This window comes from Quercus lobata, chromosome 5 (genome assembly GCF_001633185.2).
Source record: "Quercus lobata isolate SW786 chromosome 5, ValleyOak3.0 Primary Assembly, whole genome shotgun sequence".
NCBI lineage: Eukaryota > Viridiplantae > Streptophyta > Magnoliopsida > Fagales > Fagaceae > Quercus > Quercus lobata.
In genome coordinates this window covers 57,538,456-57,610,544 of record NC_044908.1, presented here as the reverse complement: position 1 = coordinate 57,610,544, position 72,089 = coordinate 57,538,456, and the positions used below count along the sequence as shown (strand labels likewise).

Sequence of the window (72,089 nt, the reverse complement as noted above, 5' to 3'; positions counted from 1 at the left end):
CTTCCTCATTTTCACCCAACTTCTTTTGTGTGTGTGCATGACTCTCTATTAGACTATTAAGTCTATTACGTATTAAATTTATTTATTATGACTCGTGTCCCTCACTCTAATTTCAACTCTTATTGGTCCCTAGCTTAATTACACTTCCAATAATAATAGCTTAAAATAAACTCTTTCTTTTCATTCACTCACTAATACATTATGCTTTTTTTCCAAGCTCTATGTGTCTAAACCTCTAGTTTCAATCCTAAAGTGCCCTTTCCACAAAAATAACACGTGGTATTCTCTTAGATGTCTGAGGTGGACCTCCAAAACCAAATACAAACCCTTCTCTTTCACCACCCCCACACTCTATTTATACTCCCATTTTCTCTCCTTTTCTATCCAAAAACTCACTCACTTCTCTCTCCCTCTCTCAAAAACCAAAACAAAGAAACTCTCTTCTCTTCACTCTATCTGAGAGAGAGAGAAAATCAACACCAATACCCCACACTCAAAGCCATGGCAGTCCCTTCAATTACACCCAACTCTAGCAGTTGGGCTAGAGCCCAAATGTCTCATCCAACTCTCTCATCCTCTTCTTCATCATTATTAAACTTGGGCTTCACATCAAAATCCATCACCTTGAAGAAGAATAAGCCCAACAACAACAACAACACCATCATACACTGTGCTTTACATTCTCCTTCGGTGCTTCATTTCCCAAAACAGCCCTACCAACAGCCACTAATCACCAAAGATGACACTCCCATGAAACCCAAGAAGAACACACAGCCTCCACACTGGAATCCACTGCAAAGAGCTGCAGCCATGGCCTTAGACCTTGCCGAAGGCGCGTTAGTCTCACGCGAGCGCCAACACCCACTTCCCAAAACCGCAGACCCACGTGTCCAAATCTCCGGAAACTTCGCTCCGGTGCCCGAACAGCCGGTCCGAAACTCGCTGCCGATAATCGGTACAATCCCGAAATGCATTAACGGCGTGTACCTCCGAAACGGAGCCAATCCACAATTCGACCCCGTCGCCGGCCACCACCTCTTCGACGGAGACGGAATGGTTCACGCCGTTAACATTAACGGCGGCTCCGCCACCGCCAGCTACGTGTGCCGGTTCACCGAGACGCAAAGATTAATCCAAGAGCGAAAACTCGGGCGCCCGGTTTTCCCAAAAGCCATTGGTGAACTCCACGGACACTCCGGTATTGCACGGCTAGCTTTGTTCTTCGCCAGAGGGCTTTTTGGACTCGTTGATCAAAACCAAGGAACCGGCGTTGCCAACGCCGGTTTGGTTTATTTCAATGACCGGCTTCTCGCTATGTCGGAGGACGATTTGCCGTATCAAGTCCGAATCAAAGCATCTGGTGACTTGGAAACGATAGGCAGACACAATTTCAATGACCAGCTTAAGTCCGCAATGATTGCTCATCCAAAAGTAGACCCAGTTTCCAAAGAGCTCTTTGGTCTCAGCTACGATGTTATTCAGAAACCTTACCTTAAATACTTCAAGTTCTCCCCAGATGGAAAGAAATCCTCGGACGTTGAAATCCCTTTACATGAGCCGACCATGATGCACGACTTCGCGATTACCGAGAATTTCGTGGTGATTCCTGACCAGCAGGTTGTGTTCAAGCTCCAAGAAATGATCACCGGCGGCTCTCCTGTGATTTACGACAAGAACAAGCAGTGTCGGTTCGGTGTTTTGGCTAAGAATGCGAGTAATGCTTCGGATATTGTTTGGGTTGAATGTCCAGACACGTTTTGCTTTCACTTGTGGAATGCTTGGGAGGAGACAGAGACGGACGAGGTTGTTGTGATTGGCTCGTGCATGACACCGCCGGACTCGATCTTTAACGAATCGGATGAGAGCTTAAAGAGTGTTCTATGTGAGATTAGGCTGAATTTGAAGACTGGGAAGTCGACGCGCCGAGCCATAATCAAGGACGAGGTGAACTTGGAGGCTGGAATGGTGAACAAGAACAAGCTTGGGAGGAAAACAAAGTACGCTTATCTTGCTGTTGCTGAGCCGTGGCCTAAGGTAAGTGGGTTCGCCAAGGTTGATATTTTAAGTGGGGAAATGAAAAAGTACATTTATGGTGATAGAAAATATGGTGGCGAGCCATTTTTCTTGCCAAGGGACCCAAACTCAGAAAACGAGGATGATGGGTATATTCTTTGTTTTGTTCATGATGAGAGGACATGGAAATCAGAGCTGCAGATTGTGAATGCTATGAATATGAAGCTGGAGGCGGCGATAAAGTTACCTTCAAGAGTACCTTACGGGTTTCATGGCACTTTTGTGGACTCTAAGGACTTAGCAAACCAAGCATAGTACATGTGGGCGTGACGTTTTGGTTTTTGTTACATTTTGTTGTTTAATAAGCACAGTAATTATTAGAGGGAGAGTGATACCAGAGGGATTGTTGGTCCCCGGATTAATCTCCTGCAACATTTAAAACCCTAACAACCCTTTTGTTTTGTTAGGTTTATTGGGTTGTTATTTTATTTTATTTTTTTTATGGAGCCAGCTTGTAGCTTTGGACTTTAGGTTGATTTTGAGCTCAGCTGGTTTCTGCTTTTTGTGTTGTTGGGGATGATTCGTTTTCTGTGTCATATGGAGCAAGATCTTGTGCCTCTTGGATCTTACTCTTTCTACCTACTTCAGCTTTCAAAAAAAAAAAAATCTACATGTACAATAAACTGGATCTATATATATTTTTTGTTTACTTTTGTGAAATTCCAAATACGATTTCTGCTTCAAACTTATATACGGGTCTTTCTATCTATTCTCGTAGCAATTTTTTTTTTTATAATAATATGAACATGCCACTGCAATGTTCGATTACGGAAATGAAGCGTGATATCAGGTTGAAAAACTAACCAAAGGCTGCGAATTATGGAGTTCAAACTTCAAACCCACAACATGAGGTCTTGACACATGATTTGCGGTGGGAAAGTATGTCATATTCATCACTTTTTTAGTTTGCCTTTTTTAAACTCCGATGTTTGTCGCCCAATGTAATAAAGAAGATCTAGTGCTGTACTCGTTTGCCCCCCACAAAAACATACTGTAGGTTTGGACTAGTGAGCAACATGGTAAAATGACACTGTTGAAATAATGGACGTTAAGAGTGTTCACATTTGGCTCTTTAAACCATTGCTAAAAGCTAGGCTAAAATTTATTAATTACACGACATACATGTGATTTATAATTATAAACGTAAAGATTTAAAACTTGAAATTGTGAGTTGAACCTATGTTTTTAGTTATAAATTATGTGCATACACATGCATGTGTGTAACAATCACTAAAAATGCTATCTTTTTTTATTTTGTTTTAAACTCTCTCTCTCTCTTTTGTATTGGTTGTGGGGAGTCCCTGGGGCAGGGCGGTGCTAGAGTGGCGTTACGGTCTAGAGGTGGGTGCCTGATTGATGTTGCTGGACATGGTGTTGTGGTGGCTGATTTGGCATGGGTGACTGATCACTTAGGCATGATTGTGAGTGGTCGCTTGGTTCGTTTGATAGTTGATATTGGGATAAGTGTAGGAAATATAAATATATATATATATATATATATAAATTATTATAGGATGCAGTATAAAATAAAAGTGGGATGTAAACTGTGGTTAAAATAGAAAAGAAATTATTGTAAAATTGAATTTTACAAAATCATATGTAAATGCTATGCAACCAATTGTTTATGTTTTAATCTTTGACCATGAGCGCAATTTAAAATTCAAGTACCTAAAGTGGTCTATAGATTGGGAAAGTTACATAACTCTATAAAATAACGGTATACCGTAGGTTGGTTGATGATACTATATATGCTTTAATTATAAAACAAAACTGTCTCATATCGGTAAAGAAAATGATTATGTCAAGGATAAATTCTCATCGTTCACTTTTCATATAATATAATTATATAAGTGATAATGAAACATCCTCAGTATTCACGCATGTCCTACTATCTTAAAATGTTTGCTTTTTATTGTTAAAAAAAAGGGGGGGGGGGGGGGGGGAATGCATTCTCGAAAATGACAAGGTCTGTCATATAATAACGTCACTACAAATTACAATGAGCCAAATAGTACAGCTTTGTCCTTTAAAACTCTACCACTGTCTCTTTTGTATGACTATGATTTATCGAATTGCGCCATTGCGGTTCTCTGAATATCTTAATAAAGTTTACAATAAGCTTCCCTAGTCGTGAGATCCTAGAGTTTTCCTAGTTTCAAGACAATCATGCTGGCACAAAAGACCATGCAAAATCTTAGTTGTTAAATCTAAAATTATATGAGAACGGTTTATTATATTTTTGTAGAAAATGTTTTTTATTTTATTTTTATCTAAAATGAAAATCTTACTCTAGTCCAATTTAAGTGTATAATATGTGTAAAACTCATTCTGGAAAATTGAATCCTATCTCTTTCTTCCCTCACTTCACAAGAACTTATTTTTTTTGTGGAGTGACCATTATGCCAAGGATACCCGATAATAGTAAAAAATATTTTAATCGTATGAATATGAGCATCAATATTAACTAAAATTCTTCATTCATAATTAGTTCGAAAAAGTATTTCATGAGACCATCTTATAAATTGTCCAACTCATATTTGTGGACTCCACAATCTACGTACCTATAAGACTTGTATTTTGTAAGAGAAGAACTCTATATATAAAATAATTTTATAAGAAAAAATTTCTATTAATTGAGAGAACTATGATGCTTCTCTAACTGACAGAGCCTGTTTGGTAACGTAACTCAAACAACAGTTTTCAGTATCTAAACACTAAAAATTGTGAGCCCCAAAAAAAATAATATGTTTGGTAAGAGTGTTTTTTAGGAGTGTTTTACGTTTCTTATTTTATGGTGTTTAAATATTGAATCCAGAAAAATTCTCTTACTAGTTTTTAGTTTTTAAAAAACATTGTTTAATGGCACTTTTGTAAATATTTTAAAAACTATAGGTCTCACTGATTAGACTACATGTCATCACTTTAATAAAAAAAAAAAAAAAAAAAACACATTCATACTAAACACACAATTATGTTTTTTCACTTTTAAAAATACGTTATTAAAAATATAGTACCTTAGGCCAAAGGCTTATAAGGTATAAATGGGAGAAGTCTCTAGTGGTACACTCATCCTTAGGCCAAAGGCTTATAAGCCATGAGTGGGAGGCATCTCTCCCCGATGTGGGATTAAGCAAATTCGTGCGGGTGGGACGTAGGTTGATCATTGCCCATCCCAAAGCGAACAATACCTAATTGGGAGCCGAGACGAAAGTCCTCCCACAAAAAGGCGCCTTTTGGGGTTTAAGGGGAAACCCCCCACCTTTCCCCTTCGTAGGTTCATGTGTGACTCGAAGGAGTGCACTACCACAACATGCGCTAGCAATTTTTAAGACTTACTCTAGTACACATGTGTAGTAGTGGTAGTGCACTCCTTCGGGTCACACATGAACCTATGAAGGGGGAAGGTGGGGGTTTCCCCTTAAACCCCAAAAGGCGTAATGTGTAGTAGTGGTACACTCATCCTTAGGCCAAAGGCTTATAAGCCATGAGTGGGAGGCGTCTTTCCCCAATGTGGGATTGAGCAAATTCGTGTGAGTGGGACGTAGGTCGATCCTTGCCCATCCCAAAGCGAAAAATACCTGATTGAGGGCCGAGACGAAAGTCCTCCCACCAAAAGGCGTGTAGTAATAGTACACTCATCCTTAGGCTAAAGACTTATAAAGCATGAGTGGGAGGCATCTTTCCCCGACGTGGGATTGAGCAAATTCATGCGGGTGGGACGTAAGTTGATCCTTACCCATTCCAAAGCAAACAATACCTGATTGGGGGTCGAGACAAAAGTCCTCATGTGTAATAGTGGTACATTCATCCTTAGGCTAAAGGCTTATAAAGGATGAGTGGGAGGCGTCTCTCCCCGATGTGGGATTGAGCAAATTCGTGCAGATGGAACGTAGGTCAATCCTTTCCCATCCCAAAGCGAACAATACTTGATTGGAGACCGAGACGAAAGTCCTCCCACAATACCAAATACATTTTTTGTATTATAAGTACTTTAAGTACATGTTTTTAGAACACTTTTAAACGATAGTTGTTTTTTATCGGCGTATTTGGAAGTTAGTGCAAGTTGGTGCATGCAACAGGCTTTACCCAAACATGAAATACCCACCAACGGTAGGTAAGTAAAGAAACTTTATTTTTTGAAGTGGCATCCAACCAATTGAACAAGGGTCAAAACAGGAATTAGCGCTTGGCGTTGACATTAGAATCAAAGATGAAAAAATTGGGTTCCCGAAGAGAAATCACTCAATTGTGACTATGCTGCATCACGTAAATCGTCATTGGACAGCATGATATAGATGTTTACATATTTCTAATAAACTATATATGCTTTTCCTTCTAAAAACAAAATCAACTATGCTATCATGGGCCCACATAGATGTTTACCACAATTTTCCCGAAGATTCAAATGAGATTTGGCCGGAAGAAGAAACATCATAGACCTAGTTGATGATGTAAATTCTGTTCAATATTAAAATAATAGCTTTGGAATACTTTTCAAACAGAAGCAAAATCCTATATTGTTTATGTTCCTATTGGAAATTATATATTTTCTAAGAAAAAAATATATATGGAAGAAGCAAAATCCTATAATAATTGGTTTCATGGAAGTTTCGAGCAGGAAACGTAAGCAACATTGTTGTGGGAAAATTTTGGATTCAAATTCAAAATCTACATTATTTTTGAGGGACTGATAGCTTCTGAAAAGGCTGTGGAGTTGTGTTATTGTTTGCTTAACATTTAAACAAGATAAAATTGGAAAGGAAGTAAATAATTACTCAACTCCAAGAGAGTCATACAGACGGTGATGAGCCATGTGATTAGATGTTTAGCCAAAGAAGTCAATTTTGTATTGGAGGCTATTTGGTCTGACTAAGAGAACGATATATTTCAGTATTAGACGTACTATTTCAGCATGTGTTTTATACTATATTTTTATACATACATATGTTTGTATTTATTTATATATGTATGAATTATTAATTTTTATATTTATCAACTTAAAATTTAAAATCTACATATTTTACAAGCCTAAATATTAGCCTAAGTATATTAATCAATATATTAGTTTAAATAACATTTTTTAATTTTTTAATTATACCTGTCAAAATGTCAATACTGGCCAAAACACCTAAAATATGTTTTGTACAACTCCTTTTTTTTTGATATATTTTAAAGAAGTATCAATACCAATTTAACGGCCGTATGATATATTTCTCCAGCAGAGTCGGTAATTGCGTGGTATTGACTTCCCTGTGCTTAGCATTGAAAAAAAAAAAATCATATTATTAGGCTTCTAAATAAATAACTTCTTACGAATCCATGATAATTATAAAAAAAAAATTCATTGGTGAACTGAAAATCATGTATCAGCTCGTTAGAAGGAATCTTTCACCATGAACCCAACCTTATCTAGTGCCCATTCATTAGGTGCCAATTTATTAAAATGAGTACTGCATAAATAGAGTAATAAAAGCCGTACGTGCCTTATCCTCATTCCAAAATTTATTAGCACTCACCATCTACCATTAAACCAATAGCTTATGGGTTTATTATTCCACATCTTGAAATTGAAACAAGTGAGTGGACTTCTAATCCCAACCTGCTTGTAATGCTAGTGCGGGAGTCAAAAACATTTGTTTTCGGAACTGAATTAATCAAGAATAATCTTATATATGGGTTCCAAAATTATATAGGATATATCACAAATATATATATATATATATATATATATTTGTGATATAATGATCCTTTAAATAAGTGTAATACAAGCTTTTTGCTTCAATCTCGGGGGCATTATATAAATATACATATAATTGAAAATTTTGATAATTCGATAGTTGGAAGAGGGAAATTTAAACCCTGAATGTCATGAAAATACTAGGAGACACCAACCAATTAAACTACAATATTTTCTAATTAAATAAATACTACAAGAACCCTCTTGCATATGCCATCCATTACTAACACTATCTTATATGAGTGTAATTTAGTAACTTTAAAATTTCTAATTGTCACTCCGATTGATATCCCTCAAGATATACTAGGATTAAAAAAAAATGATAAGACAAATGAAAGTGTGAAATTAAGAAATGTGTAAAAGGTTTTGTTCCACCTTTTAAGAAAAAAATGTCAGCAAAAGTTTTTTTTTTTTTTTTTTAAATCCAAAAATTACTATTGATTTTATTACAAAAATAAAGCATAAACTGACATGACAATAAATGTAAATAATAACACTAAAACAACATAATGAATAAAAGTTTTTCTTTTAGATAGTATAAATAAAAGTCTTAATGACTTACAAGGATTACATTTACAATGCTGTTTTAGTTAATTTCTACTATTATTACCAGGGGCGGAGCAAAAGGTGGTCCTAAACTGCACCCAATCTAGACAATTCCCCCTCCCCCACCTATTTTTAAAAACTAAATTTCATATTTTTTTTTGAAAAAAATAATATTTCATATAAAAATTTATTTGTTGAAAATATTTTTCATAATGTTGACAAGAAAAAAAAAATCTTATATGTTTCGTTAAAGTTAATAGATTTTTATTATATAAAAAATATAATATATTTTTTTTAAATCAATGAGCCTTAAAGTTGATGTATTGGAAAATATTTGTCCTCTAATACTAGCGAAGATTCTCATTATTTTTGACTTGTCATATAAGCAATTTTCTCTTGACGGTGCAATCTTTTCCACAGCAAGACCATACTCTAAGTCTCTAACCAACAAACGTGAATCATATGAAAATAACTTGGACATGCTGCCCATCATGACAACGAAATATTAGAGCTCCTTTCTCTATTTTAATAAATATTGTATAATTCTTATTTTGCCGGAGAATCGATATTGGCCATAACTTTGTAAAAGGTATTCTATATTTAGGAGCAATGAAAGTTACAACTTAGGTTCATTGTGTGTCTGCGAGAGAGAGAGAGAGGTCGGGTGGAGGGAACAAAAAGTCCCCACCTACCTTTTATCGTAGGTTGTCCAAAAACTGCAAGTTCAGTCTTCACTTCAAAGAAAGATTTCTTGCAAGTAATTAGCAAAAAAATATTACTTAGAAATATACACTTATGGATTATAGACTCACTAATAGGTATCTATTTCTTTTCTTTCTCTTCTTTCTTGAATAGCTGTGGAATTGCGTTTTACACTCTTACTTCATAAAATCCCTGCAGGAGAGAAATAAATAAAGGTAAAAATTGGAAAAGAAACATCTAGCATATTTATAGTAGATAAACAGTTATTTTTGTTGGACTTTTAATATTTTACTATATAAAATTTTTGAAGTTTCAAAATTTTACACGACATATTTCTCACATATTTTTAATTTAATTTAAATTCTATTTTATATTTGAATTTTCCTTTAAAACCTTGGCTCATCATATGTTCTTTAAAAGTTAGAATACATAGTTCTATATACAAACACAATCATTATAAATGACTGATATTATAATATTATTCTTTTTATATTAAATAATAGTCATAGTAAATAAGTAAATATTAATAACTATTATAATGATCAAATTTCATATTTAGATAAAAAAAAATTAAAAAGTGAAATAATTATATTATGTTGCTTTTTTTTTTTTTTTTGTGCATTGCACGAATTGCCAACTAGTTTTAATCATAAGCACGCGAAGTTTAGTTTTAATTTTGTAATGAAAATAGATTACGGTGAGTATATGTTAGTGAGAAGTTTAGTGACAAAAAAAGTATACATATTTTTTTTTCACAACAGTTAAAAATGATATATTTTGATTAGTGTTCAATAAAAGTGATGTAATTGATTAAAAAGTCTAGGAACACAATTTGCCACAATTTGTTTGAGTGTCAACTAGTGATTAGAGTGCTTTAAGTAGTAGACCCATGTGTATATTATGTAATCCAATCATCAATTGATGCTCAAACAAGTTGTGAGAAGTATGTGCCTAAATGTGAAGTCCTAGAAAAGCTCATTGAATCTATTTCCTGTTTGACTTGTTTCTGAACTCTGCCATGTTCACGTGTTCAAAAAAAAGTATTATCTGCCGACAGCCACAAAATATTATACATGCAAGACCAAAACAAATGAAATTTCCTTTGTAACTCCTATGCCCTAGTTAGATTGGGAGCCTAGTCATCTTTCCATTTTGTTTTGTTAGATTCCAGGCCTCTCACAGAAATTGTACCCCTTATGATCTCTGACAATTTGGGTCTATACCAAAGCAGACTTTATATGTCGGTAGATAAAGACAGCACTTTTTTTTTTTTGGAGAAAAGCTAAAGCCAGTACTTAGGTGTTCTTTATGTTGAATCCATTCTACCACCCAAAAAAAATAAAAAAAATAAAAAAAATAAAAAAATAAAAAAAAAAGAAAGAAAGAAAAGAAAAGTCCCTTGTAACTATGATATCTTATGATGATGATAATGATGATTCCTCTTAATCTTTCAACCTCAATAAGCAAGAGCTAGCGCACAGAAGTCAAAACACTAGTTTAATTTAGTCAAGTAAAATTAAGTAGTAATTGTTTTGTGAATGATTAGTTTGTCTTCTGTCTTCTTTTTCATTTTTTTTTTTTTAAATTATGTTTTATTTCATTTTCAATTTGTTGGTGTTGAGATTGTATTTTATTTCTTAAAAAAAAAATCAAATTTTATTAAAAGTATCTCATTTGAAAATTATATATATTTTTGGATAATTGAAAATTAAATATTAAACTTATTGGAAATTCCATAATGGAATTCAATTGAAGTAGAATATCTATTAAAAAAAAAAATAGAAACTATAGCGAGCCAAATGTTAAAAGAATTGCGCACCCCCCCCCCCCCCCCACACACACACATAGGACAAAAATTCCTAGGACAAAAATTTTAGAAGTTTTAGAAGTTTTTGTTGGATTCTAATGACTTGATAATTCGCCAATTATCAAGTCATCAAAATAGGACGATGTAGATCTACCATAACTTTCATTAAGAAGAAGAAAAATTTAATACATTTTGAGTCAAAATGAACTCAAGCGTATTATAATTTTCCTTTATCTAAGTTACAAAATGATCAACATTTTTGGCATAGTAGCCAAAAAGTGTGCAAACTGTAAACCAATTCCCTTGTCGCTTCACGTGGCATAGTTATGCTATTATGAATTGCTGTAGTTTTTGTTGGATTTCCAACTTCCAAGACAATTTTGGCTGTAGTTTTTGTTGGATTTCCAGGACAATTTTGGCAATATTAGCCGCCGGGGGGAGGGGGAGGGGGAGGGGGGAAGGGGATTCCCAGGACAAAAATTCCTATATTTTTTGTTGGATTCTGCCTGTATTTTTTGTTGGATTCTGGTGATCTAAGTTTCCAAATCTCAAAAGTACAAAATGAACATGTTTTAGCTAAAATGATTTAACGAGTAGGTATGAATAGACATGCTCGGAGAAAATACAATCAATGATTTAGTTTGTGGATAAGTAACTTGCAACTTGTCCTGAAATCAAATCAAGGATCGTCGGTGGGGGGCCGGCAAGGTTCACAATTTTCCGAAAGTTGGGGTCAAATATAGAAGTTACATATATGCAATTATTCGTCATACGGGTCTATTTGTTCTTTCAAGTCAGGGGCAGAATCACCTTTTGAGTTAAAGGTTGGGTTGCGGGCATGGCCCACAAATAATATTTTTGGTTGGATTTTTTTTTTTCATATATATATATATATTTGAAATTGAGTCTCCAAAATTTGAGTTGGTCCAAAAAATTAAAGTGCACCCTAGTGTTGGCAATGAGCGAGATAGGGTTAGATCAGGTGCTTCATTCTCATCTTGTCTCATTTTTGGGTAGGGAAAACCCATGTGAGGTTGAACTGAGATTGGTCGGGGGTGGGGCAAGGCAAGTTGGAGATTTTTTTTCTATTCTTAATGAGGCGTCTTTGACATTAATGAGAGAGAGAGAGAGAGAGAGAGAGAGAGAGAGAGAGAGAGAGAGAGAGAGAGAGAGAGAGAGAGAGAGAGAGAGAGAGAGAGAGAGAGAGAGAGAGAGAGAGAGAGAGAGAGAGAGATCCTATGTCATGCCACCAAAGTTCAAAACCCTAATGCTCTCTTTGTTGGTTGTGTCCCAAGGTCACATGGCAAATAATTATGCAACGGTTGAAGAAGTTTGAATTTGAATAATATTTTGCAGTAGATTAGGATGAGGATTTATCTAGTAAATTATGATGAGGATGAAGATTATGATTTAATTTCAATTTGTATTTTATTTTAAATAGGAGTTGGATCCTATGTTTTAGGACTTGATTTTGATGAGTTTATCTCTTCACTAGTATCATGCTAGAGATCTAGAAAGAGAATTTGAAGATGATATAGCTGAGTATTAGTGATCATGGCTAAAACCATTAAGCAACTACAGTCCATTTTTGTGAAGGAATCTTCGAGAATATTCTCGAAGTCACGAACAAGGTTCATGTGAAAATTTTCAAGACAGAAGAGTCAGAGGTGCTTGAAGTGTGATGGGGTCATATTATAAATTCTACTTGAGGCAACTTTAGAATTAAAGGTTTATTTCTATTGTAAACTTCAATTATAAATGGTGACACCCTTGATGTGTGTTCACTTGTTGTTCTTTGGTATAGTCTTGTTTTAGTTTGGTTATTTGAGTTTATTTTTATTGATGTTATTTAAGACTTTTATTTTTTATTTTTTATTTTTTATGTTTTTTTGTTTAAGGGGTTAAGGATTATGTTTGGGAGATCAGAATTATTATTGGAGTAATACTACGTACACAACATTTACAATAAAAGTAAAAAAGTGGTATCACTATTGGGCCCAAATTAGAATCAATAACAACTTATCACATAAGATTTGTTGTAAAATTATTGTAAAAATGTTGTAGATGTAGCGTCACTCTTATTTTTGTTGAACCCAAATTTTTATGATTCTTAAATAAGGGTGTTCAATGTTCTTATTAGGGTGCTCACAATAGGTTAGTTTAGTGTATATATATATATATATATATATTTTTTTTTTTTTTTTTTTTTTTGCATGTATATATATACATTATTTTGCAAGTCAGAGTAGTCATGTGACCACCTCACTTAAATGTAGAGCCGCCCTTGGTAGGATGCATGTGTGCAAGGCAAGGTCGAACTGCTTGAACATGGTGGCATGCTAGATTATGTCTAAAATTCAAGTTTAAGGAGGGGTTTGCTTGGCCAAGTGTGACTGTGTTGCATATGGATGGCGATGATGATGTATGAATAGTGTGGGTTGTGCTAGCCAAACTAGGAGGTGACATTAAATTGGTCCAAGTCCTCCACATGTTGATACATGTATTAAATTACTCATTTTCCTAAAAGGTTAAACTGTTAGAATACAATAAATTTAATCATTTAATCATAAATTTAATACTTTCCCTTACGCGTGGGCTTCCTAAACTGTCAGTTAATAACTAAGACCTAACATATGAGATTTTTTATATTTTAAATGGAAACAAGAATCAGACTCAGGATCTCGTGTTCTGAGATTATTTTAAATTGCCAATTGTCCTAAAAATTTAAAATGTTATAAAATGGTAAATCTAATCATTTAATCATAATTCTAACAACATAGACCGAGAAGTTGTATGCAAAGACAGTTTTTGTTAATGTGTTAGCACCATGGAAATGTGTCAAAATAATAAGTAGTTGGAAACTAGAGCTAGTTCCTAGACTGTGGTTGCAAATATAGGGGCCGTTAATTGTACATGATAGTTATTCCTTGTATATGATACTTAAAGATAGGGATGATGATAAGGTAGAGCATGGTTGGAACAGGGATGCCCACCCCCATCCTATTCCATCTTCAAGGAGGGGGAAATCTGCATGGAGTAGGGTTGGAGGTATTTAGCCATCTCGAAGGTAGTTCCAGCTTTAATAAGGTAGTGATGACAATCATGAGAGAGAGAGAGAGAGTAGCTTATAAATAGCATTTTAATAAAAAGATTAAATTATTTAAATAAATATTTTGAAATAAATATTAATTAAAAATACATATACACACATTCGGGCAGGGCGGGGTAAAGTCTTTGTCTCGTCACCTATTTGGGACAAGGAAACTTGTGCGGGACAGAGTGAGTTAAGTGGGACGTCATCCCTACTTAAGGTTGTTAGAAGTGTGTTTAAGTTTTTTGGGTTAAATGGTGTCTTTATATGTTATATTAACTCTTTAGTTGGAGGCTTCCTAAGGTATTATCTCTCTAACAAATAGTATCAAAGCTCAATGTGGCTTATGTCGAAGGTGACAAGGTGTTCAGAGTCCCTCCCTAGTAGGGACAGAGCAAAAGCCTAAAGGTCCACACAAAAGATTCTAAAGAAAAGGTCCAATAAAGGAGTATTGTCGAGATCACGGTGAAGCACATGTTCCAATACATAGGAATGTACAGATCAATTCCTATGGATAAATGTGTGGAATTGACACTTGGTTCCCATAGATGGTGTATGAAAGACATATAAAACTATGGTTCCTTAAAAATATATGAATCAAATAATTTTGACAATTGTATTACATATTTTTATGTAACATGATGGCCGTTCATTACTTAGTAAGCTACATAAATTAATGAAGTGTTAATGTCACATTCGAATGATATTTACAAGCACTTAAATTAGTTTTTGATTTTTATTGACAATTTGTCTTAGATGATCCACAGCTCAAGGTCAGATGCTGATAAATACATTGAACTTTCCATGAGTTTGAGAGCTCTCGCAACCTAATACGAGAGTCTGAATTGTTATAATGCATTATTAATCTTTTTGTTTTTGAGATGACGTTATTATTCAGATTATTATTAACTCTAAAATTTTTCATATTAATATATAACCTTGACATTTAAAAAAAAAAAAAAAATCTAATTTGGTCTCTTGAGAGGGTCAAGACGAGAAATCCATAAAATGATAAATATTTGCTATAAACTAAGTTACAGCAACTTCTGCAAATATGCACAGGTGTAAATGCCTCAGATAGACACCTATTCATATTTATATTTAAATGAAAACTTTATTTTCAAGATTGAATTTTTCACCAAATTACCACTTGACATATATGCATTTTGCAGAAGTTGTTGCAACTTAATTTGCAGCAAATTCTTACTCTCCATAAAATATGCAATAATAACACATGACTAATTAAGACAGGTTCAAGAAACCACCATGGCCCCCTTCTTCTACCACTAACCAATAGTAACATGGGTGGAAAAAAAAAAAAACTTGTTTCGTTCTCTTCTGATTTCTTCAAATATATATCAAAAGTCCTCTCACCGCCCAAACAATTAAGTCAGAGATAAATGGCAAATGTGATATACTTTCTTTAACGAGGCCCACTAGCTAGCTACTTGCTGGATATAGATGGTTTGGATTTTTTTTTTTTTTTTTAAATTAAAATACTTTTTATTATTTTTGTGGGTCATAACTTTAAGTATATAGAGAAGCTATCCAACTTCTCATTAAAGTTCTTCAATCACACGAATTAATTAAGCATATTATAGTAACCTGCATGAAACAAAAGTATATACCGTGCTGGTTTTTTTATATTACTATTTAGTTATTTTTCTATATATCGATAGTCGAACGATGAGAAATTTAAATTCTGAATCTCTTAGAAAGATTTGGAGGATTTGGAGATGTCAAAAGTTCAGTTACCTATGTTGTTAGCGTGATATATGCTCTTCTAGTGAAAGTGAAACATATATAGATTGCCCTAGAAGGGTTCTAAATGCATGAGAATCTTGTTAAATTAATAGGGCCCGAAACAAATTAGGAAAAAGAAAAACAGTAAGAGGAACTTGATATGTTAGCTCAAGAGCATTTCAACCTTTAGATGTCATCTACATAAATTATATTTATATTCTCTATTTTAAGAATAGTTTCGATTTAAAACGTACATTTTTAAGTTCTTCAAATTAAAATTTGAAATTTAAGATTATTACAAATTTAGCCATATAGTTTCATTAGTTGAACATAAACTTTCAAAATCATATAAAATTAAACCCTGAATATTTTGGGTTTGATTTGGAGAATTGGTTTAAGTTTAATTGAGAGTTTAAATTGATATGATTTAAAACATTTAGTGTTCAGTTTTAAACTAGTGAAACTATAGGATTTAATTTCTAACAATCTGCATTTAATTTGTAACTTTTGATATTATAGGATTTAATAAAATCAACCACACAACTAAAGTGTCCCTTAAAGATTATCCACAATTTTGCATGTATTTGTAGCAAAATTTGGTGTCCTATGAAATGGGATAACCTCGTTAACCTTACACCCAAAGCAAATGAAAGTCATGTAAAAGACAAATAAATAATCACGTGCTTTACCACCTCGCTAACTAAAATGGACTTTCGTATTGATCAGAAGAAAATCATCTCCGACATGAATTTCACGTGAAAGCTAGCCACCAGATTTTGGAATAAAATGCTGAGAACGATCGTAAACAAAAGTCCAAGAAATGGGTCACAACTCAGAGACAAGAAATGAAAGGAAAGAAGAAAGATTGATTGGTCCAAAAACATAGTAATGGTCGCGCCTCACTCCGACAATGGCTGCCATTGGTTGGCATGCAGCTATAGCTTCCCCCAGACACAGGGCCGAAAACTAAGGATATGAATCTCTCTCTCTCTCTCTCTCACACACACATCTTTGTGTTTGTGAAAGCGGCACAAATATCTCTGCTTTCCATACAGTTGCGGCGGCTTTTGGACTACGAGCTTCGGGAATAAAGTGTGTTTCATTTCATGATCTAGTCCTGAAATTCATGGGCCATGACGTTACAAAATTTTATTGTAATTATTCCTGAATTTTTATTTGTAGTTGTTTAATTGGTTTGGTGTAATTGAAAATGAAGCCCGAATATTGTTGTTTTATTGTGCAAATCTGCGAAATTTGGTTGAGCGAACTTATATGGTTATATTTGATCGAGCGAATATATGAAGATTTTAGATGTTTGGGTAGGAAGTTCCTTTTGTCTTTCACTCAAAATTCGAATTTGTTAACTTTCAAGGCAATTTTTGTGACCAGTCACTCCTCAATCCTATACATATAACTTTGAAAATTAAACCTTAAAATTTTAGAGTAAGAAGTTAGCTAAAAAAATCCTCAAGAAAAACTTTCCAAGCTTGGAAGATTTTCCACCCACTCCAATTTCCTATTTTTGGGAGGACTCACACTACTAAGCACAAGACAACTACCACTGTTGTTGATGTGTTAATTAAACCGCGATAACTAAGCAATATCTTCAAGAAGTCTTGAAGTTGTTAGGTTAATATTTTTGTATGTTGACAAATTTGAGTTAAATACACCCTTTAATATAATTAAGTCTTAGTTTATTTTGCGTCTCTAAGCTCTCAAAGAAGTTCAATTGAAGACACAAAAAGCTGCTCAAAGCAGTATTACTGTCTCGACAACAACTTGACACTACTAGACGATCTATCAAAGTCACTTATACCTCGACACCAGTCGCTCAGTCAAGCTTTGTGTTTTGCTATTTTTCTGTAATGATTCAGGTGACGTGGCAATTTTGGGATTTGTGCACTAAGGGTTCCATGATGACTTAAATAGTACTTTTAAAATCCTACCCATCATGCTGTTTAACAAAGGTTAATTAAAGCATCTCTAATAGGATTAGCAAATTTTTGCACTGTTTGAAAAATAAGTAGTGACTTTTATCTTTATTTACCCACTTATTCAAACATACTTTTTAACAAACTCTTTATCTTATTCTCTATCTCATTTAAATATTATTTCTTCATTCATTATTTATTATTTTTTTAATAACTACATATCTTCCAACATTTTTTTTATTCAACACCTAATTATTATAATAGAAAAAAAGAATTGAAAAATGAACAGTAGCTCATTAGACCTGATGAGCTACTGTTCATTAGAAATTTTTTTTTTTTGAGTTTTAGAGAGGCCGTTGGAGCCCTCTTTCCTTATTTTTTCCGGTTTCACTCTCCAAGTTTTGACTATCCATAGCCTGTTGGAGACACTCTTAGATTATCCACTTAATAATTAAATAATTATTATTCGGTACCATGCCAAATAAGGGGTCTAAACAACGTTTCTTAAACCAGGGGTGGCGTTACATGCTGATCAGGGGGTTCAAATGAACCCCTTGATATGGCAAATTTTTTTTTTTTTTTTTTAAATATACATAAATGTTTTTACAAATTTTTTTTTGACTCCACTAAAATAAATATTTGAACACATTGACTATAAATTTTGTTTAATTATAGCTAAAATAAATTTGAATATGATCATTTTAATGCTATTTTCACTATAGATGGTAAGTGACAAATTGTAACTAGTTTTTATTTTAACCCACAACTGATATAATTTTTTTACCTTTCTTTTTTGCTAGTATATCACTTATTTTTTACCTACCTTTAACAACTTGTTACCTACATTTTGTTGTGAAATTTTTGTGCAAGTGTATTGTGTCAACAACACTGCTTTTAAAATATTTAATTTTATAATAAAGAAAAAAAGTGTTTCAAATTTTCTCTCATTCATTAAAAATAAATAAATAAACCTTTTATCTGGGATTCTGGCTTACTTTTTCGTTGACAACAAAATGAAGTTGTTTTTCCCTACACTTTTTTTCTTCATTAGCAAAAAATTACACTACCGTTCCAACCAATTGATCTATATTTATATCTATGATTTCTTTCTTCATTCTCTCTATCTCTCTTTCTCCAATCTATGTTTTCTTAGCTTTTATCTTTGTTTGATCAAGTAGTTTTCTTAACTTTTATCTCTATTTGTTCCAATTCTAAGAGAGTGACCATGTGTATGGTTAAGAAACTGTACACTTCAAAAGCAAAAATTTGTATCAGTTTATTTTTTTTCTTAGTTTCACATTTACTACTAGTCCCACTCCTAGGTTTGTTGTTATTCTTCTTTATCATATATTTTTATTTAATTAATATTACACATAAATATAATAAGTTATTATGCATTCAATGGTTGTTGTCTTACTGATTTTTAAACTATTACTAAATTGTTTAGACTATTATATGATATAGTTGTTTTTTGTATACTAAATTGTATTTATTTTAGATTATTATATATAATATGGAAGTTGTATATACAAAAAAAAAAAAATTAATCATTTTATTTTTTAATCGCCACCATGACAAATTTCTAGTTTTGCCATTACTGACCTCCCTGAAAAAAAAAAAAAAAAAATCTTAGAGCTGCCACAATCTTAAACAGCAAGATGGGTAAGAATTTTTTTTAACATTGTCAAGAATAGAACCTTTTGTTCTAAAATGATAATATGTTTTCCTTGTTGGATTATAATGGCCTTTTATTTATTTATTTTTCAGTGAGAGGTTTACATAATATAAAAATAGAAAGAGGCCAGGAAAGTAAATTAATGTAGATAAACAAAATGGAAGGGTAAAAAGGAGATCATAGAAAGCACGAAATTAACGTAGTTTAGTTTAACGATTTACGTCTATAACGGAATATTTTTTATGATTATATACTTATCATTAACCTTTGTATGTTATAATAAATACATAGTAGTTTTTTTTTTTTTTTTTTTTGGGAGTAAACATAATATGCTAAATCATACATTAACCGTACACTAAACTACCCTTTTTACCATAAAAAAAAATAATATATAAATAAACTAGAGTTACAACACTCACAATACAAGTAGCCTTAAGATTTCGTCACTTGCACTTCAGGTAGAACTAAATTTGAGCTTTGAATATGATTGGTCCATTGTACAAAAGCCTCTAACCAATTCTTTTAATTTTTAAATAAAATTGCAATTGACAATATAAAGTTACAAACACTCTTTAATTGAGTGGTAAATTGGATATGAGTTATGCTAATGCCACATAAAGTGACACAATTTGTGCCACAAGTTGCTTACGTGGCTAGTTGTGAGTGGTAGAGGAAAGTCCCCCACATGGACCTACCATCACTCTTTACCACTCACAACTCGTCACTCACAACTCATCATGTGCCGAGTTGTCACGTGGTGAGTTGTGGTATAAGTTGTGTCACTTTATATGAGATAAGCATAACTCATTAGATATATATACCCCACTAACTACTGCAATACAATAACAATTTTCTTCTAATAATGAGAATGTTTTGAGTTCATGGTGACACGAAAGAGAAACTTTTAGAAGGAAGGTTTAACGAGGTTTAGGAGGGAGAGGTTAATCCGAGTAGCAAATCTATTATTGGTGCAGGATAAGAAAACCAAATATTAGATGTACTTACAGTTTGATTCCCAATGTCAACTATGTCATGTTCACACACTGCAAACTCTCCTTATATCTAGTGTCTTCTGGTGAAGCATGAGCAAGATCTTCTATTATTTTATAAGTACCTTCTGATTAGTAGTATTAGTTTATTGCATTTGATTACAAAAAATGATTTTGTTAAGTAGCTACTACATTGAGAGAAAGAGAGAGTGAGAGAGATTGGGGAGTGGCCAGTGGCCACTACTTTCTCCACTTTAGTTGGATCAATGGAAAGCAACTTTGTTGTAAGGATAAGCAAAACAAACCCCAGAAATTAAAGAAAACATAAAGCTCCAGAACCCGATGTTTTCCTAAGTAGTGGGCATTGACAAAACACAGAGCAATTAAATTAGCGAAGACAAACAACAAAGTGGGCCCTCTTGTGGTCGGTCAAATATTAATATAGTAAAATCCATTAATATATACCAAAACTCATCCACCTAACATGAGCGGCAAGTTTACGACATCACCCAAACTATATTATATTATCATTCTAAGAAATTCATCCCCTTTCGATTGTAATATGCTTTCTTTTTTGAAACGGTGGGGGGAGACAATAATACCATATTATATTACTAAATTCAAGCTTTCTGTCACTTTGGAGAATAAAATGAGGCAATGAGTTAATGCAGCTTAATCTTATAGGAAGTAAAAATCTAAGTTTGATAGTTTCAAAATCTCAGGCATTTTTTGGCGGTATTGATAATTTAGAAAATAATATAAAATTGAATTACACAACGTTCATTTATTGGGTTGTTATGTAAGTGTCTTGGTCTAACTATTTTTATAAAGAAAAATGCTCGGATTATAATTGTAACTATAAAATTTTTACAAACTGACGTAGAAACAAGCATATTACTTCAAAAAGATAATAAATTAGTGTTTGAATTACCTTTTGTGTGATTGATAGCAAAAGTTTATAAAACTTAGGGATAATTACACATTACCCACCTGTGGTTTGCCTTTAATTTGGTTTGCCTACTCGTGGTATCATTTTTAACACTTTACCCACCTGTGATTCCCTTCGTTACTCCTCTGCAATCCACCTCCAGTGCAGACATTATTCTAATACATAAACTCATAAAAAACAGAATCTAAAACAGATCAAACACTCCTCACTCCCAAAACACACTCTCATCCAACGTACTTACCAAACGAAGATCACAATGCAATGTGCTTGAGATAATTGATTGAGAAACTCCTGGGTTTTGATCGTGCAAGCAAATCAAGCAAGAAGGAGACACTGTGTTTAGCATTTGAGCTGTTGCAAATAGTATTTTTGATTTTTGGTGCTTGGTCCTTTCGTCTTCTCTTGGTTGGGTGAGTTCCTGACTTTGTCAGTTTCAAGTTTTGGTTTTCTTTTACCGTCATATGCTCTGTTCATCTGATTTTAAGTAGATCATTTTAATTTTTGAAACCTAGGGTTTTAAAATTCTTTTTCGAAATTGGGTTTTTGCTTGCTATGTCTTCATCAATGTGGGGCTACAGGACCATAGGATTAGGCTTCCTTCATCAATGTGGGGCTCCATTGATTATTGCTTTTCATGATTTTGCAATAGTATTGATTATTACTTTTCTGCTTTCCCTTTCCATGGGTTTGTCTCCCAAAAACAAAACAAAAACTGTTAATAATATTGTCTGTTTCTGTGTTGTGCTTTGTGCGGACCATAGGACCACATGATACATACCCAATTGCTAGTATATAATTAATTACATTCATCAAGCCCATCTCATTTGCTAGTATATAGTTAGGGAAATTGAAAGAGAAATTTGACTGCCTAATAAAGCAATAATCTATAATAGATTATACTTTTTCACATGCAAACTCATCTCATACTTTATTCTGTTGTATTTTATATGCAGATGGCTGACTTGACATTCAATTTTGAGATTCATCATGGTGACCAGTTTGTGTGGAACCCAGATTTGGTATATTTAGGAGGTAGTACTTCTTTTTATGATGAGATTGACAGATAGACTTAGTTATTTTGAAATACAAGATATGTGTTGTGGTTTGGGGGCAAATAGTACAAGCAAATTTCATTATCTTATTCCTTGAGGTAATTTGGAGCAAGGGTTAAGGCTTATAAATGAAGATGATGATGTAGTTTATATGTGTGAGATTCATGCTGCATGGCCTACGAATAAGATAACACTATATGTTGAGGGTGGTGAGGAGCCACTTGCAATTGAATAGCCATTTGCTAATGAGGAAGTGGTAAACGATGATGATGTGCATAAGGCACCTCAGAATGGTGATGATGTGCATGAGATGCATGAGGAAGGTAGTGTGGATGCTAAAGGAGGTGGTGGAGAAGATTTTGATTGGTTGGAGGAAGGGTCTGAGGGGTCAGATTTTGAAGATGATGTATTTGGAAATGTAAATGATGGACCATCTACACATGATGGAGTTAGTGGCAATGCGGCAGCCCCACATAGGACCTCTGAGGGAGGTAATGTGAGTGCAACCCCCACATAGGCCCTCTGAGGGAGATAATGTCAATACAGCCCCACATAGGCCCTGTGAGTGGCTGGTGTTCAACATCATGTGAAGCAAACACTTGAAGTTGACATAAGTTATAGTCAGGCGTATAGGGCAAAAAAGAAAGCTGCTGACTTGATCACTGGGGATGAACAACTGCAATATGGGAAGTTTAAGGATTATGCAGAGATGATAAGACTGAATGATAAAGGAAGTCAGGTTATTTTGCAAACTGAAATGGAAGATGAAAATACACAGCCCAAATTTAAGAGAATGTATATCAGGTATAATGCACAAAAAAGTTGGTTTTTTGGGAGGTTGTAGACCAATCATTGGTTTAGATGGATGCCACCTAAAAGGGAGATTTGGGGTGCAAATACTTACTGCCATAGCTAGAGATGCAAATGATAACATTTTCCTAGTTGTATTTGTTGTTGTTAAGCAAGAGAACAAAAATTCATGGGTATGGTTTTTGCAGTAGTTTTCATATGACATTGGGAATCCAGAACAGCTTAATCTAGTCTTTATCACTGATAGACAAAAGGTATGAACTACAATTTTACTAACATATTTAACCCATATATTTAAAGTTTAATAATACATGCCTCAGTTCATTTCAACATGTTTAACTAACATATTTACTTAATATGTTTTGTATATGAATTAGGGCCTCATACCTGCACTTGAGATACTGTTCCCAACTTGTGAGCATAGATATTGTGTGAAGCATATCTATAATAATTTTAAAGTGGATCATAGGGGCTTGGAGTTGAAGGATGCACTGTGGAGATGTGCTGGAGCCATAACAATTAGGAAGTTTGAGAGAAGAATGCAGGAACTGAAGGATTTGGATGTCAAGGCATGGGAGTATCTTGCTGACATCAACCCTACACAATAGTCTAAGTCTCACTTTAGTAGTAGAGCTTTGTGTGTCTGTTTAGCTAATAACTTGAGTGAGTCTTTTAATGCCATGATCTTAGAAGCTAGGGATAAGCCAATTTTAGTAATGTTGGAGTGGATCAGAGTTAGGCTCATGACCAAACAATACAAAAAGATGAAAGGTATAGCAAAATACACTGGAAAGGTTTGTTCTAATATTTAAGACAAATTAGAGAAATTAAAACATGAATCTATACCTTCCAGTGCTACTCCATCAGGTAGGTTCATGTATGAGGTTGATAATGGTCGTGAGAGACATGTGGTTGACTTGGTTAGGAAAGCATGTAGCTATAGGATTTGGGATTTGACAGGACTTCCTTGCAAACATGGGATCTCTGCTATTGTTAAGAACCTAGAGAAAGTTGAGGACTATGTGCATCCTTGTTACTTGAAAGAGACATTTGTTGAAACTTACAAAGAGATAATACAGCCAATGCTTGGCCAGTCTGAGTGGGTTGAGACTAACCAACTTGCTCCTGTTGCTCCTCATGTGTATAAACCACCTAGCAGACCACCAAAGTAAAGAAAAAGAGATCCAGAAGAGCCAAGGAACTCTTATAGAGTTTCTAGGGTGAACAAGACAATAAAATGTGGAAAGTGCCAGAAAGAAGGACATAATGTAAGAGGGTGCAAGACAGGCATCACTAGTGAAACTCCATGGCAGAAAAGAGATAGACTTACTAAATCAAAAGCTGTAAGTATTTCCATACTTTGAACTATAGTCATTTCCTCATATATTTCATGTGTATGTAACTTGTACAAATCCTATTTGTAGGCACAAGGGAGTAGATCTACAACAACAAAGCAGGCTGCAACACCTCAAATTGCATCTCAGCCACCAAGTACTAGATCTTAGCCTGCATACAGAGTTTTTGGTCAAACTGCATATCAACCTGCACCAAACAATAGATCTGAGGCAGCAACTCAACCTCCAACTGCACTAGGGCCAACTGGTTCTTTTTATCTTCACAACCAAGCGGCCATACCCCTAAAGAGACATGGGATTCTTTACCATCTTAGGCACCTCTACTAATATCCATTTTGTTTATTTTTTTTCCTCTTACTTGTTATTTTTGGACCATCTTGCTAACTGCTGGATTTTGGTTGCACTACAAAAAAAGGGGTCTAAAGCTGCGTTTGAAAGACGCAGCTTAAGACCCCAAAAACGCGGCTATAGGCTTTTAGCCGCGTTTTCTATGGCCGCGTTTATAAACGCGGCCTAAAGTCCGCAGCTCAAAGCCTATAGCCGTGTTTTTCGAAAACGCGGCTAAAACCAGACCTATAGCCGCGTTTTCTAACCGCGGCTATAGGATTCGGCCTATAGCCGCGTTTACTAAAAACGCCACTTCAGGACAGCTTCGAGCTGCGTTTCAAACGCGGCTAAGGCTGTGGACCTATAGCCGCATTTTTAAAAACGCGGCTATAGGTCTTTCAAACAAGCTAAATACGAGGTCTGTAGCCGCGTTTTGAACGCAGCTGAAACGGAACCTAGACTACCTCTCTTTAATATATACACAAAAACTCATTTAATATAGTTATCTATTCTTTTTTCTATAAACAAAGTTTGAAATTAGCAAAAGGAATTGCAAGTTAAGAAATTTATCACATAAAGCTTGACACACAAACTCACTTCTTGATCTAATTCCCTATATAAGCTACTTTTGACTACACAACTTTGTCATCCAAAGCAAACCAGTTCATTCTAGAAATCATTTCAAACAGTTCCACCCTACAGAAGAACCATCATAAAAACCAATTCAAACCCCATTTTCGTTCACCCTTTTTCTAAACATGGCTACGTACTACAACCAACATTATTATTACCTAGACTACCTCTCTTTCCCTATCCACCTTTGCCTCTTTGTTTTCATACTCTTCTTCATCTTGGGCTTCACATAGTACATAAACTATGAGTCTATGTTTGAGGACTTGATTACTCAGATCAAACTATTCCTCACTCTTGTCCCCTTACTTCTATTGATACTAGTTCACTGCCTATCCAGTGGTATTCAACCAATTGCCACTCTCTTCAATAATACCTTCAAAATCAAAACCAATCTAAAACAAAGTCACAAATAAAAATCTGAGTTCCTTAGCTGCAGGGGCGTAGTCAGGAATTTGTACTTGAGGGGGCCAAGTTGCAATATTGATAGAAAAATCATTATTACAAAATTTATAAATATAAAATTATCAACTTTGATATATTATCATACTCTTAAATAGTAATGAAAGTACAAAAGGTAGTCTATTTTACCATACACATACAAAAATTTGCATACTATTATTTTAAGCATCATCAACCCATCATTATCCATAATATTGAAAATTTTCATATTTTTTAATAAATCATTCAGCTCCTAATTTCAAATTAAAAAAAAATGATGATATGGAAAGAGATATAATATATTATCATAGAACAATACAACAAATTGAACAACTTAATAAACAAAGCATATTCATAAAACTAAATGACCATTATCATATATATAAAAAGCATAAATCTAAATGCCCATATGATGTTGAAGAAATAAACAAACTTGAAATACTGAGACACAAGAAGAAGCTGGAACTGAAGGCAATTATGGGATATTTTGAGAGTGTGGATTATTGTCTATTGGATATTTGGATTGACAACAAATCATTTGGACAATTGGGAGAGCTAACTAGTATTTCATTTGAGGACTTTGAGTTATCTACTGTTCCAACCTCTAATGGAACAGTAGAAGGGAAAGTTGAGCAGAAGCCCAAAAAGGCTTCAAAGCAAAGTACAGATGGTTTGAAGAAGAAGAAGCAGAAGGAGAAGAAGAAAAAGAAGAAGGAGAAGGAGAAGGAAGTTGAAGAGATTATCTCTGAAGTTAGAAATATGTCTGATAATGACAGTGATGCAGAAGAAGATGATTTCTAGATGCCTCCAGTGGGAGATCGTTGGGATTTTGATGATGGAGCACACACACAGCAGCACACACACAGCAGTAGCAGCGCGCACACACAACACAGTAGCAGTAACAACACACACACACACACACACACAGAGCAGCAGCAGCAGCAACACACACACACACAGCAGCAACAACACACACACACACACACAGCAGCAAGCAGCACACACACACACACACACACACAGCAACAACACACACACACACACAGCAGCACACAGCAGCACAGCACACACACACACACACACACACAGCAGCACAGCAACACACACACACACACACACACACACAGCACACACAGCAGAGCAGCAGCAGCAGCAACACACACACACACACACACACAGCACAGCAGCACACACACACACAGAGCAGCACCAGTAACAACACACACACACACACACAGCAACAGCAGCAGCTGTATACACAGCACACCACACACACACACACATCATCTGAAAGAAAGCCCTGTATATGGGAAGCATGAAATTTGAACAAAAGAACAAAAACTTTAATACAATCAAAGCTTTAATACAATAAGGTTGAACACCACCCTTTTTTTTTTATAAACTGCAATTTCATTAAAAAAACCCAATTTCATTAAGAAACTCTAACGTGCAATTACAAATGCACCTCAATGATACATTATGACTAAAATTTGTGCAAAGAAACACACATTCACACATTATCAATGAAAATCACATTCAGAAACAAAAATTCACAGAATCATATGGAAATTATGACAATGCTCTTTAAAAAGAACAAAAACAAGAATTCCCAGAAAACATTTTCCAAAAACCATTCCAACCACATAGATATCAAAAACCCACTAAGCAAAAATGACAAACATGAATAAACCCAATATGAATTCATTGATCAAACATCTCCAAAACCAAATATTGAAATATAAAACCAAATATTGAAATTGAACATTTATACCCAAAATCAAAACCCTAGATCGACGGCCGAAACCCTAAACCTAAAATCGAAACCGTAAAGCAAAAATAGGAACCCCAAAATAGGAATCAAAACAAAAAATTTTGAAAAACTTACTGCTAGTCGGCCTTGCGAGAATGGGTGTGTGCCAGCGATCGATGAGAAGGAAATGAAAAGGAGGAAGAGCGGAGGGAGGAAGGGGATTCACATAGGGTGGAAGTGAGGTAGCTTGAGATCGGTGAGAGTGGGCTGAGATCGGTGAGGGGAGTGTGAGATCGGTGAGAGTTGTCTGAGATCGGTGAAGGGAGTGTGTTGGAGCGGTGAGAGTTGTCTGCGATCGGTGAAGGGATGTGCGAGCTGTGAGGGGACTGTGTTGGAGCGGTGAGGGGAGTGTGGGCGATCGGTGAGGGTTTTGTGCGATTTGAGAGCGAGTTTTCTATTTCGATGGTGAGGGATTCCACGTTTCTTTTTTTTTTTTTTATACTGAAACTTGAAGCTGCGTTTTAAACGCAGCTCCAGACTTGTACAGTCCGTTTCAAGCATTTCTGAAGCTGCGTTTTTTAAACGCAGCTCAAGCTACAATTAAAAAAAAAAAAAAATTTAGCCGGACGAGCCTGAAGCCGTGTTATTGAGCTGCGTTTTTGGAAAACGCGGCTCCAAAATGCGGCTGCAGACCGCGTTTTTTGTAGTGTTGTGCAACCAATTGCATTTGGTGGTGCTGGTGGTGGTGCTGCTACTAGGGGGTTTAAAGGTAGAAAGTTTGGTGTATCAAGGCCAATAAAGTTTCAACCAATTGGTGGAAAGGGTAAGAAGGCTGCTGACAAGGGCACAAAAAGCAGTAAATGAAGATAGAAGATGTTAAAGTTTCAACCACTTTTTTTGTTATAGTTCTCACAATTAATGTAACTAATATTTAAATTGGTCAAGTGTTAAAAACAATATTGGCAATTTTGGTTGGAAGATGTGTATGTCTGATGGGTGGTGGACTAGTAGTTGGGTTTTGGTTGTAAATATGTTTGCATGAGACATAAAGTCATAATGATTATCTTCACTTTTGGCAGATTATGACATTATCAGGATTTTATTAATGTTAATGTGCATTGACACAGGATAAAGTGTTTTGATGTCTTGTGCTTGTCTTTGCTTTTGGTGGATTTGCTTGTCTTGTGCTTGTCCTTGCTTTTGGTGGATTTGCTTGTCTTGTGCTTTTGGTGGATTTACATAGGTGTATGTATTGACACAACAAATCATGTGTATGTCATGACAATAGGTCCATTTATGGGCAAGTGTAGCATAGAACCAAAATCAATATATATGGATTCATTTATGGGCAGGAAGTAAAAACAATAAATAAACTACAGAACATTTGCACAAAAACAATAAATAAATTACAAAACATTTGCACGAAAACAACACTTTGTATTTCAAGAGATGGATACAATAATCAAGGACTTAATTCAATTACCCAACCACATTTCAATAACCCCCCCAAGCATCATGGTAGATTTAGGGTCCTCACCCTTACATTGTTGTTCATTGAGGCAAAACACAACAACAACATTACAAAAATAAAAAATAACCATGACAAAACTAGTGCCAACTTGTATAATCTCTCACTCTCTCTAATCCTCTTAAGTTCCTCCCTAGCTTCTACATAAAGCTCATGAGCTTCTCTTTCCCTCTGGTTAGATCTTTCTTCCATTTCTCTAGTTCTCATTTCTCTCTGATTTGCAAGCTACAGTTCATTCTCAAGCATACTTATCTTTTCTCGGACAAGTGGGGCAGTTTCACTCCTACAAGTTTCGTTATCCACCCATTGAAAGAAGCCACATTTGGGACCAACCTAATCATTACAATTACAACAGTTAATTTCACAATTCACAATTAATCACAACTAATAATTCAATTCAATTCAATTCAAATGAAATACACCAATGGAATTGTTTCTTACATTAAATTGACTACAACCGAGGAATCTTCTTCCATAATTATCAGATTTTCGACTTGTTCGTAGGGCACAATTCTCATGAGTACATAAATGGTCATCTAAGGCACGGTAGAAACCACTAGTTGTAGACCTATTGCCGGTTGATGAAGACATAGCAAGCAAAAACCCAATTTCGAAAAAGAATTTTAAAACCCTAGGTTTCAAAAATTAAAAGGATCTACATAAAATCAGATGAACAGAGCATATGACAGTAAAAGAAAACCAAAACTTGAAGCTAACAAAGTCAGGAACTCACCCAATCAAGAGAAGACGAATGGACGAAGCACCAAAAATCAAAAATTCTATTTGCAACAGCTTAAATGCTGAACACTGTGTCTCCTTCTTGCTTGGTTTGCTTGCACGATCAAAACCTAGGAGTTTCTCAGTCCATTATCTCAAGCACATTGCATTGTGATCTTTGTTTGGTGAGCACGTTGGATGAGAGTGTGTTTTGGGATTGAGAAGTGTTTGATCTGTTTTAGGTTTTGTTTTTGATGAGTTTATGTGTTAGAGTAACGTTTGCACTGGAGGTGGATTACAGAGGAGTAACAAAGGGAATCACAAATGGTTAAAGTGTCAAAAATGAAACCACGGGTAGACAAACTAAATTAGAGGCAAACCACAGGTGGGTAAAGTGTAATTATCTGTAAAACTTATGTATTAAATTTTGTAATATCTCGTGTTACCTTCTCAAGAACGTGTATTTCCCTCTTTAATTTCTAAAGATGGTGTACAACCTGAATGTGGTACTTTTGAACTCTAAGCTGCAGGATGAGTCAGATGGATTCATTGACCTAAAGAAATAAAACTAAAGATTCCTCCATTAATGATCAATTGGTTCCATTGAGCAGACAATTGCATGGCAGTCTAGAAAGTTTTTATGGATATATAGTCGGATTCCTTATCTTATTCTTATCAAATATGGCCCTATGCCTTCTGTCATCTTATCTAAGCCAATATTCTACTATAGGATATTTTTCATGGTCTTCTGTAAAACCTACTATGAGATCACAGCTGCACCTAAGTTCTGAGGTACTGAGGTCATACTCTAAGTGAGATTGTATTAATTATAATCATCACCTACTATCATTCACAAATTAGGTGCCTCTAAAACTTATAGTAAGGTAAAGCTGGCAGCCTATTGAGCTGCTACGTTGCGGTCCAATGGCCTTGGAGTGCACAAAATGTTGCATGTGTAGTACATGCATGACTCATGCAATTACAAGCCTTGAATATAGGTTCTGATAAATGCGAAAATCCAGCCAGGTATCGTGTAGTTTGTCTGCGATGATCTGAATTAATAAGAGCATTTGGCTTACGCGTTTTTTACAGTTTCATAGGGGTGTTTGCGGTGCGGTTTTAGGCTATTTTTAGCACTGTACTTTGCTATGCAGTTTAGCCAAAATCATAACTGCACCGCATCTCATATTTGAGGTCACATGTGTGGTGCGGTGCAGTGTATAGTTTAGCTAGGGCCGGTTGAATTGGTGAGCAAAAGATGTAGTTGCCTAAAGCCTCAAGTAAAAAAAGGCCCCCAAAAGTTGTAAAAAAATATTGTGAATATTGCACTTCTAAAAAAAATAAGAATAATAATAAGAGGTGAGTTAGCAAACTTTTACTAGTTCTCATCTAAGTCTACCACTAACACTACTCTTTTACTTACCACTACAATCTGCCATATCAATAAGTATGAAAAATTTTGTCAAATTTTTTCTGTCTATAAAATTTCTAAAAAAAAAGAAAAAATTTTACGTAGTTCATGTTAATTAGTAGTAATTTTGCATCTAAAACAAAATAATCAATTATTGCCTTAGACTCCAAAATGCATCAAACCACCCCTGAGTTTAGGCAAAAACATAAATGCACCGCACCTCATTTTTGCGGTCACATATGCAGTGCGGTGTGTAAAAATTCACTTGCTATATAAAATTCAACATATATATCACCATACAATTCAAAATGTATCAGTAATATAACTATCTCAAATTATCAGGTATACATCAAACATGTAATGAAGTCAAGTACTTTGAATAAGGTAGAGTGGCAAGCAACTTAAATGTTTTAACTATCAAAATCTAATGCTCTTCGGTCCTCACTTTAGATCAAGAATATGAAGTAAAGAGTTTATGTGAAACACCAAGTACAAAGCAAAAAGGATTTACCCATACTCAAAGCAATTCTAGTCATGCCTACTAATTTCAAGTTTCAATTATCAAAACCATAATGTAAACAAGTCTAAAGCAAAGCATGAAATGAATTACAAATCCAAAACAAGTATTAACTGCAAACCCAATAAGAAATTGTTTAAATGAACATGAATGCAAAAAAAAAAAAAAAAAAGGTTTGTCCATCCAATGCTATACTTCTCCAGTTCTCCCCCTCCCAATTCTATTTTGTAGCTCACACTCCAAGTCTTCACTTAATCTTCTTTATCTGTTGCCAATTTCATCAATTCTATGAAAATAAATACAGAAAATGTTAGTAAACTAATAAACAAATAACAATAAACTAATATACAATTTAAATATATAGTTTTAGAAAATTACCTGCTTCAACATCTTGCTTAAGACTTTCCACTTCATTCATTGCTTCCCGAAGTTTGATTGGAATATATGGGTTTTGGAACCAATTTTGAGCACAGATAAGGGCCTTTACAGTTTTAGGAGCTAACGAACTCCTAAAATGATCCAAAACATGACCCCCCGTGCTAAAGGCTGACTCAGAAGCAACGGTAGACACAGAAATAGCCATGACATCTTGTGCTACCTTGGAAAGGATTACATATCTAGTTGAATTCACCTTCCACCAAGCCAAAATATCAAAACCCTCCCTATTTTTTTCACTAGCTTCATTAAGATATTTGTCCACATCAGTAGTGCATTCGTTATCATCTTCTGTAGCTATGTGTTCATCAAACTCATGTGAAACAATCTTCCATGGATCATATGAAAAACTCACACTTGATTCTATTGAAGAACCAACATTAGTGGCCTGCCCATTGCCACTAGCACTTGATAATTCAGTACCCTTTGCATAGTGGGCATACAATTCATCTAAAGCATCCATTACCAATTTTAAAGCAAACTCTGCCTTCTCTTTTGAATACCACTTATTAAACCAATATTTCAAATATTTCATCTTATATCTTGGGTCAAGAACCATGGCAATAAACATCATCAAATTCATATTTTCAATGTCTCCCCAATACTTCTCATATTTTTCCTTCATAGATTGTGCCATTTCTTTTAAGAGAGGATCACCATCAATGCCACACAATCTATGCAATTCACTTTGAATGCCCACTAGCTCACAAAAATAAGTATTTGAAGTGACAAATAAAGAACTAGAAAAACATAGAGTTACCTCATAAAAAAGCCGGAGAAAATTACAAAACATTCTGACATTCACCCAATCCTCACCCTTGGGAGGACCTATGTGCTTCTATTTCCCATTTCCATCTACCTCCATAAAGCAAGAACTAAATTCCACATCCTCTTCATGCATTCTATCAAAGGTTGTTTCAAACTTCTCGGTTGCCTCTAACATAAGATATGTGGAATTCCATCTAGTAGAGACATCAAGAGATAACAAACTCTTAGATTGGATTTTTTCATCCTCTATAGCTTCCTTGAACCTATCCATCCTTTTTGGAGATAATTTAACATAGCACACTACATTCCTCACCTTAACAATTGAGTTATGAATGCCTTTCAATCCCTCTTGCACAATGAGATTCAATATATGGGCAGCACATCTCATGTGCAAGAACCGGCCTCCCAACATACAACCATCCTTCATCTCCAACTTCTTCTTCAAATAATCAAGAGCCACATCATTGGGTTTAGTATTATCAACTGTGACAGTTATCACCATTTTGATACCCCAATCATTCAAGCACCTTTCAATAGTTTTTCCAATTTCCTCCCCTTTATGATTTGGAACTATACAAAAATTCAAAATCCTTTTTTGATAGGTTCAATCACCATCAATATAGTGGCAAGTGAGACACATGTAGTTGAGGTTTTGAATGGAAGTCCATGTGTCAGTAGTCAAAGACACCTTTCGGCCCATTTTCAAATAGCTTATCAACTTCTCCCTCTCCCCCAACCAAAGTTTAATACAATCCCTTGCCATTGTGAGATGAGAAGGCACAAGAAACCTAGGCTCAACCACCCCCATAAAGTATATAAAACCATCATGCTCAACAAATCTAAAAGGTAGCTCATCAACTATAATCATCCTCGCAAGTGCCATCCGAATTATCTCAATAGAAAATTTAGCAACAACAAGCTCATTACTAAACTCTCCCTTAACACCACCGGTTTTTTTTGCTTAGAAACTCAAAGTGGTTTGGCTTGTGTCAATGACACCCAAAATGTTCTTACATATTAGCAAATGAGCCCGCATGGATGAGGTCCCATTCCTCCTTGCAGCATTGTATTGCTTCTTACAATATTTGCATTCTAACTTTTCACAATTTTGTAACCTAACAAAATGCTCCCAAACATCAGATGGCTCTCTGGTGGATCGATTCTCATTAACTCTAGCTTTTTTTGGTAGGGATTCATCATCCACAATCAAAGGGTCATTAGGACCATTTGATGCTGGTGGATTTGGATTTGAGGGAGCATCCATCTAGGGCCATTGAAAAAACAAACACCAACATATATAGGTTAGAAAAGGAGTTTTGCAGGAGGTTAAGGCAATATATATATATATATATATATTGAATGTAATTGAACACATAGTAATTATGCCACATTTGTCTTTTCAAAAAGATAAAATAAAAAAATACTGAGGAAGTGAGTCCCATTCATAAGGGGGGGGGGGAGGCAAAGACCAAATCTCCACAAACAAAACTTCGACAAATATGATAGAAAGAAAAATGACATAGTAGGCTTTATGAATCCTTTTTTCCTTCACAAACAAAGCAACATAGCATGAATGAACAAATAAATGAATAAAAAGAATCTTGAGAGAGATAACTTAGGTTCTAACCCAAAGACAACAGTATGCAAGGAAAATTTGTTATTTTACAAAAGGAAAATTTTTATAGCAGGGACACATATGATATTTGTTACTTTACGAAAGGAAAATTTTTACTGTCATCAGATGAAATATTCATGAATTAAGTTGCAGATTATAGGAATTGTTTCAATCCAATGACATCATGTTCATTGATTACTGGAGAGGATAAATAAGAAGTGGTTTTTCTAAACATGCTAGTGCATTATAATTATTCTTGAAGAACATAGCCAACTAAGATGAAATAGAGCTGTGTAGATCAAGCTTGCAAGTTGAAGGATCTGAAAGGTCATGAGGAAATAAAAAAAAGTTACATTGGTATGGTTAGAAGTAAAAAATTTTCTTGCTCTAGCAGAAGCTTAAGAATCTTGAGAGAGGTAACTTAGGTTCTCACTTCGTTGCCACTTGCCATAGATTATATAAAATAACAAATTCCTTGAAGATGGAAATTGATCACAACTTATAGCTTCTAAAGTAAATAATATCTAACATAAAATATATATATATATATATATATTGTAGGGTCTGATTTTTCTGATCTAGCCCAGGATGCGTGGGACTTTTGACCAGCAAGCCTGGTACAATGAATTTGTAGAGAGTGGGCCAAAGAGCTAGGTTTTGGTGTATGGACAACAGTTATCATGGTGTTTTACTTGATAGGATGAGATGGACTAAGTTCATCTAGGAGAATTGGTCCTCAATACAGTTTCGGGAGCCCTTTCTGGTCCCTCTTATGTGTTGGGGGGTCTTCGCCCCGCCTCATCTGCTTCTCTTAACTCCCCTTTTATAGTAGTTTTCTTCCTTCTAAATGGGGTCCCTAGGGTAGGTACTTGTCCCATCAGCCCTTCCCTCCAGTTGTTGGGAGTGGTTGTAAGGACAGAGAAGTATGGCCATGTCAGGCACAAGGCACTGAATGCAATAATGACAGCCTTTCCTTTAAACACTCTCGTTGTCCTTTTCTATTTTAGTACTTTTCCCACCCCGTGCGATGATAGGGAGTGTCACTACCTGTGGCAGGTTACCTCCTTCATCCTCGGCTACACTGTGTTGAGGAGGGCTCTCCCCATGGCCGAGGAAGGGCTTTTCCTCCCCGTGACCGAGGAGGGATTTTTCCCTTGGGCTGGGCCTTTGGCCCAATATAGACATCGACATGGGCCTAATGGTCTTTTACCCCCCCCCCCACACACACACACACATATATATATATATATATATATCTAACTTAAATATCTAACATAGGAAGTTCCGAGTGCCAGTATACCAATGGCAACACAACAATCAATAAAAAAAAATATAATTAACAAAGAAAAACTTTAACAATAGAACAATGAGATACGGCTAATAGTCTGGTACAATGGTAGTGAATTGAACAAAGAAAACTTTAACAATAGATTGACTTTAACAACTTGTCCTGAGTGAATAGTATAATAGGCCAATAGATTAACTTTAACAAAGAAAAACTTGCAGCTAAAACTAAAGCTATTTTATGGGCTCTTCATCTAGCTAGAGGGAGATCATTGTGGAAAGTGACTCAAAACTCAGTATTGACTCTATTCTTAACCACTCGGGCTGCCCCTAATGGGCTATTTCCTCTCTGGTGTCTGACATCTGGTTGTGGGCTAAATCCTTTGTTTCTTGTTTGTTTTTTTGGGTTAAAAGAAGTGGAAACGCTGCTGCTCATGAAGCAGCAAAGTACACATTGATGTCCTATTCTTCTTTTTCTTCTTGTCTGGGCAATCTTCCAGCCTCTGTGGCTTCTACTTGTAAGGAAGATGCCCTTGCTTTGTCTATTTCTAATTTTTTTTGAAATATATATTGAAGGTTATCAAAAAAAAAAAAAAACTTGAATTGAACACATGAATACCTCAATAGTAAGCAATTGGTACGGCAATCTAGGACTATAGGTTGAAGTGTGGCGGCTATGGTTACAGAACAATGAGATATGGCTAGGGTATTAAATTATTAATGTATTGATCTTTTGTCCTTATTATATATATATATATATATATATATATAATATTAAATAAATAAATATATTAATATATATAAAGGGTGTAGTGCGGTGTGGTGCGGTGCACTGTTACTTGCGGTGCACTGTTACTTGCGGTGCGGTTATGCCATTTTGAGGGAGGTTTTGGTGCGGTTTGTGCAGTTTGGTGAACACCCCTAGTTTCATATATAACCAAATTGTTGACAGTAGATAAATTCTTTACTTTACATGGACCCTTCGTAGTCTGAAAGGCCAAATTTGTGTCTCTCCTCTTAGGTTTATGATTGATCTTACTAATTAAATTCGTGGATGGATCTACTATAAACATGAGAGGATAAAACACCACATTACCTTATTTAAGAAGTACTTAATAATTTTTTATATTGATGTTATAAAAGGTGATGATGTACAAAAATCGTCGGTGAGTTAATCATTCACACACATGCCAATGGGTGTACCTGAAGAATAAAAGAGAAGAATCAATCAGAGAGCACCAATGGGGTGCCAGCTAAAAACCCTCCGAATGTTAAGTCAATGATAGAAGAATTTCCAAGAACTCAAGAGTGCTAGAGGCAAGGAGAATTCACATACCTCAAAAGGGTTATATTTTGTTGTTTATATAGTAGTGGAAAGCTGACCCGAATCCTTTGATATGATGGAATTTCCTTATAGAGAGAAGGGTCCCAAGATACTTGGGATCACCTTCCCATATATAGCAGATTTGATTGTGCAGTAGGATCTTTGGTTGTGATGCGTAAGTAATTTCCATGTATGGACATATGAGTAGACCCCACGCAAGTTCCATGGAAAACCCTACAGTGATGGGTTGTTGGGATTGGGGGTTGGATCATCAACTTGGATTGGATTGCCCATGGGTCGGTCATCCCTTTGGGATCAGTTTAGGTGTAAGGCCGATGATCAAAAGAGAAAGGTTTGTCATGCGAGGAAGGTTTGTCACACGAGGAAGGTTTGGCACCCCAAGTCAATCAATAAAAAATTATCCTCATCAAAGGCCATGCTCAAAAGTCCTACTTAGTATGCATGTGCATGAGCTAATACCATGTGTGCGAAGAAGAGGACTTTCCTCTCACGGTTACATCTATCATATTATACGCTTTTTGCTGTTTAAGATTAGTTTGGCAGCCTTGACAGGAAAAGCACGAAGTCAGGGGGTAATGGGAATTGCGGCCCTCAGAGCCCTAACTACGTAGTTCATATTTTGATTTTTTTTTTTAATAAAATTTTTAACATTTCTTTGTGTTTATGTTTAGTTTTTTTAACGTAATTGTCCAAAACTCATTGATTACCTGATTAATCTTTCGGGTGTACAGGGTAATTAGGACTTCTTGGATTTTATGAGACTGTAAAAATCGTTGTACCAACCCTTAAGATTTTTTATGTGTGCGTGTATATATTTTTTAAATATATATCCATCTTTTATATGTCAAATCTTATTAAAAATTTATAAAGAAGATATTTTCTACTTTATCAATGTTTTCTAAGGTTAAGAAGTTGTCAAAGAAAAACAATGATAAAAAAATACAAAGAATAAAAAGTTTTAATTGAAGAAAAGAATTAATAAAAATATTAGTGAGTGGTGTAAAATTGTGTAGAGAATATAAAGAGATATTTTGTAAATAAAGAGATTATAAATAGATTATGAAATCCAACGGTTGATTCAACAAAATACTCTTTCAATGAAACCTTATGAAATGGTGTAACTTTGGTGTTTATGTGAACTTTTATATACCTAAATTTAAGTGTTAACGTGTGATAAAATATTTTAGTCTCATAGAACTAGGGTCTGAATTCTCTTCCTAATTGTTCTAATTATCAAATAATAATAATAATAATAATTAAAAGATGTTTTAGCCCATTTAGATTTTTCAAACTTTACCTAGCTACTAAATTTCCTACATTAGTCAAATTCTATAGATAGGAATGAAATTTGCAATGATTGAACCAACTTCTCCTTTCATTACCAAGGAAACTTCCAACCAGTACATTTGTTCTTGATTGTACCCGTATCCAATCGGTACTTGTATTCGATACATGTCTGACATGGATACTTTGTCAAATTTGTTGTGTCCGTACGTGCTTCACAGACTTGAGCTGGTGTTAGGATTTTTAGTTTTGGAAAATTCCATAACAAGTTTGGGTGTAATTTTAAATGTCAATTTTCCATTGTAATTAATGTATAGTTGTGAGTTGCAAGTTTGTAATTGGTTGAAGATGTTAAAAGCTGAAAGTTGGAATTGCAAGTTGAAGGAATTCGCACGATTGAGTTTGGGGTGTTAGACGATTTCACATTTTGAAAAACAACTGAGGTAGCAATTTTGCCTCTCAATTTCCTGACATTGTTTGGAGGAAAAATGCCAGAATCTGAGGAAAATTGGTTACAAACTTCTCAACAGTACCAGACCCCATATTAAAGAGTTGGAGAGAATCCAATATCCCTTGAGCTGAAACCCTTTCATTCTCTCTATCATTTCCCTTTCCAATTGTCAATTATCTTTCGAGGAGATTATATCCATTACACACAAAGAAACCTTCAGAGTTCTTGATGTTAGCTGGTATTGGGAATCATTAAGGACCAATCCCAAATCTCTAAAAGTTCTTGGAGTGATCAAGGAAACTTGATCATGCAGTTGGCGGCTCAACTTGCGTATCTGGTGATAATCAAGGAGAAAGGATTCGAGAGATCGGTTGCTGGCGAGAGCTGAAGGCTCAAAGTACATAATCATTAATTAGCTTGAAGGATTTTACAAGTGATATGTATTGGAACTATTCTTAAGTAGTGGATCCTTTAGCATTAGAGGTTTCAGAGAGTATTTTTTGACTGACTCATGTTTTTTTTTTTTTTTTTTTTTACTCTGTACACTTTAGTGTTCTCGCTGATGCTTTATTTAATTTGATTGGGATTTGTTCTTTGCTTTTTATATAAATTCTTTGCTTTTAACAGTTGGACTTGATTTCCTCAATAAGCTTAAAATTGACGTAAGTCGTCTAAAATGTTACCCTAAGCTGGTGAAAATGTTTTTGGTCAATTCAATCTATGTAGCACATCTTGAAACCAAAGCTGGCATGATGCGGGATGCAAAAGTGTCAAGAAATAGAACACGTTTATTTCTAGAAAATAAGAAACAAAACACGTTTGGTTTTGAAAATAATCTTGAATTCACGATGGTTCCTTGAATCCATGACAGTTCCTTAAATCCATAAGAAATAGAACACGTTTATTTCTAGAAAATAAGAAACAAAACACATTTGGCTTTGAAAATAATGTCTGGAATCCACCAGAAATTAGAAAGACAAAAGTCTGAATTTTATTAATTGAATAATTATTCAAAAAACATATACAAACTTAGGGGCTTATTTAAGAGTTCCGTAAAACTTAAAAGATAATAAAATATATTCTAAGATAACTCCTAATTGATACCTAATCATAACAGGAAACCAAATTTGACCTAAAAAACATTAAAAATTCCTAAAAACAAGGAAATAATAATCCTAAAATCACCTAAATTGTATCCTACATCATGGCATCACTGCCTGCATTAGTGGTTCACCCATCAACAGCGCCGATTTGTAAGCGAAATCTTCGAAATTCTGCATCCTGTGTGGGCAATGCATGGTGCATACAAGGGAGAAAAATGAACAGAAAAAGGCTAAAAGCTCATAGGACTCCTAGTAACTTGGACCATAAAAAAATGTACAAATTCAAAGTAAAGGAAAGAGAAAGACAGACCATGATCAGTCTTGTTACTTATTCAATATTTTATTTTTCTTTCGTAAATTAAAGGACCAATCCAGTATGAACGATCACCAGTCACCACAAATATCTTTGTGGAGACCATACGTGATAAGACACATGCACAGGTAGACTGCTAATAATTATATGACACGTCCACTGGTAAACTGCTATGTAGCCACATAATACCTTTAAAAAAAATTATTATTTATTATTTTACATATTTTTTATCTACCATCGTTATTTTTTATTTTTTTTTTAAATATTGTTAAGTACATATGTGCTTATCCAGTGTCCATTCATTTAGCTCCCAAAAAAGTTAAAAAAAAAAAAAAAAAATTGCTGGCCAAATATGTACACTGAGATTCTAAATGTGTTCCTTGTCTTTCTCCCGCCAACAAATCATTTTGATTATTTGTTGAAAGTAGAAACCTTGAATAGCAGTGAGTGATAACTTCAAATCCTCATATCATGGATTTATAATATAATAGTGTATGTATATAGTGTATATATACACTTTTATATATTTTATGCTCCGGCATGAACGGTTGAATATATTATGATGTTTGTTGCATAATAGCCATTACTTATTAAGACAATTGTACAATTAATTTTGAAATTTATTTTTATATAAAATTTCAAAATCAAACTCTATTTTTTATAACACTACCAAAAAAAAAAGAAAAAAAAAAAACATTGAGTTTAGCGACAATAACTCAAGATGGTTGGATGGTTTGAGCTACGGCTCACGCTGGTGGGCGGGTTGAGTGATGATGACTCGGGTACAAATCAGGCCAGAAGAACAGACAAGAATGGCCCAATTGATGCATAAATAGAAGTGACAACCTTTTGGGGACGCTACCAGATTTCAAATTTGATGTTCCAAGTCTGAACCCACGAGAGTTAAATATTAATCTCGATGGTGAACCACCACCACTAGGGCCCCTTATCTATCCCATACCATATCCAATTAAGAAATGTTATAAAAAGAAAAGAAAAAAAAATTGAAACACATGAATAGGATGACTCAAAAAGAACAATCATGCATCTTGCATAGTAATAGCACATTTATGGGCTGTTTGGATTTGTTGTTTTCCATCACTCATAATTTTGTTTTCATCACCCATTACTCAAAATTGATGGATCCCACGGCTGTTTGGTTTATTTGGATTTATTTTCAGTTTTTGTTTCCATCACTCAATTTTTTGATATTTGAGTGATGAGTTATGAAAACTGAAAACACATTTTTAGGTGTTTTCAAGTTATGGAAACTGAGTTTCCATAACATTCTGGTAAATAAACACACAGTGGTTTGTGAACGTCATTGATCATACTTGTGCACCTTTAATATATTTCTTCAGACACTGAAAATTGGGGTTTGTGTTTAATGGGCCAAATCTATTGACTACCCAATATCTTTGAAAGAATGACGAAGTAAGGACGTTGAGGGAGAGGTGTTGTGGGCTTAGTTTCAACGAGGACAAGGAGAAATGGAGAAGAAATGTGATGGTAAAGTAAGGTTTCAACTGTTGAGTGGAGTTAATAGGGTCGGGTAGGGGGGTTAGGTGCACAGGTGAGGTCAGAGTGTGTGGGTCCTAGTTTTTTTAGCTTTTTTGGTTGAAAACATAATCGAGTGTTGGGTGCCAAATGGGCTGAGTGAGATATTTCTTCATTATTGGGTGATAAAAAATGAGTTATAGAGTGCTGAGTGACGAGTGACCTTTTTTTTTTTTTGGAACCAAATAGCCCCTTATCTTCCCTTTACTATCTGACTGACCACTATGTCATTTACATATGAAAGAATGATGGGACAACCCAACATTCAAATCTATCCAAAGTCCAACTAGCATATCTAAGAGATACCACATAAAATTATTAATTTATGATTCTTTTCAATAACTTCCAAAGATTTTCCAAAATTTTGGCAAAATATCCAAAATTCCAACAAGGTCAATACTCAATAACAGCCCTACAATTTTTGACAAAGATAGCAAATGATAAAAAGGAGAATAAATAATGCAGGATATTTACAATTTGGATTGTATACCACATTGATGTAGGAAGCTAATTGGCCTATACAATATAAGTAAATCCCAAAACAGAGAAAGGAAGAAGAAGAAGAAACATGTACACTATTACTAACACAAACCAATGCCAAAAGGTTCGGCAAAAGAACATATCATATCCAATTATGCTCTACCAACTCATCATATTCTAATTTGATTCCACATGGATAGATATGAATGCACAGTTATAACTTCAAATGTGTCTTGGGGACCAATCATGTGTGAAAAAATTGTCATCCTCGACTTGGAGACAAAAGAATATTTTTAGTGAGGAATGTGTGATTAACGCCGATGAGAAAAGGTAGGCAATAAGCAAATAATTATTACTAGGCTGTGTTTTTGTATTGTAGATACTCCCCGCATGTCCACCTTCATGTATAATCACACATGCCTAGCAACAAGTCCCACGACAACATGTTTAAGCATGTTTAAGAAGAAACTGAGGTGAGATGAATAGGTTTTGTTGCATTCCTTAGACTCTATAGTCTATAGCTCTACTTTAGGATGAAAAAACAAATAAAAATATTGGTTTTCCTATAAACAATTCTCTGTTCACCTGTCCAGTGGTCCAAGTACAGGTAGTCAAAAAAATAGTCAGTTTCAACAGTAAGGTAGCATGCTCTACCAAATGTTTAGTAAGAGGTTCATTTCTATGACTGATGAGAAGTAAAAACAAAGCCTCAAATATATTTTGTTCCCATCCATTTAATGAAACAAAAATTGCTCGTGTTTCTGGAGAAAATTGGAAGGAAAAATAGTCTATTTTGATCTGTAATGGCAATCTGATCCTACCACACTGACATAAGAATAGGACCATGCAATTGAATTGACTTCCTGTAACAATGGCCAATCCACTTAAGTTTTAGCCCTAGTCTCAGCACATCCTAATTGTATTTGTATATTATACGATTTTGCTGCCATATAATGAGATAATCTGGATTGCAATTCATACGAGAAAGCGAGACAAGAGAAGCCATAAATGATAAATTAAAGCACCTTTTACCAAATCGATGTAATCTAAATTGATTCTACGTGTCTTCCACATGGGTAAATTTGAATGCAGATACAGACATGAGACAACGATAGACAAATCTTTTCTGCCAGGATTTCTGTCGTGGACGCCAAGGCATAAAGAACCACTCGTGGAAAAGAATGGTTTCTATCAGCAACCATATTTATGCTAATGTTCATGCATCATGCACTTGATCTTTCAGAAATCAACAAGCATTGACCATTTATTTTAAGTGTGCACGCTCGAGAACTAGCACTACCATGTTCAAGTGTGAAAAACACATGCACAACAACTGACACTATCTGACAGGCTTGAAAATGGAAATTGGATGGGATATTTTCTGCATTGTCCACACTCACATATTTTTTAATAACATTAATTATTTACTTGAGGCACCATTGTATGGTGCAATGGTAAAAGTCTTGCACTATCAAAAGCTAGTGTATATGTCTCATTCTTTAGAAAAAAGACAAGATCAATTAAACCTTCTCATTCTCTTTTTTCCTGTTAATCCTCCGGTAATTCATTGAAAAATATTTGCATACTTTTTTTTCTGTTGATTTTCAATAAAACCTTTCATAGATTTGATAAGCTTTTTGTTATGTTATAGATTCTTGTAATTACCTTGTATTTAGTGTTTGCTTTATTACGTGTCAATTTCTTGTAATTTATGCTTAATTCCCTTGTATTTGTGGGCTTTATTTATAATTGGGTTGGGCTTAGGATTCAGTTTGAAAGGCCATTTCAGAGTTGTTGGAAGTGGATATTGTCGCAAGACAATTCACAAGACCTTGTCTGCAAAAACATGTATGTGTGGTGCACATGAAGATCTAAATTTCAGTTAAAAGTCTGATTTCACAAGACGACTCACGAGACAACTCACGAGACCTATCCCACAAAATCCTTAGCATAGCAAGAAATTTTGTTACTTGGATCCTATACTATACCCTACTCATACCCAATATTACACTCTTATTTCCCACGAAGTTTACCTTAGGTACCTCTTGAGAGTTGAAAGAATTGAGGCCATTGTTGAGGAACCCAAACACCATCAATTTTCCATACTTTTTCCTCTTACCATTGCCGTATCTTAGAGAGAAGACCACTCCAATAAAAATAAAAAATAAAAACAATCACAATTTCTTAGTAATGTGAGTGTTTGGATTGTTGGAAAACATTAGAGCTAGCCGTGGTCGCAACGGGGGGGAGTATGCTTGGCTGCACTGGGGCGGAGAAGGAAAAAATGAGATATTATTAAGATGATTATATTGATTTGTTACTGAGATTTTTCTTTGTGTTTAAAAAGGTCAAGATATTATTAAGATGATTATATTTAAGTTTATTTCAATTGGGCTTAAGGTTAGGGTGTTTAAAATTTTATTTTAAGTGTCAAAATAGGAAAAATATAATAATAATAATTTTTTGGTTCAATTCAGGGGGTGCATTTGAACCCCCTGAGCTCCAAGTGGAGCCACCCCTGCATATACTACAACTATTCATACTAATGGATCACTTGGCAGTCTAGTCACGGAGAAATTTTTCGCCGGGTACTCCAACTTCCTCTTTGAAAACATATTCGGTATTTTCCTCGGATTGGCTTCGCTTTACTTACTACCATTTGTCTACACATGCAATTGTGATTTAAATGCTTAGTTCATTTGGTTAATCTCGTAAATTCATTGTTGGGTTTAATTATTTTAATTAACTTAGCCATATATAAAATTTGGGAGTCTAAACTATTGCCTAGTTGATTACTATTAGGTAATTTTTTCACTTCGCTAGTCATGTTTGACGATCGTACACAAAACATAGTGAAAATACCTAATCAGTAGGATTTTAGTTATAATCAAGCTAACAACCTAGATTAATGGCAGTTCTTCTAAAAGCCAAACTATTCTACCAGCAAAAGGCTACAAATGCCATTGGACTCAAGTTGAGAGTGAATTCATCCTAAGCAACCCAATTCCGTTATATAATAAAGGTGGCAAACATAATAAGCAGATAATTTTAGCCTCTATGGTTTCCTTGGAAAAAAAAAAAAAAGTGCCTCTCAGGTTGATGAAGGATGAACAAGCAGTTAAGATTCAAGTCAATGGTAATACTGTCTGCATGAAATTTGTAGCTGAATGCGTTGGAAATATTACTGTCTACATCTTATGTAATATAGTACTTCCTTTCTAGTTAAGTTCATCTTTTTCATCCTTGAGCTAAGACATCACTAGAAATAGGAGGTAATTTGCAGGCTAGCATAATTATGGGAGACAATATAATAAGTTAGCATGAGCTGGAAACAATACCGGAAAGTAGCATCTCGAGTTTTATCGGCTCAAATTGTCGGGGACGTTTTTGCAACAAGGGCCGAAAATGTGAGAATGGCCCAAATCTCCCCTTGGGTTCTTTAGAAGTGTTTATTTGTGGAGAATCAAGCCCAAAATTCCAAATGTATAATGAACAAAAGGCTAATGATGCTTTGACAAGAGAAAATCAAAATGCTAATAATGAAAGTGTAGAAAAAACCATAAAAACATAACAGGTCTGAAACTTCGACCCACAGTCACACAGAAGAAGAAATTGAGGAAGGTCGTGAGGAAGAGAGGGAAGGTTCTCCTGTACCCATATTTCCACCCCTAAGGTTCAGAATTATGAGAATGTCTCTTGGCTTAGTGAGTTTTTGTTTTGAAGTTTCAGGTCTATAGGGAAAACGTGGTTTAACAGGTCTGAAACTTCAACCCACAGTTACACAGAAGAGGAAATTGAGGGAGGTCGTGAGGAAGAGAGGGAAGGTTCCCCTGTACCCATATTTCCACCCCCAACCTTTGGAATTGTGAGATTGTTGGCTAGCTAAATGGGTTTTTGCTTTGAAGTTTCAGGTCCTTAGGTAGAACGTGGCTTGGTTGTTTTTTAGTTGAAGAAAGACTCTTGTCTTAAGCTTGGGTGTTGGTCCCCTGGTTTTGAATATGATTGTGGAATTTATATTGAGTTTGGGCTGCTCTAAGTGACTGGTTTTTGGTCAATAGAAAAGACTTTGGACCCCAAGGTGTTAAGCAAGTAGTAATTTTCAGGTTTGCTTTTATTTGGATAAAAGGAAGGATTACTTTTATCATCATTAAAGGAAATGCTTGACTAAACCCTCATTGGCTCCTCATTTTCAGTTGTTTCAGACCATTGGGAGGCTCAACTAGATGAGAGCTAGCAACTGAAGTTGGCCAATAAGAGCCAACCATTTTTAAAGGAAAAAAAGGATTCGGACAGAAACTTTGGGCCACAGTCACACAAAGCATAAAAGCTGTTTTAAGGTAGAAATTTTGGATACAAGACCTCCTTCATAAGCCTAAGGTGCTACCAGTGTCCCTTACCCACTTGGTAGCACGCATGAGCTAGGCTCATGCAAAAAGTCCGAAAGGAATCGACTTATACCCTCTAAACCACACTTCCTTAATTTCCCACAATAAGTCGCATGGGCTTAGGCCATGCGTAAAAGAATAAAATAAAATATAAGACATGAATTGAGCCCATAAGGAAGTCGGGCTTGTAGAAAATATGTCGCGAAAATGGGTATCAACACAAATTTAATATAAAACTCGAGTTCCATTTGCTGATTTGGAGGTTTTTTGCCACATAAATCTCAAGTCTTATAGACTCGAGCTTGTAAAAATAAACCCGAGTCAGAAGAAGAAGAAGAAGAATAGAGGAACATAGGAGATTAGATCCGAAACAGAGGACTAGATTAGGAGGGAAGAAGAACAGAGAACTAGATTGGGCAGGAAGAAAAGAAGAACCAAATTTGGAAGGAAGAAGAAAAGAATTGAGGAAGAAGATAAGGAGGAACAAATGGAGAATGGGGAACTCGAGTTTTAAATACTCGATTTCCATGTAGATTTTTTTCCCACATCAAACTGCCATCACATGCAACTCGAGTTCACCCTTTGAACTCGAGTTTTAAAGTCTTGAGATGCTAGTTTGCAATATAGTTTTGCAAACATGACAATTAATTAAAACATTTCAAAAATAATGTTAAATGCCAAAAAAAAAATTCTAGAAATAGTTACAAGTCACGTTTAACTTTAATTCCCCTTGAAATCCAGTCCTCTAACCAAAATCTCCCAATTAAATTTCATATTTGATAGTTTTCAGACCCCTTAAAATCACAATTAGATTAACTTAGGTAATTAGCTAAGTGATTACTTAGTCCAATTTAACAAATACTAGGTTATCACAATCAAAACAGTCATATCATGCAAAGCAACGGAAAGATAAATAACACAAAGATATGATCACCTAGGAAACCAAACCGGTAAAAACCTGAGGAGGATTTAACCTAACTATCCTCAAGGTAAACTTGAATTTATTATCTTGAAAGAATCGAAGTTCATACAATAAGACTTACAAGTCCCCACACTCGACTTCTTATTGCTACCTACCAGTAGAACTTACTGACACGACCACGTGCAAACTCCGAATTCACGGACTCCTTCTTTCTTGGATTCACCACCAGATACAAGCACACCCGCTTGTGTTTCTTTAAACTCCAATGGCAGTAACCAAGTTGATCATCAAGGTATAGATAAAATCTCCTCCTTGAAAACCCTAGATTTGTGTAAAGAAAAACTCCTCTAGATCTCACAAGAGATTTACACAAACAACAATATGAGCAACAATACAACTCTCTAGCAACCAAGACTTTGGAGAGGTTTGGGTACAAAACCCTAAAACCAAAAGAGGCACTCTAATCTCTCTCTCTTTAGTCTCAAAAAAGTGGCTTTGGGTTTCCTTTATATAGTGGGAGAAGTAGATCTGAAACCCTAATCCTTAATGGGCTTAAGCTGCTGTTTCGGCCGACTTAAAATTCTGCAGATACGATTTTTGATTGATCAAGCCTGTTCTTCAATCGATCGAACCAGGCAGAATATGAAGTCTTCTTCCTGCAGCTTGTATGTTCTTGAATCTTGAGTTGAATCACCTTGAGCATTGTCTAATAAAACCTATAGACTCTAAGATCTATATCTAGACAAGTTTGTGTTCACGATTTGCCAATTGTTCTAAACATTTAGAACCTAACCATATTTGATTTTTCTTAATTCATATTACTATCGTAAACTTAAGCATTATAATAGTTTTGTTCTAGGTTGACATTTTTTTTTTTTTTTTTTTACAATAAGGTTCTTCTATATTGTTGTAGTTGGGACCTACCAGAATAATTTAAAGGGTTATTAAAAAATAATAATTTATCAGTCCACTTTGTATATTTCCTTCAAGACCATGTTCTAACTTTCTTTTTTTCTTTTTTTTTTTTCTTTTTTTTAATTTTATCAAGACTCACCAGTTTCTTTTATTTAATTTTTTGGGTTGTGTCATAATCTAAAAATTGAAATGAATAAAAAATTATGACACTAGACCAAAAAAAATTAAAAACAAAAAAAAAAGTCTTATCATACGAACAAAGCGCATGTAATGAGGCTAGTATGAGATAATATTTTAATTCAAGAGCCAAGATGAAGCGCATTTTGAAATCTTTTTTTTTTTTTTTTTTTGGTGGCATCTATTAATTTACAAATTTTTGGTCACTCCAATCTACCATTTGGCATGTCGTAAATGATACCACATTTGCACAGGTAGAGTCCTTCTAATTGTCTGTTATGTTGCGCGCGCCCCAAAACAAACACCCCCCCCCCCCCCCCACCCCCCCACACACACACACACACACACACACACACACACACCCAAAAGACATATATATAAACTTATTCTAAAAGTGTCTTTTCCTTTATTGAAAAGAAAATAAGTGTAGCTTATCAAAATAAATAAACAATTAAGTGTATTCAATTCTGGCAAAAACCTTTGAGTATTTTTCTTTGTGTGTGTTTTTGTTTTTTTTTTTTTTTTTGGTTGAAACCTCCATTAGGTTCGGAGGGATTTGGGTAATAGCAGTAATAATTTGAATCAACATAATTTTTTTTTTTTTAATCAAACCTTACATTTATTTTTATATAAATTTCAAAATTAAGCCCGATTTTCTTATAGGTATTCAAACTTTAATATACATAGATTAATTAAAATTCATATATAAAGTAAAAAAAAAAAAAAAAAAGGTCCCCCCTTTAAAAAAAAATAGTCAAATTCCACCTGAAACAAACAATAAAATAATTAACAAAAATAATATAAAAAAAATACCTTAGGTTGTATGACAAACCTATATTGTAAGTTTTTTTCAAAAAAATATATAGAAACTAAAAAACTATGCTAGAAAAATGAAATAATTTAGTAAACTACTAATTAAATTTAAATTTTCTATCACTTTAGAGAAGAAGAAGAAGAAGAGACAATGAATTAAAGCAATTTAATCTTATAACAAGTGGGGATCTATGTTTGATAGTTCAAAGGACTCCCCTTTTCTTTTTGTTTTCTTATGATATAATTCATGAATGTGGTGCTTTTTTAAGTCTAAGCTGAAGGGTATGATGTGAGATGCGGAAGCATCAAGAAGCAGAATATGTCTACTTCTAGAAAACAAGAAACAAAAAATGTTTGCTTCTAAAAATAACTTCAAATCCACGAGGGTTCCTTAAATCCACAAGTGTCCTTGAATCTATAAGGAGAAAGGGCATGGAATCCACCAGAAAATAGAAAGACAATTGTCTAAATTTTATTAATTGAATAATTGTTAAAAAATGTGTAAAGACTTAGGCCTATTTAAGGGTTCCGTAAAACTTGACTAATAAGAAAATTTATTCTAAAATAACGTATAATTAATACCTAACCATAATGGGAACCAAATTTGACCTAAAAAGCATTAAAGGAACTAAAAACAAGGAAATAATAATCCTAAACCTAAAATAATGAAAATTACAAATAAAATACCAAAATTAATACATTACAATAATTAAATAGGAAATTGTGTCCCACATCAAACCCCTCCACTTGAAACAAACTCATCCTCGAGTTCATTTTTAAAATCTGAAATCTTCCACTCAAAATAAATAAATACTTTGAATGCTTGAGCCCCTTGATCTTCTTTCCATACTTGTAACTCATCAATGGAATAAACAAGCCAGCCTAAATTTCTTTTTCCTAGGTCTTCATGTAATGTAGAGATTTACCAAATAAGAACCGACAATTGAATCAAATCTATCAACCCCAATAAAATCAATAAATTTTGGTGTATCACTTACCACCAAAATAAAAAGATCTTGAGAAAGACAATCATCTAACTTGACATCATCAAGATTGTTGACAACTTCCTTTATAATTTTAATTTATTCTTTAACGGTCTCTACTATCTCGACCTCAAGATCTTCTCTATAATAGGGTTTTCATTATTCTCCTCTGCAATCTTGATTTCAGGTTCTTCTTCTATAACTAGGCTTGCATTAATTTCCTCAAAAATCTCTATATTTTCTTCTTTGAATTCTACATATTCTTCAAGAAAAGTATTTTCTTCAATATGTAATTCTTCCTTTAATGGTGGAATAGATGGCTTTTCAAAATAATTTAAATATGAACTTCTTGGCCAGTAATAATCTTGTATTGTATACGACAAGATTTCTTCACAATCTAAGTGATAAAATTTGATAGCAAGCATCTTTTTCATCCTTAGCCATGAACAAATCTTATCTTTACCATGCTAGATTCTATCAGGTCGTACTCGTTCCTTCCAACATAAGGCATACTCACTAAGTTTATACAAAGCAAGCCCAACTTTTTTCTCATAATAAATATTCTCAAAGTTAAGTAAATCTTCTAAATCAAGTAACCAATCAAGAAAATCTTCTTTATAAAATAAAAATAAAAATTTGCAATTCTTTTATAAGACCTATATGAAATTTGCTTTCTAATAGGTTGCCCGAGAGTTATGTCTCCGTGACAATTATCCCTATTGTTTCCATGCTCCAACAACAGCATCCTAGCAAATATATTTGTAAGTGCTAGCTATACATCACGTAATACTTGCTAAGTTTTTTGTCACTAGAGTTGCTACTGTCTCATATGTTAGTCACTAAACAAGGATAAGTCAAGACTCTGATACCAATTAATGCAGGATGCGGAAGCATCAAAAAGCAAAACATGTCTACCTTTAGAAAACAAGAAATGAAACATGTTTACTTCTAAAAAGAACCTTCAATTCATGAGGGTTCCTTAAATCGACAAGGATCCTTGAATCCATAAGGCGAAAGGGACTGGAATCCACCAGAAAATAGAAAAACAAAAATCTGAATTTTATTGATTGAATAATTGTTAAAAAACGTGTACAGAGTTAGGGAGCTATTTAAGGGCTCCGTAAAACTTGACTGACAAAGAAATACATTCTAAAATAACTTCTAATTAATACCTAACTATAACAGGAACCAATTTGACCTAAAAAGCATTAAAAGCACCTAAAAATAAGAAATAATAACTCTAAACTTAAAATAACGAAAATTACAAATTAAATACAAAAATTAATACATTACAATAATTAAATTGGAAATTGTCTCCTACATCAAGGTGAGTCGATGGAAAATTCCTTTGACTAGTTAATGAACTAAAAGGGGTAATAGTGATAGTATATCACAAAGCTTCAGGGGAAAAAAACCATCATTGCTATAAAACATCCTCTAGTGGTATAATTTTTTATAATTCTTAAGTTACCTACTAAATAATTTTCAAAGTTTAATTTTTTCATATGATTTCATAAGGTTCCCTTATAAAACCTGGGAATTTTTTTACCAATTTTCCTTATCATGGTTTAACGAAATGATGGTAATTCCCAAAGTTTTACCCAAAAAAAAAAAAATATATATATATATATATATATATATATGTGGTTAGAGGCTGATCCAGTAACCGCGAAATTTTCAAAAATGACAATCCTCTCTTAAGCTCAGAGGTAGTCAAGCATCAATCGAGCATTTCGCTCAAGTTGACATATTTTTTGCTAAAAGTTAAGTCATTGTAGATTGTATTTTCAATTACACTATTTGAATGGAATGTGTTCCTCCTAATGTTGAAAATGCTTGCATTGCTAATTTAGTGCATTCTTAATGAAAAGTTTGAAGCTTCCTCTCTAAAAAAAATAATAATAAAATAAAATAAAATAAAAAGAAGAAGAAGAAGAAGAAGAAAAAGACTGTGTGACAATGTCCTACCAAATGCATTTGCATAGCTTGATTCTTTATCTCATCAAACAGGCTGATCAGTAGTCAGCATTTTATTTTCAATTCAAATTACTTTACTCATATTTTTCCTAGTCTTCCGTAAAATCTCCAATGAGATCAGAGCCCCTTTGCATAACACTATTACTGCATGGTGATCATACTGAAGTCGGCAGCTTATTGAGCTGATACGTTGCAGTCCCCAATGACATGCATGTTGCAGTAAATTACTACATGCAAATACAAACGTTTAAAATGCGAACTTTATTCAGCCACGTATCGATTAATTTGTTTGTCAGTGATCTGAATTTGTAAGAGCATCAGGCTTACGTTACTCTGGTTGCAAATATAACCAAAATTTCTGACAATTAATAAATGGATTATCAATCAGAAATTAAATAAATAAATAGATTACGTTTACATGGACCCTTGGGGGCCTGGAAGGTCAAGTTTGTGTATCGGTATGTATGTGTGTTTAGGGTGTAGGTAGGCCAAGTTCTTTGAGCTGGATGATCAGGAAAAACATCCAGTAGTATGCTTGGTCATCACCAATATTATTCATGGAAACCATAAGACACGTGCATAGCTAGAGTCCTTTTGATAGTTTGCTATGTTGCCACATATATGCTTTTATGCAAACAGTGTCTATTCCTTGTGTGTATTCAATTCAGGCTTTAAACCTTTAGGTTTTTTCTTCTATTTTTTCGTAGAAACCTCAATTTCGTAAAGGGGATTCCGGCAATAGAAAGAGTATTTTTAATCAATATAAATTTTTTTTTTTTAAATCAAACCCAAACTTTTTATATAGATATTCAACTTTAATATATACACAGATTAGTTAAAATTTATATTTAAAAAAAAAATGCCCCTCAAAAAAAATATAGTCTCAAATATCAGTTAAAACAAACAATAAAATAAATAACAAAAAATAATATTAAAAATTTACCTTAGGTTATATAACATAAGCCTATATTGTAAGATTGTTGGTTTTATCAAAATTACAAAATTATGATAGACAAATGAATAATTTAAAAAATGTAATGAAATTTAATTTCTTTTCAATTTTTTTCAAACTTTTAGTAATAGATAATTAAAGTAGTAATTTACCTATTAGAACATTGGAAATAGAACTTCATACAAAGTAGAAATATCATAATATTTTTCATGTATTTATTATTTTGTGCGGGCTCTTGTATTATACATGTATGCAAATTTTTTTTTTTTTTTTTTTTTGGAGAAAAACACATGTATGGAATTTGATCATTAAGGTAAAATTATTAATTGTGTTTGTACATAGATTATCTATTCTATCGTTTAAAGTTTATTTTGTATTTCTAAGAATGAAATTATATATATATGGGAGATCTAGAGAGAGAGAGAGAGAGAGAGAGAGAATGAAAGATAATAAACTTTCCAAAAAGTTAAAAGCTTTGAATATTAATTGATTTATTGTTCGTAATATGAATTTAAATGCTTCAAAATAAATAAAAAAGAAAAATTTTCACTTTTTTATTATTCAATCTCCCTCCTTAGCAATAAAGCAATACAAAAGAGGCCAGATAACAAAAAGATAATGTCTTAGCCAAATTGATGGATAATTAGTAGATGACAACCCCTTGGGGATGTTACCAGATTTTCAATTTTGAAGTTACAAACATGTTGTCTTGGAAACAAACTAGATAGACTTTTGATTGTCTATCCTTGGTGTAGTGGAATAAATCATGAAAACTAATGCATAAATAACTATCGGAATGAGGAAAGAGAGACAATTGACCAGATTAGTAGTCATAGTAAATAATAGTTTTATATAAATAAACAACCAAAAATAGTACCAAAAATTCTTGCAGCATCAAAAGTAGATAGAAATGATAACAGAATGATTTATACTATGCTATTACTAAAGAAATAGTTATACCATTTCCTAATTAAACAATAGGTAGCAGTAGTCTATACAAGACCCTATAAAATACTATTGCAAATTAAAATTTTCATATCCAGAAAATATCAAAATATAAATAATAATTATCATATTGATTCTTTAGTAAGCATTATAATTTTTCCGAATTCCAACGGATTCAACAAGTTTCTGTTTATTATCTTTATAGATACCAATTATTATGTTATTTTCATCAAGTTTAGTTGGAATAAGCTTTGCAACAAAAAAATTATAAAAATATTATATCTATTATATTTATTTTTGTCGTCCATGTTCTTACAGATATTGTTATATATGTTTATCGGAATTTTTACTTTTATTGTTGTTGATATAACCAAAAAAAAAAATAGTTTGTTGCTGATATTTTAAAACCTTTTTTGTAGAAAAATATTTAAATATTTTTCTACATTCATAATACTACCCGAAACCAAAAAAGAAGACAACATTGTAACATTTTATGCACGCATAACTCGCTATAAATAGCCTTCCACAAAATAGCACTACAACAAATCTGACTTTTTTCAAGGGTCAAAACCCTTAAAAAAAGTATTAAAAAACCTTGAAAAAAATTATTTCAAGAGTTAAATTGAACCTTGATAACCTTCGAAACATATACCGTCAAAAAGGAAATTTCAACGGCCTTCATGACCCTCAAAACAAGCGCTCTAATCTTATTTTGAGGGTCAAGAGACCCTTAAATAACCTTTTACCAAAGTTTAAAAGATTTATATTTACAACCCTTGATAAATAAGGTTATTTAAGGAGTCTCTTGACTCTCAAAATAAAATTTTATTTTATTAAAAAAAAAAAACCACAATCATGCACAAAAAAAATATATATATATATATATATATTTATTTATATATTACTACAATTACACACAAAAATTCACAATTGTTAAGATGATATGCTATGATATTGATTTTGATTAATAGAAACATTATGACTTGATTTTGATTTACCTGCATAGGTGCATGAATTGGCCAATTAAGGAGAGAAATTTCTTAGAAACTAAATATTTATGATAACTGAGTATAACTAACAGCACAGTTAACCAATGAACAAAATAGCAATAAAATATAGTCATTTAAGAAGATATAAGCTGACTCATACAGCGGAACTCAAGAACATAACTAAGTAGCCAACAAGAGAAATTACTCATACAGTGGACAAAGATTCGTGTAGGACAACTTATAAGGATTAAAATGGCAGAGCTTACTTCCAATAGTGTACTTGCTTTGCAAATCTTGTGAAAAAGAAAAATGAACACAGAAACACCATCAGATTATTTTGATGTTTTAACTTTTAATTCAGTGAAATGATTGCTTTAAAAATTCACAGTAGTATGGCAGCACTAGCAGGATTAAAATCAATGAGATAGCCTTTATTTAGCTTCCAAGAGAAGATGAAGTTCCCAAGCTTAACATCTCCGTGAGCCACTCAATGCAATTACAAAAATTGATAAATATCATTTTTGTGACTGGGAAATACTTGACCCAATAGCGCCAGGATACAAGGCCAAAGCATTGAAAAGCATCAATTATTCAAGATAGTATCAAGCATAGATTGATAAACTATCAATCCTCAGAGACTGCCTAAATGTCAAAATTTTCACAGAAATAAATTTAAGTGCCTCTTGATTGATCAAATAGAGTTGACTAATACAAAAATGCCAGAGCAGTAAAATCCCCCAAGTGATCCCAAAATGTAAACATGGAATTCTAAATCACAAATCTCAAGGGTCCCTATAATGTCACAACTGCCATAGAAATAAAGATGGTTGCCACTTGATTCATCCACTAGATTCAATTGACAAAGACATCCAAAGAAGTCAAGTGACAAATGCTAAAATTTTTTACTCTTTCAATCACAGTTTTACATTTAGATTGTTTTTGTTTGTGAAGATTTGTAATCATATGTAATCATGAATGAAAGTAGTATACACTCATGGAAATGAAATCTAGCACATTTTCCTACAAGGTCAACTAAAACTTGTACAGGCAATCATGATAAACTTCTCTTTTCTTTTGAATAGAGAAAACCTGGATACACACACACATAGAGAGAGAGAATGCTTTACATTTGAATCATTTTCATCAAAGATTTCACCAACAATCTCCTCAACAACGTCTTCCAGGGTCACAATCTGTTCACATCACACACAATAAATTAATAAATATTACAGATGCAAGGCGCATTGTGTTGTTGAATTTGTTGATAACTGATCATGCAGACTTTATAAAGAAAGGACCTTAGAGAAAGTTTAAGTTAAGTCAAACATTATATTAAAAATATCAATTACTGAGGAGGAAACTCATTTGTCTTATTTCCCATCTTTGAAAACATTTTTTCTTTTCTTTTTACTTATTAAGTACTTTATCAATCAAAGGAAAAGACAGACAAGTTAATGGAAAATATACAAGAGACGCATCAATGAGAAAATTTGAAGTCTAGATCGTGACAAAATCCAGAAGTAATTTTATCTTCACTGAATGAGAATTTAGCATGTTAAACTAGGGGATTCTAGAGACATCAAAGTTCTGAAAGTGTGGAATACTTTGCCTAATGTGTTGCATTTGGAGGAAGTGAAATTCTAGGAAATTTGAAGGCTTCAATTGAGTCTCTATTCTTAAGATCACCACATTTCCCATACATATCTATCAAAGTAGATTGGATATGCATGCTTCCATGATCAAAGCCTAATTTTAGAACATAAGAGTGAATCTGCTTACCAAATTGAATATTATTGGACCCACTAGACCAATTCAAGAAGCCTACAAATGATCGAATCGAAGGCCTCTTTCCCCAAAACTGCATAATTGAAAATAATTTGAGAGCATCAAACAATAAACCATTATCTGCATAGACTATGTCAGAAATTACCAGCTTGAGGGTCCTGAACTTAGCCCAAAACAACCTACAGGGAGAAATCCCCAGCAAGATTGGTGGAATGTTCAATTTAGAGCAACTTGATTTGAGTTACAACAATATAATGGGTGAAATCCCAGGAGAAATTGGAGGGCTAGAGAGTTTGACCATATTAGACCTGAGTTGGAATGGAATTGAATGGAATGTGCCTAGTTCTCTTGGTCAGCTTCATGTTTTACAAAAGATTGACTTGAGCTCAAACAGGCTTGTGGGAATGATTCCACCAGATGTAGGGAAGCTCAACAGGTTGGCCTTGCTTGATTTGAGCCACAATCTTCTTAATGGGCCTATCCCTGAAACACTCTCAGGTTTAGAGCATTTGGAGTATCTACTAGTTGATCACAACCCTATAAATACAAGTATACCTTTGTCTATAGGGACGCTTAGGAATCTCAAATCACTGAGCTTCTCTGGGTGTGGACTTACAGGCCCAATACCCAACTCTACAGCTACATTGGAAAATCTCACTGCTCTTGATCTAGACAACAACAATCTCACTGGGACAATTCCTCCAAATTTAGGGGCACTTCCAAATCTTGATCAGCTAAACTTAAGCTACAATCAGCTAAGTGGGCAGGTACAACTCTCAGAGGAGTTCATTGACAAGCTTGGGAAGAGGCTGGATATTAGAGGCAATTCTGGGCTCTGCACAAGCAACCAGACGTACAAAAAGCAGAACAGTTCTACATCTCTCGAAGCTCCTGTTTGTTTGAATACAACAGGACCCAAAAATGACAAAACGATGTCTGATAAACAACCAGATGATGATGAGAGGATGAAGCCATCTTGGTATCACGACAAGATGAGTTCAATTTCTCCCCTACAGATGAATCAAAAGCTCATTTCACTTACTTTAGCTGCTAGTTTTTTGTTGTTTGTTTCATGATTTTCTTAACGTGGGACTGTAACTAAGTGTTAATTCTATATGAGAGTCAAGCCAGTCACTAGTTTTTGTTTCAGTTTTTTTGCTGAAATAGTTTTTGTTTCAGTTTATATTCACTAGTCATTTTCTTTGCATTTTTGAGATATGCATAGATAAGTTAATGCAACGTACCGATAGACATTAATCAATGGTTGAAAAATTGGGACCGCCTGCAAGTGAGAAAAAGCTAGGGACCAAAACCCCTTTTGAGGATTTTTTGCTATCTACCAAGAAACGCGAATCTCATAAATCTCAAGTCTAATCAACTAATGTTGCCATCTATCAATTGCAGCAGAGAAAAGTAGCAGAGAAAAGTAGAAGTGTCGGGTGTTATCTTTATGGAGCATTCACCCTTCTCAAGTTAAAAGGATATGCTTCAGTACTTTTGTAGGAGAGAGAGAGAGAGAACCTCAAAATCATATCATAACAGTAGTGCACAAATCAAGGGTTGTGTCATAATCCGAATATTACTTCTACCAGCAAAGCTCGCGGATAGTTCGGATTTCACCGATAAAACAGGGTTATTATTATTATGTAATTTACTTTAAGAAATTTTTTATGAAAAATTATATAAGTTGTAAAAAAAATTGTAATTGTAAGGATTGGATTTGATTTTGGGTCCAAAACAATAAATTTATAGAGAGTGGATAGAAGAATTAGGCTTAAGTGAATGGGAGACCAGTTATAATGAGTTTCTAAGACAATCAAATAGAAATGAACCAAATTTGTACAAGAAAGTTTATCCTCAACACAATCTGAGAAACTTTGTTCTAGTATATTTTGGATGACAATGGTTACAGGAGTTGTTGAGATTGCAACAACGCTTTCTCTATTTTTCTCCCTCCTATTCTCTGGGGTCTCTACCCTCATTTATACTACATCTCTCCTTTATCTTTACACTACACGTGAACAGTTGATGGTTTACACTGATACTTGTCCCATTAGCACCCTCTAAAAGTTTTCTGGGGTGGTAGTAACTTTTCCTTAAATATTTTTGGGTTCCCATCTTCTTTGTACGTTTATGGCACATGTTCCTATCACTAGAGCTTCCTGAAAGGTCACTTTGATCATTAGGATTTATACCCGATCTGCGTTTAGCTTATCCGAGGAGATATTCCTCCTCGGACTCAGAACTCACGCTCTCAGCCAAAGCCCAAAACCCAATTAACACACAATGACATCTTTGAAGTGGTTAAACAGAACCTTAGCTATACTGAGTCTTCGGATCACATACTTTGGGGAAATTAACACGCACTGACATCTTTGAAGTGGTTAAACAGAACCTTAACTATGCTTGGCTCCTCAAACCACATACTTTGGGGAAATTAACACACAGTGGCATCTTTGAAGTGGTTAAACAGAACTTTAACTATGCTGAGTTCTCGGACCACATACTTTGAGGAAATTAACACACACTGACATTTTTGAAGTAGTTAAACAGAACTTTAGCTATGCTTGGCTCCTCAGGCCACATGCTTTGAGGAAATTAACACACACTAGCATCTTTGAAGTGGTTAAACAAAACCTTAACTATGCTGAGTCCTTGGACCACATACTTTGGGGAAATTAACACACACTGACATCTTTGAAGTGGTCAAACAGAACCATAGCTATGTTTGGCTCTTCGGACCACATGTTTTGGGGAAATTAACACACACTGACATCTTTGAAATGGTTAAATAGAACCTTAGTTATGCTGAGTTCTCAGACCACATACTTTAGGAAAATTAACATACACTGACATCTTTGAAGTGGTTAAACAAAACCATAGCTATGCTGAGTCCTCGGACCACATACTTTGGGGAAATTAACACACACTGACATCTTTAAAGAGGTTAAACAGAACATTAGCTATGCTGAGTCCTCAGATCACATACTTTGGGGAAATTAACATACACCGGCATCTTTGAAGTGGTTAAATAGAACCTTAGCTATGCTTGGCTCTTCGGACGACATGCTTTGGGGAAATTAACAAACATTGGCATCTTTGAAGTGGTTAAACAGAACATTAGTTATGCTGAGTCCTCGAACCACATACATTAGGGAAATCAACACACACTGACATCTTTGAAGTGGTTAAATAAAATCTTAACTATGCTTGGCTCCACAGACCACATGCTTTGGGGAAATTAACAAACACTGGCATCTTTGAAGTGGTTAAACAGAACCTTAGTTATGCTGAGTCCTCGAACCACATACATTGGGGAAATCAACACACACTGACATCTTTGAAGTGGTTAAATAAAATCTTAGCTATGCTTGGCTCCTCAGACCACATGCTTTGGGGAAATTAACACACACTAACATCTTTGAAATGGTTAAATAGAACCTTAGTTATGCTGAGTCTTCAGACCACATACTTTGGGGAAATTAACACACACTGACATCTTTGAAGTGGTTAAACAAAACCTTAGCTATGCTTGGCTCCTCAGACCACGTGCTTTGGGGAAATTAACACACGCTAACATCTTTGAAGTGGTTAAACAGAACCTTAGCTATGCTGAGTCTTCGGACCACATACTTTGGGAAAATTAACACACACTGACATCTTTGAAGTGGTTAAACAGAACCTTAGCTATGTTTGGCTCCTCGGATCACATGTTTTAGGGAAATTAACACACACTGATATCTTTGAAGTGGTTAAACAAAACATTAGCTATGCTAAGTCGTCAAACCACATAATTTTGGGAAATTAACATACATGACATCTTTGAAGTGGTTAAACAGAATCTTAACTATACTGAGTCCTCAAACCACATACTTTAGGGAAATTAACACACACTGACATCTTTGAAGTGGTTAAACAGAACCTTAGCTATGCTGAGTCCTTGGATCACATACTTTGGGGAAATTAACACACACTGACATCTTTGAAGTGGTTAAACAGAACCTTAACTATGCTTGGCTCCTCAGACCACGTGCTTTGGGGAAATTAACACACACTAACATCTTTGAAGTGGTTAAACAGAACCTTAACTATGCTTGGCTCCTCAGACCACGTGCTTTGGGGAAATTAACACACGCTGACATCTTTGAAGTGGTTAAAAAGAACCTTAACTATGCTGAGTCTTCGGACCACATACTTTAGGAAAATTAATACACACTGACATCTTTGAAGTGGTTAAACAGAACCTTAGCTACGTTTGGCTCCTCGGACCACATGCTTTGGGGAAATTAATATATAATGACATCTTTGAAGTAGTTAAACAGAACCTTAACTATACTGAGTCCTCAGACCACATACTTTGAGGAAATTAACACACATTGACATCTTTGAAGTGGTTAAACAGAACCTTAGCTATGCTGAGTCCTCGTATCACATACTTTAGGGAAATTAACACACACTGACATCTTTGAAGTGATTAAACAGAACCTTAGCTATGCTGAGTCCTCGAACCACATACTTTGGAGAAATTAACACACACCGACTACTTTCTAAGTGTTTAAACTAAACTCAATCATGCCTCAGTCCTCGGACTAGATGATGAGGGAAGGTTTACAATCCATGACAACTCTCTACAAGTGTTTAAACTGAACTCAATCATGCCTCAGTCCTCGGAGTAAATGATGTGGCAAGGTTAACACTCCATGATAACTCTCTACAAGTGTTTAAACTGAACTCAATCATGCCTTAGTCCTCGGACCAAATGATGTGGGAAGGTTAACACTCCATGATAACTCTCTACAAGTGTTTAAACTAAACTCAATCATGCCTCGATCCTCAGACCAGATGACGTGGGAAGGTTAACACTCAATGGCATCTCTCTCCAAGTGTTTAAACTAAGCTCAATCATGCCTCAGTCCTCGGAACACCTTCTTTGGGAAAATTAATACTTTATGACATCTCTTAAGTATCAACAAAACCTTAGTTATGCATGGATCCTCGAACCACATACTTTGGGAAAAGTAACATTCCATGATATCTATTTATTTCTCACTAAGTGTCAAGATAGACCCAAGATTATAACCAATTATGGGGCGCGTAAAACGACACTTCCACGGGTGTAAATCAAAGGATCAAGTAGGGAATGCTAAATGGGGCACAATTCTAAGGGCTTCTGACATCAAGTATATGCCCCGTACCTCTATCAAGGGGCTAGTTCTCGCAGGTCTAGTAGCAAATCAGAGGGGGCTCCGCAATGGGGCTAGTTCCATGGCATCTCTCTATAAGTGGTTAAATAGAATCTTAGCTATGCTGAGTCCTCGGACCACATACTTTGAGGAAATTAAAACACACTGACATCTTTGAAGTGATTAAACAGAACCTTAACTATGCTTGGCTCTTCGGACCACATGCTTTGGGGAAATTAACACACACTAGCATCTTTGAAGTGGTTAAACAGAATTAACTATGCTGAGTTCTCGGACCACATACTTTGGGGAAATTAACACATATTGACATCTTTGAAGTGGTTAAACAGAATGTTAGCTATGCTGAGTCCTTGGACCACATACTTTGTAGAAATTAACACACACTGACATCTTTGAAGTGGTTAAACAGAACTTTAGCTATCCTGAGTCGTCGGACCACATACTTTGGGGAAATTAACACACATTGGCATCTTTGAAGTGGTTAAACAGAATCTTAGCCATGTTGAGTCCTCGGACCACATACTTTGGGGAAAATAACACACACTGACATCTTTGAAGTGGTTAAACAGAACCTTAGCTATGTTGAGTCCTCAGACCACATACTTTAGGGAAATTAACACACACTAACATCTTTGAGATAGTTAAACAGAACCTTAGCTATGCTGAGTCCTCGGATCACATACTTTGGGAAAATTAACAAACACTGACATCTTTGAAGTGGTTAAACAGAATCTTGGCTATGCTTGGCTCCTCCGACCACATGCTTGGGGAAATTAACACACGCTGACATCTTTGAAGTGGTTAAATAGAACCTTAGTTATGCTGAGTCTTCAGACCACATACTTTGGGGAAATTAACACACACTGACATCTTTGAAGTGGTTAAACAAAACCTTAGCTATGCTTGGCTCCTCAGACCACGTGCTTTGGGGAAATTAACACACGCTGACATCTTTGAAGTGGTTAAACAGAACCTTAGCTATGCTGAGTCTTCGAACCACATACATTGGGGAAATTAACACACACTGGCATCTTTGAAGTGGTTAAATAGAACCTTAGCTATACTGAGTCCTCAGACCACGTACTTTAGGGAAATTAACACACACTTACATCTTTGAAGTGGTTAAATAGAACATTAGTTATGCTTGGCTTCTTGGACCACATGTTTTGGGGAAATTAACACACATTGGCATCTTTGAAGTGATTAAACAGAACCTTAACTATGTTGAGTCCTCGGACCTCATACTTTGGGGAAATTAACACACACTAACATCTTTGAAGTGGTTAAACAGAATCTTGGCTATGCTTGGCTCCTCCGACCACATGCTTTGGGGAAATTAACACACACTGGCATTTTTGAAGTGAGTTTCTTGGAAGGTCACTTTGATCATTAGGATCTATACCTGATTTGCGTTTAGCTTATCCAAGGAGATATTCCTTCTTGGACTCAAAACTCACACTCTCGGCCACAACCCCACATTCTCAGCCAAAGCCCAAAACCCAATTGTATGATCTAGGCCCATGACCCCACAGTAATCATTTTTTATAAAAAATTTCCTAATATATTTTACTAATATATGGGTAGGTTAATAAAATTCTTTTATGTATTATTTGTAAGTTTCACACTACTTTTTATTTTAATTTTATTTTTAATAATTTAACTTTCAAATTTTTTTTAACCAATACCCTTAGGGCAATTGTTAATAAATCATAATAAAAACGCTTTGATAATATTTTTATGAGATATATAAAATGCTGTCAACAACATTTATTATTTTATCGTTCTCCCAATAAAATATTTTTAAAAATAACTCTAAATTAGATCAATATTTCTAAGGGCATTAGTTAATATTTCCCTATATAAAATAAGGAAAATGGTAGACAAAACTACAATATTGGTCCCTCAAATTTACCCCATGTGCGCAATTGGTCCCTCAAGTTTGAAGAGTGCGCAATTAGTCCCTCAAGTTTTTAAAATGAGCAATATAAGTCTTTTTACTAAATGTCATTAACGATGTTACTTATATGACTAATAGAACAATGACTTGGCATTTTATTTTAATGATGTGGCATATTTTTAATTAAAAAATTACAAACTAAAATTACATGTGAGAAACATTATTTACCAAATTAAAAAAATATTTTCTACCAATTTTAAACACCCAGCCATGGCTTAAAAAAAAAAAAAAAAAAAAAAAAAAAAAAAAAAAAAAAAAAAACCTAGCCACAAGACGGAGAAGGGGAGAGAGGGAACAACAAGCCTTAGCCGCTGCAACTGCAAGCTCTCCACGCACTCCTCCACATCCACATCCACATCTACAACCCGACGATGACGACAACGTCGTATTCATACCACAATTCCCTAACGACGATGTTTTGACATTGCCACAACGCTCATGCTTGAAGACATGAACAGGTTCGTGTAAGAACTCGAGGACTACAAGCAAAGCGTGGCGGAGATGAGGAAATTGAAGGAGGATCTTGACCGTCAGATCCACGATCAAAAACTTGCCGTCGATATCCACAACATCCCGGACCAACAATGGGAAAAATATGACGACAATTACCACCGCCCCTACCGTACGGCCAAGTCTTCGCCATCGTCTTCGTCTTCGAAGGTTTTGGTTGACTAGGAGTGTTTCAGGCTGTATTTCAAGGGCTTAGTGAGCGAAGAGAGGGTTAGGGGTATAATGGTAAATGTGGCTGGTGCTGGGGTTGCCATTTGCGATTCTCAGGATAATCTAATCTTAGAGGCGAGGAAGAATGTGGAAGCTATGGTGATCGGTGTGGTGGTGAGTGGAGAAGTTGCTGAGCTTCAAGCTCTCATTGAAGCTCTCAATAAAGCTCTAACCTTGGATTTGAAAAGCATCACCTTTTTTTGTGACGATTACAATTGGTGAGTGGAGGAGTGCATGAAGAGCTTGTGTGTAATTTTAGTTTGTAATTTTTTAATTAAAAATATGTCACATCATTAAAATAAAATGTCAAGTCATTGTTCTGTTAGCCACATTAGTAACACTATTAATGACAGTTAGTAAAAGGACTTATATTGCTCATTTTGAAAACTTGAGGGATCAATTGCGCACATAGGGTAAACTTGAGAGACCAATATTGTAGTTTCGCCAAAATGGTATTTTATAATCATTCCCTAAATACACTCTAAATTAGATTAATTAAAAAACTTTTTAACTCAATTGTCACTTTTGATTTTTATGGCGAAGATATCTAAGGCTTAAATTCTTCTTTTCCATTGTAACTATAAAATTTGAACTTTCAAAACTAAATAAAGATTAGTTTATGAAATAAAACTAAATAAAAATAAAAATATAGAGTTTAAAAAATAAAACATAACTTTGCTAAGTACATAATTAGTATAAAAAAATCTATAAGAAATATGAGGCAAACTACTTATTATCTTAGTAACAAATTCAACTTGCAAATATTCATATTTAAGAAATACATCTCGAGTTGACGAGTAGTTACAATACAGTTAGCAACAGTTGAATGAAATCAGTGTCAAACAAATATATAAGTGATAAAGGGAGATTGAAGACATTGTGTGGTTGTCTAGATGACCAAAACTGAAGGCAAAGACCTAAGAGAGATAACGAATGATGAGGGTGGAGGGACAAAGGGAGACAAAAAATAGTTTTTTGAGACTTCCCTATTTCTCAATTTGAGAATTGATAGTCAAGTCATGAGTGACTTATCCAAAAAAAAAAGGATTGCTAGTCAGAAGATAGTACATGATCTATCTATCCATAGAGAATGAGAGATAATAGGAGAAAACCAGAAAAAAGAAATCCCCCCAAATGGATCAATCTATGTGACCTGTGAGTACAACCTAATCCAACTTGTTTTTTTAACAAGTCCATTGCCATATGGATTGCAAATATTGCTCACTTGCTTGCCGGTGTCATTTTTCTTGCCTTGAAAAGGTAATGAAGAGCAGATAGGTATTGATTCTTTTGACTCCCTTACCCATCAACATGGTTGTCAAAACCGCGATCCGGATTGTAGGATCGCACGATTTTACGATCCCACCTCATCAAAACAATTAGAATCGCACTAAGATCGTAAAAATGGTAGGATCGTACGTAGGATCGTATAGGATCATAGGATCGTATGGGATGCTACCGATCCTACCAAAAACATAATTTTTTTGTTTTTTTGTTTTTTGGATAAATTTTTTGTTTTGATGAAGTTTTAAGGATTTTTATTTTTTCATGTTATGATGGTATGACTTTTTATTTTTTATTTTATAAAATTATGTCAACCTAAGCAAATGTTTTCTAGTTTCTAGTTCACTTGTAATCAAAATGAATGAATGTTTCATCATTTCTAAATGAAGAATTTGACTTGGTCTTGCTGCATTTTAAGCTATAATATTGTTAAATTTGTTTGATCAATATACTAATTTGTGTTATAATATTACTAAAATATTTTTTTATATATATAATTTTATCAGTTATGCTTGTATTTGTATATAGATTGATTATTTTTTTGAGTATACTCTTTAATTGTTGCTGAGTGGTATAACTTAAATAGTTGAGTGTGAAATTGTATCTTGATATCTTTTACAACTCTAATATACAAATATATAATGTCTACATAGATGATGAAATGAATGATGATGATTAGGAATTTAGGACGGTGGTTATAAGAACCTTAGAATGGGAATAATTAAATATTCACTTTATCTTAATATTTATCTTACTTTTGGATTTCATATTGTAGTTAGCTAGTTTCCATTTGCTAACTTATTTTGGATTTCAAATTTGGAACTTAGAACTTAAAAATATTTTCCTTATGTTTTGATAAATACTTTGGTATTTGGTTGCTAATTAAATATTTATTGAACTTTTTAGATACATTAAGTCAAAACTTAAATATATTTGTTTCGTTAGTATATACTTAACGATGTATGACATGCAAATTAAATCATATGATACAAATCTAAGTTTTTTTATGGATGAATTTATAATTTACGTAATTATTCAACATACAAAGTCATTATTAATGTGTTTTTTGTTTTAAATCTAAAAATATGTAGGATCTTACGATTCATGATCCGATCCTACGATCTACGATCTCACCTACCTTCAACGATCTTACATAGGATCCCGATTTTGACAACCTTGCCCATCAGTCCATCTCATCTCACTCTACTCGATCTCGAATGTGTATATATATTTCTATTTAATTGTATTTAAATTATTTATATATAATTTGATTTTTTTTATACAAATTTTTATAATTTATTTCTTTATACATATACAATTACCATTCCCCTAAACTCTCTCTCTTGTTCTCTTATCTATACTTAACTAATGACAAATTTACCTCATTAAGAGCACTAGTATTAGGGGTGTAAACACCCCCAAGTTACTATTTTACATCCAAAACTTCAAAAAGATTGCTCCATCCAGGTATGGGTTCTTAAAAATTTTTAGAACTTGTGAACAATTGGTTCTTATATATAGAGTCAACTGTTCACTTGGATGTGCTTCTCACAAAAAAAAAAAAAAAAAACTGTTCACTTGGATGTAAAAAAAAAAATACTATTATATTAATTGAGAAAGGTGAAGAGAGGAAAAAGAAATGAAAGAGAAGAGAGAGAAACATGATTTTTTATATTATTTGATGTTGTAGTTTATATTATTTTAATGAGTTGTATATAAAAATAAAAATTGGGATGTTAGATAAGTTGTAAAATAAGATAGTAAAATAGATAGAGTAATTTCTGAAGTTATAAAATAGAATTTTTTTGAAATCCCGGATGGAAATGCTCTAATTATGAAAAAATACTTTCAAACCTGTCTCACTTCTATCCAGTGCAAGATTTTCTAGCCCCAAAGAAGAGAAGACTAGGACGGAGCGCCCTTAATCCAACTCCACCCCACCCTTTGCCATCTGTCTTGCACCAAAAAGTTTTCCTATCCATGCATGTATTTATTAATCGAATTGGGCGGGTTATTAAATTTTGGTGTACCAGGACTAATTGTTGTTCTTTGGGCTGTTAAATTAACTTTCAATTGTATTATTGCATTTCCTATTTGATTCCAATTTACAAACGGTAAAGTTATCGTATTTTATTATTTGACGAAAGCTTTTTTTTTTTTTTTTTTTTTCATACTGATGTGTAAAAGTCTTTTCACAAATAAATAAATAAATAGACCCACAAACTTTAAGTTTTATTATTGTAATCGGAATGAAATTTCACTGTGGTAATTTGATTTAAAATTTATTAATTATTTTCATTAATAGTATATACTTTAACGTTGCTATTCTTTCTTTCTTTCTTTTTTAACAAAAAAATATAAAAAGCCAATGTATATATTTTACAAAAAGCACAAAATAGGGCTGTCAAATATAAGCTAAAATATTATTTCCGTCTTTAAACTTTACTAAAAGTTCGTTTATTATTTCTAAACTTTAAAACGTTAATTTTCATCCTTAAACTATTGAAATGTTTGATTTTCTATCCTAAATTATTGAGAAAATTAATTTTCATCCCTAAATTATTGGAAAAAAATTTTCCTCCTAAACTATTGAAGAAAGCTCTCTACAAAATTTAGGAACAAAAATAATATTTTAACCTTAAATAATTTAATTTTGAGAAAATTTCTATTTCGCTCTCTAATATAATTGCAATGTTACTCCAATCTCTTCCACCTAATTACAGTCTCTATGCAACCAAAAGACTTCCCTCCCCTCCAGTAAAGTATCTCTTACATCATCATATCAAGTTATTAAAATAACAATCTAATGAGTGAATCACATGATATTCAATCTAATAACTAACCTCCCACGTATCTTTAATTTATTGAGTGGAATGGAATCAATTTGATTTGAAGTCACTGCAATATCTTTATGTTTTCTTAAATGCCTGAACCCCTATTTTTTTAGGAAAATGTTAATAAATGTCCTAAAAGCATTAATTTATAAACTATATTTAAAAACATTTTATGGAAAAATAATAAAACAATTAATTTTTCTGTCAGTTTTTTATATTTCTCATGAAAGTGGCATTAAAACTTTCCTAAGTATAGTTTATTAATAATTATTCTAAAAGATTCCGTTAACATGACCCTTTTTTTATTATAGTAATGACATAATAGTAAATACCAAATAGTAATGTTATTATAAAAAAAATTTGTTTCCACTATATATTTTCATTCAGCTTCCAAACAATATTACTAATATATTTAGAAAATATAAAAATAAACGTAAAATTAATTATGTTTGATCTTCATTTTTTTTTTGATAAATCATTTTGATTTTTTTCACAATCCATAGAATTCTACGCATTTCTATTTACCGTGTTTATACATAATAACTATTATGTTTATTCTCACCAAATAGCTCTTCAACAAAACAATGATAATAAACAATAAATAAATAAATTCAATGAAGACGGGGTGTAAACCCTTAAGTTTACACCAGCTAAAAAAGACATGCCAAATCAAATTACTTAAGACTCATTTTAAAAGCAATACATCCTAATAACATCTAAAAAATAAAATAAAATAATAAAACTCTATCTCACGTTGTCATACTAGATGTGAAAAAGAGTCCCTAAAATCTCATCTCCCTCATCAACTCCTCTGTCTCCCACAACAAACCTCACCGGAATGCCGCATACCTCACTAGACCTCCATTCTCCTGCCACATCAATTTGCCAGAGTTGTTATTCAACACTTGACAATGAAATATGGCAATCAACGGTCTGCTTTCTAAATGACAAGGACCACAAGGTTAATAGCAATTTTTCAAAAGTCAGGAGGTGTTTGGTAGAGGTGTTTAAACACCCCTACACGTATTACCACAATATTTTTTAACCCACATGCATTTCCACAACACTTAAACAATAATACTAGAAATTTCTAACCAAACGGACCCTCAATATTTAGAAATCCATTTTGGGAGAAAAGAAAAATAAAATCAAGAGAAATAAACCTTGAGAAACATAGGATCCGACAACAACTTCAACGGCTAGCGTGGAGGAGTGAACGATTGGGGCAATACTATTGAAACGAATAAGAAATCTTAGCAATATTCACTCGAGCAAACGATGGAAATGATTGAGAATGATTTTGGGAAAAAGAAGAAACCAAGTAAAATTAAAACTTGAGCAAACTTGCAAAAATGATGAGATTTCAAATTGAAAAATTAAAACTCGAGCAACGATGCTGGAAACAATGAGATTTGGGTTTAAGTTTGTTCAGAAATCAAAGACGTTGATGAAACTAAGAGTTAATTAAGATGTTATTAGGTGTGGTAGGGTGTATTTCTTATTAGGTAAAAGGCAGGTGTGGCAATCTATAATTGGATGTGTAAAACAGGAGTTTATACCCCATTCTTATCAAATTCGGACTCTAAAAAAAAAAATTAATAATTTTTGCGTTGTGTTTATTGTTATAATTATTGATTTTGTTATTGCTATTGTTAATTAACTCTCTCTTGAAATTTGTCACATATTTGGCAGCTTTGGTAAAGACCTTTAAAGCTATTTTTTTTTCCATATGCACTACAAGATAGGCTCTTTAGCATACAAAAAATCAAAAAATATACATTCAAAATGCCAAGTTATAAAAAAGTACAATTGATTTTTTTTTTTTTTAAAAGGTAAAAGTTTGATTATTTTATCATTTGGTTTTTTTGTCATGATTAGTTCTTTGCAATTTATCCCCTGTTATTCGTAAAGACCACTTCTTTTAGTTTCCCAAGCTATTTATCCACAGTTATTCGTAAAGACCACTTCTTTTAGTGTACCAACCCTCCATTCTCTCTTTAAAATTAGTAATACACTTTGTCAGTTATCTCTTCCAAGTTAACCAAAAAAAAAAATTTCAAACAAAGATCTATCACCGCGGCCAATTATTTATCTATAAGAACTATGAAAATGAATTGAAATAATTTTAAATTAAGAGTTATGAAAGAGACATAAAAGACTTATCTATGATTAATTAAAAGGTTACATATATTCTTCTTTTTTATTATTCAATATGCTTATGATATCAAAGATTTAAAATATTGCAAGTTTGAATAATAATTTATTTTATTTCAAGATTTTCATTTAAATCTAAGGGCTTCAGCTACTACAGTTTAATTACGTGGCATTTTGAAATTATATCTTATTTTTTGAAGCTAAAGGGCCTATCTTGTAGTGGGTTTACTAGGGGGGAAATAGTTTTACAAGTCTTTTAGAAAATTTCCAAAAATGTGACAAAGAATGAGAGAGATAATAAATAATAATTTTTTTATGTTATATCAATAACAATAAAAATAATTATAAATACAAGGACGACATCAACAATTGCAACAAAAATTATAGGAAACATATTTTTTTTTTTATGTTTATGATAATTTTATTTTGGTTGAAAAATATATTCTAACTAAACTATTTGAGGAAAAAGAAAAACATAATAATTGTTCTCAATAAACATAAACATAATGGACAGAAAGTTGCAGAACTCGTTAGATTTTGAAAATAAAATCAAAATAACTGAAATATAAATAACAAATAAAATACATATATTTTGATATTTCCTGTACATGCCATATTGTAATAAGAGACGATCTTGCATGGAATGTTGGATAGGGTGTTGTTGCCTTTTGTCCAAC

At 34.0% G+C, this 72,089-nt stretch overlaps 3 protein-coding genes across 3 annotated transcripts; 2 read left to right on the top strand and 1 right to left on the bottom strand.

Annotated features, from left to right (window-relative positions):
- The first annotated feature begins 273 nt into the window (after positions 1-273).
- On the top strand, positions 274-2,705 carry LOC115992594 (9-cis-epoxycarotenoid dioxygenase NCED2, chloroplastic). Its single transcript, XM_031116819.1, has one exon. The coding sequence runs from the start codon at positions 292-294 to the stop codon at positions 2,326-2,328; it is 2,037 nt and encodes a 678-aa protein (XP_030972679.1). The 5' UTR covers positions 274-291; the 3' UTR covers positions 2,329-2,705.
- A 30,349-nt stretch (positions 2,706-33,054) lies between these two features.
- Positions 33,055-34,248, bottom strand: LOC115990770 (zinc finger BED domain-containing protein RICESLEEPER 2-like). The gene is made up of 2 exons (XM_031114561.1): positions 33,999-34,248; positions 33,055-33,554 (listed from the first exon to the last, which is right to left on the bottom strand). The coding sequence occupies exons 1-2, from the start codon at positions 34,246-34,248 to the stop codon at positions 33,055-33,057; spliced, it is 750 nt and encodes a 249-aa protein (XP_030970421.1).
- A 23,007-nt stretch (positions 34,249-57,255) lies between these two features.
- Positions 57,256-58,849, top strand: LOC115992693 (receptor like protein 29-like). Its single transcript, XM_031116919.1, has one exon. The coding sequence runs from the start codon at positions 57,391-57,393 to the stop codon at positions 58,333-58,335; it is 945 nt and encodes a 314-aa protein (XP_030972779.1). The 5' UTR covers positions 57,256-57,390; the 3' UTR covers positions 58,336-58,849.
- The last annotated feature ends 13,240 nt before the right edge of the window (positions 58,850-72,089 follow it).

Excerpts from the sequence above, each read along its gene's own strand:
- LOC115992594 (XM_031116819.1), top strand. The coding sequence starts at position 292 with ATGTCTGAGGTGGACCTCCAAAACCAAATACAAACCCTTCTCTTTCAC.
- LOC115990770 (XM_031114561.1), bottom strand. The coding sequence starts at position 34,248 with ATGGATGCTCCCTCAAATCCAAATCCACCAGCATCAAATGGTCCTAAT. Across the intron at positions 33,555-33,998 it reads GCGGGCTCATTTGCTAATAT|TTCCAAATCATAAAGGGGAG; the intron begins GTAAGAACATTT and ends ATTTTTGTATAG.
- LOC115992693 (XM_031116919.1), top strand. The coding sequence starts at position 57,391 with ATGTCAGAAATTACCAGCTTGAGGGTCCTGAACTTAGCCCAAAACAAC.